We start from the raw sequence: 72089 nt of genomic DNA on the forward strand, positions 1-72089 counted from the left end.
ATAAAACAACAACTAAAGAAATAATTATTTATGCAAATTATATTGCAGAATGAAATAAGAAAGTTCAGAATAGATTACATTCGTTATTTGATGCTTGCCACATTTTTTCCTCTATTGTAGAGGTATTTTTATGTGTATCATACTTGAAAATAGTGATTTAGAAATAGTAAGAACCCATATAGTATGTCTCATAATCAAATATAGAAACACGTTTCGATTCATTGATATACGGATATTTTGATATATTTTTCTTATATTGATAACTAGATTATAGCCGTAGGAACCATAATTACAAAAATAATTAAAATTTATTGTAAACTCATATTTATTAATCAATTATTTTTCAATAAATTATTAATTAAACATGATTTTGTAGGATTTTCAATATATAAATACAATTAATTATCGACAATCAGACAATCATAACTGAAACTAATTGAAGATGAATTTAAATTTCTCTTAAAAATCTGAATCAAATAAATAATTACTTAATTTATTATCAACATCAATATTTTTCAAAAATAAAAAACGATGAGAAAATAGAAATGTCATCTTTATAGATTATTTGAAAAAAAAATATAAATTATAAGAAAATAACAAGTGACATTAATAACTATTTTTTTTATTAGTATATGAAGATAAACGGGTCAATAGATGACTTATATGAATATTACAATTTACTTAAATATATAACTTTCTTGTATTTCTAGAAGTTTGATATTTGTAATTTTTATAAATTTGAAAATATGGTTAAGAAATAAATTATAAGTTTTAAATTAATATTTTTATACTGTATAATTCTTAATATCTTTAAGGAAACAAATTTATGAGGTAAGTACAATTGAGAAAATTAAAAAGGTTGAGAATGGGGGAATCATTCTCAGTCACTCATTTATTTTTACCGCAAAAGCCTCTATCGAACCGGCGGAAATAAGAAATAAATTATATGTGTTTTCCAACAAAACATGTTTCTTTAAACTATGTTAATCATTACCTTAATATATACGAAACATAGGATTTTTCATTTTTTTTTTAATTTTTAAGAAACTATTTTTATTGAGAAATGATTTGTAAATATATCAAAATTCATAATTTTTTATTCTCTATAAATAGACATTCACATTAATATAGTTTTAAGATAAAATATTTTTTTTTATAGTTTCAGCTATCGTTATTTACAAATGAATAAAAATGATCATACTTTTACTACATTACATTCGTTATTCACTTATGAATAAAAAGTATGATTAATTTTTTTCTCACTTTCAGTATATTCATATATGGATATAACATATAATAAAATAGTATATTCATATATGGATATAACATATAATAAAATAGTATATTCACTTGTAAATATTATATAATATATTCACTTGTGAATATTATATAGTATATTCAGTTATGAATATTAAATGGTATATTCACTTATCAATATTATATGGTATTATCATATGTAAATATTTCATAGTATTACATGGTATATCAGATGTGAATATTACAAAATATATTCACTTGTGAATATTAGATGTCATATTCATTTATGAATAATAGTTAGTATATTCATATATGAATATTACACAGTATATTCACATATGAATATTAGAAAGTGTTTTCACAAATATATATATATATATAGTTTTTATATGTTATTTACATATGAATAACATACAGACTTGCATAATTATTTTGTATTTTAATAATCATATACTGATTGAGGTGAGAAAACATATTCATATGTGAATATAACGTGGTTATTTAGTTTATGCATTTCATCAAAAAGTTGGAGTGCATACAAGTTAAATTTTTTAAAAATATTAAAAACATAATACTTTGACTATTTAAATCTTGCAAAATAGTAGATTGATACATAACTATATGAAATTAAAAAAAAAAAAAAAAAAAAAAAAAAAAAAAAACGATCTGATCTTTTCTTAACCTTAATTTCGAAGTTTTATTTGATGATCGATGTTGAATGAATGATATGAAGTGGATTTTTTATGTTGATTATCGATGATATTGATCTAATGACGTTGGGAATATAATTAATCATATATGTTGAAGATATGCTCGTATTCAAGTAGAATTGAATGTTGAATTAAAAGAACCAATTTTTTTTGTTGTCATTGTTGGATGGTGTTGATAAACGTCTTATTGACAAAGATCGATGATTGATTAACACTGGATGACGTTGATGAGGGTTTAATTGAAGAAATCTGAATGATTGTTGAAGGGTGAAGGAGAAATTTTGATTGCTGAACGATGAATTAGGAATGAATTTGAACTGTTATCTAATTCTTTATACTTACATATTTGAGATTGAAGGTTATTATCATATTTATAAGTTTGTCACAATGTCTTTTATGTTAAATTTATAAGATCCAAAATATTATGCATATTTTTCTTAATTAAAGGATATTTTAGGTTTAACGTTGTATCTTATTATCCAAAACAAGATTAACATTTTTATTTTCTTGGATTGCAGTTAGATATTTGTAATTTTGATGAATTTGGAAAAATAACAAGTGAAATTATAAATTATAAATCAATATTTGTATGTTTTACCTCCTTATATTTCATGCATTTACTTTAACCCTTAGTGCTTTTCTTCACTAAATTGTTTAGTATTTTACAAATTTATTTATTCGTGCAAGATTATACAAACAAACGACATTTGACGATCGTCTATGTTAACAAATGATTTTCCCATAAAGCACCAAGATACATTCCACCAGTATGTGATACAAAATATGGAAAGAGCTATAAGGAAATAGATGATTGTGGGCTAACTATACAAGGGCCACTCAGTTAATAAATAACAATGGAGAAATACAATACACAAAGATATATACTACTAACATCCCCCCGCAATCAGAATGGGAGGTCTTGAGCGAACGTTTAGACTGGATTTGAAGTCAAGGAACAATGTGTAAGGTAGCCCGTTTGTGAATATGTCAGCATATTGAGATGAAGACGGGACATAAAGAACTCGAATCTGACCCATAGCAACTTTGTCTCGCATAAAATGAATGTCAATCTCTATGTGTTTTCTGCGTTGATGCTGAACTGGATTGCTGGACAAGTAAACAGCACTGATGTTATCACAATACACAAGTGTAGCAGAAAGCGGTGGATAGAGAAGCTCATGTAGGAGATTGCATAGCCAGGAAGTCTCAACAACTACGTTGGTGACACCATGATATTTAGCCTCATCACTGGACCTAGATATCGTACCCTGTCGTTTTGAGGACCAGGATAAATGATTTAGACCACAAAATACACAGTAACTAGAGGTGGAATGACGGGTTGAGGGGCAACCAGCTCAATCAGCATCAGGGTAGGCAATCAGACACTGAGAGGGGGGATGGAAATAACTGTAAGCCATGATCAAGAGTACCACGAAGATATTTCAAGATTCACTTGAGAGCAGTGAAATGGGGCTCTCGAGGATCATGCGTGTAAAAGAAAACTTGTTGGACAACATATGTGATGTCGGGTCTCTTGAAAGTAAAATACTGAAGGGCCCATGCAAGACTTCTGTAGAGGGTCGGGTCAGAGACAGGAGGACCAATGCAATCAAATTTGGCAGATGTATCAGCAGGAGTGCGAACTGGCTTGTAATTGAGCATTTTAGCCCGGTATAGAATCTCTGTAGCATACTTCTGTTGAGATAAAAACATGCCATGATTATCTCTAGAAACAACAATGCCAAGAAATATTTCAGAGTGCTTAAGTCAGTCATGGCAAACTCTGAACGAAGAGTGGTGATGATCTGCTGAAGAAGACTGGTACAAGAAGCGGTCAGAACAATATCATTCACATAAAGTAGTAAATATGCAATATGAGGACCTTGTCTACAAATGAATAGATACGAATCAGACTTGCTGTTGATTAACCTAAATCTTGTAATAAACTAAGCAAACTGATGAAACCTGGCACTAGGAGCCTGTTTGAGTCCATATAAGGACTTCTAAAGTAAGCAGACATGATATGGAAAGGTTTGATCACGAAATCCAGGTGGCTGTTGCGTGTATCCGGTCTCCTGGAGGTGTCCATGGAGAAAAGCATTCTTTACATCCAACTAGTGAACCGACCGATCATGTGAAATAGCTAAGCTTAAAACAGTTCGAATCGCAGCCGATTTGACAACCGGGTTGAAAGTATCATCACAATCAATGTTGGGTCGTTAACTGCAGCCGTCGGCAACACGATGTGCCTTTTACCGAGCTAATGATCCATCTGCATCATGTTTCTTTTTAAATAACCAAATACAATTAACAACATTAGCTGTCGGGGGCCGAGGCATAAGTATCCAAGTCCGATTAGAAATAAGAGCATTAAATTCTTCAGTCATAGCATTAAACCAATTTGGATCATGAAAGGCTTGAGAGTAGTTTTTGGGAAGAGGTGAAGAGGAGAGACTAGTGTGAAGATTTAATTTATCAATGGGTTTTGAAGATGCTGTGACGAGCACGAGTCTCCATATGATGAGTGCGAGATGAGGTAGAAGGAAGAGGATGAGTATTTGGAGAATGATTAGGGTCTAAAGGGGGTTGATTCGACTGAGAGGTGGATGGGTTGGAGTTGGAAGAGTGAGAGGAAGAAGAGTTGTCGGCAGCAATAGGGGCAATGGGAGGAGTGTCGGAAGTGACAATGGGAGTGACAACGCTGTCGGGGCTGCTATTGTCGATGGGAATGGTGGTGGTATGAGTGTTGGGGTGTGACATCCGCAAAATCACTGCCAGAAAAGACCGGTTTAATTTATGCTTTTAAAATGATTTCAGAGTAATCCTTTGATTAAAACAGTTGCGGAATTTGTTCCCAAAAACAAAACGTGATAAAATAATATTTACCAAAGCATTTCATAAAGAAATGTATTTTCATTATATAATCAAGACTCAGGATGTCAAGTTCCGATACAGACCATAAAGCACAAACGATAACATTACAATTCATTCAACAAATATATACATATAGAAACTTGTAAACAAAACAACTTGATGATTCATCCATCTTATGCCCTTGTGCCACTTCCTGTAATACAAATAAACCGAGTGGGTCAGGCTTGGGAGCCTGGTGAGCATATAGGGTTTTCAACCCACAATAAATGATTAAATTAGCCTCATCACTTGAACCAGAGGTGGAATGACGGGTTGAGGGGCAACCAGCTCAATCAGCATCGGGGTAGGCAATCAGACACTGAGAGGGGGGATGGAAATAACTGTAAGCCATGATCAAGAGTACCACGAAGATATTTCAAGATTCACTCGAGAGCAGTGAAATGGGGCTCTCGAGGATCATGCGTGTAAAGGAAAACTTGTTGGACAGCATATGTGATGTCGGGTCTCTTGAAAGTAAAATACTGAAGGGCCCATGCAAGACTTCTGTAGAGGGTCGGGTCAGAGACAGGAGGACCAATGCAATCAAATTTGGCAGATGTATCAGCAGGAGTGCGAACTGGCTTGTAATTGAGCATTTTAGCCCGATATAGAATCTCTGTAGCATACTTCTGTTGAGATAAAAACATGCCATGATTGTCTCTAGAAACAACAATGCCAAGAAAATATTTCAGAGTGCCTAAGTCAGTCATGGCAAACTCTGAACGAAGAGTGGTGATGATCTGCTAAAGAAGACTGGTACAAGAAGCGGTCAGAACAATATCATTCACATAAAGTAGTAAATATGCAATATGAGGACCTTGTCTACAAATGAATAGAGACGAATCAGACTTGCTGTTGATTAACCTAAATCTTGTAATAAACTAAGCAAACTGATGAAACCTGGCACTAGGAGCCTGTTTGAGTCCATATAAGGACTTCTAAAGTAAGCAGACATGATATGGAAAGGTTTGATCACGAAATCCAGGTGGTTGTTGCGTGTATCCGGTCTCCTGGAGGTGTCCATGGAGAAAAGCATTCTTTACATCCAACTAGTGAACCGACCGGTCATGTGAAATAGCTAAGCTTAAAACAGTTCGAATCGCAGCCGATTTGACAACCGGGTTGAAAGTATCATCACAATCAATGCTGGGTCGTTAACTGCAGCCGTCGGCAACACGATGTGCCTTTTACCGAGCTAATGATCCATCTGCATCATGTTTCTTTTTAAATAACCAAATACAATTAACAACATTAGCTGTCGGGGGCCGAGGCACAAGTATCCAAGTCCGATTAGAAATAAGAGCATTAAATTCTTCAGTCATAGCATTAAACCAATTTGGATCATGAAAGGCTTGAGAGTAGTTTTTGGGAAGATGTGAAGAGGAGAGACTAGTGTGAAGATTTAATTTATCAATGGGTTTGAAGATGATTTGACGAGCACGAGTCTCCATATGATGAGTGCGAGATGAGGTAGAAGGAAGAGGATGAGTATTTGGAGAATGATTAGGGGCTAAAGGGGGTTGATTCGACTGAAAGGTGGATGGGTATTTGGAGAATGATTACGGGCTATAGAAACTTGTAAACAAAACAACTTGATGATTCATCCATCTTATGCCCTTGCGCCACTTCCTGTAATACAAATAAACCGAGTGGGTCAGGCTTAGGAGCCTGGTGAGCATATAGGGTTTTTAACCCACAATAAATGATTAAATTACCCTCATCACTTGAACCAGAGGTGGAATGAAGGGTTGAGGGGCAACCAGCTCAATCAACATCGGGGTAGGCAATCAGACACTGAGAGGGGGGATGGAAATAACTGTAAGCCATGATCCTTATTTGTTTATATGTCGACATATGGTAGTAGTGGGTTGAGGTGGTCTTGTTGTGTGCTGTAGGCCAAGATATTGGGTGTGGGTCGACTGTAAGTTGTAGGCATGCAGGCTCAAGGCGATTCGTAGGGTGAGGCGGTAGGCCAACAGACCCTGGTGCTTACCCAATTGTTGAGGGTCGTTATGCATGTTTGTATGGGGTATTTTGGGGGAAACTCACTAATCCTGGTGCTTACCCAATTGTTTATTGTATGGAGTATTTTGGGAGAAACTCGCTAATCTTGGTGCTTACCCAGTTGTTTATTGTTTCAGGATTCATTTGTCATCACAGAAAGGTGAAGGCACGACTATACACATTCATCAACATCAATGAAGATTATGTGCATTAATGTTACTCTGAAATGTATTTGGAATAAACAGTTTTCTTCTTAATGGATTTACAATTGGGAGTTTTACTCTAATAAAAATGAAATTTTTTTATTATGGAAATGGGACCTTACATAAAACCATACTTATAATTGTTTTGAAGTGAGAGAAACTAAACTCATGGCTCATATATAAATAAATAAATAAATAAGAATATATATATATATATATATATATATCTAGTGAAAGAGAGAGAGAGAGAGAGAGAGAGAGAGTTAATGTTTATAGTTAATCTTATAACTTGTATATTAATATATGTGTAAGCATTATGGACTTGGAAATATCATAAAAACTTTTCATGACATGTACATTTATGACATGCATTTTTCACATAAAATGATAGCTTTTTCACATAAAATCATAGAAATTTTCATGTATGTTTTCAAAAGTGGTTTGTGTAAATGAAATATATGAGCACATGTATTCCCCGAAGATATCTAAAAAATTAAAAATGGGTCGTAAACTCTCACCTTATACATGTGAATTTGGTTTCGATTTGAGAATGTGATTGTGTTCGGGAAGCACCGCGAGATAACACCAACTAGCGATCAACTTTGATGCGGGTTTGGACTTGATTTAAACCCACAAAAAAATGAAACCTGAGACTTGGACTTGGAAAACTTCCCAGAAAAAAGGGCACAAGGTTCATAATTGTGGTGGCCCAGAGGTCGTTTAATGGTAGACCAGGTGGCGAGGGGCTACCTGGAAGCCTCTTTGCTGCTTCCAATTCTTTTTTGCCCAACAACTTCAGAAAAGGGAAGGGCAAGAGGGCAATCGGTGGTGGAGGTGCTTGTGGTGGTGGCTGATCACCGTAACAACAAGAGAAAGAGGGGGTTGTGGTGGTGAATTTCGGTGGTGGATGGTGGTTCTCAGTGGTGGTTCTTAGGCCGAGGGAAAGGGAGAGCAAGGGTGGAAGGGAAGGGATTTGATGGCTGGTGAATTAGTGAAGAAATAAGGATGAAATGGCTTTATTTATAGCCTATACAAGCCTCACAAGTCCTTACAAGCACCATACACTTTAGGTTAGCCAAACACTCATAAGGGCCATGCTTTATACTTTTAAAGAAGTTTATACACAAAGGGGTAATGTGGTTGAAATAAGAGAGGGGGGGGGGGGGGGGGTTAAGGACGTGAGTATCGGTCAAATAGGAAAAAATGGCTAATCATTTCCACTCATGTAAGGTGGCAAGGGCCTCAGTGATGTCACCATTCTAAAAAAGTCCCTATAACGATCATAAGTTTGCGTGCCAAGATCCCGACATCTAATTTTTTTTTAAGTGGCGAATGATAGAGCCGAGTTCAAGGATTCCAAAAAACCCGAACGTATTAATTTTTCAAGTTGTAGAATTCTTAGTAATCACACTCAAATATTCGCATCTAATTGACCGAAAAGTCTAATTTTTTGAGTTTTACAAATATTTTTGCTAAAAATATTTCGAGTATGGAGTTATATAATAGACCATAACCTGAGTCGAAAAATGTTCTCGGAATTTCCATCAGAGGTGTGCAAGTGTCGCAATGGATAAAAACGGTTTATGCGGTTTAAAGAAAATATGTATTATACTCTTTTATTTTCTTATAACGGGCATACCTTTTGCATATGAACTCCGTTTTAGACGTTCTTTATATTTTCGGAAATAGGTGAGCGTATACTACCAGACTATAGTGTTTGCTTTGCTCATAACTTCTTAATACATTATTTCATTTTTTTCAAACGTATTAACTAGGGTTACAGATTGTACTTTATGATTCGTTTGAGATCTTCCACAAATGGAACTAAGATATCATCTCATATCTTATTTTAATTTTAATGACACTATTTATTTTCCAAAATATGCATCAAAGCTCAATAGGTATGGTTTCAAAGAGGTTCATGGTGAATTGACTGTTTACAGTTTTAGACCTAAAAATCTGAGATGTAACATGCTCCTAGGCGAAGAAGGTTCATCGCAAACTTCACATTCCGGTTCTCCGAACATGAAATTTGTAAAAACACCCCTCAACATCGGATATCCATATCATACCAACAATCAAGTCCTTAACCCTGTCGAACTCAGGGAGCTTAGTGTTGTTGAACTCCCAATACTACATAGATCCCCCTAAAGTGTTGTAGTTGTAATGGTTATAGTGGTTGCGGCGGCAACAGCCTCGGTGAAAGCAACATAACGCTCATCAAGGATCTCTATCAAGGTGGTTTGATTAGATCCAAACACTTCCGTGATCACCTCTCTAACTGCCAAAGTCACATAAGTAGTGATCAACTCACGAGTCTCATCATCACCCAAACCTGGCCTCTCCATACCATGAGCACTAGCTCTTGATCCTCTTGTAGTCACCATACTGAAATTAAACCGAAACACGTCAGAAAATCACATTATACCGTAACATATCACTATTTAACCACTCATCCCTCGGAACACGTGACTTCTTTGATATGCGTACGGGTCCTTTTTTTCTAGTAGTATGGGCCCATAATACCTTCAAAACTTACCCATATTTGTCTTGTAGGATCACCATGAATTACTTGGGCCACTAAGCTAAAAGTATCTAAGGTACGAATACTCCCTATACTCACTTAGTTAAGAGTAACTATCAGACCCACATTATTGTTGGCTTTCTAACAATCCAAATTCAATTCATGAAACCTTCACTAACTCTGCAATCTCCTTGTGTATGCTAATCATACAAAACACTAGATTCGATATATGATCGGATTATTGATTCTACCCTAATCCCATAACCAGAAAAGGAACATGAAATAAGGCTAAATCAAGCATTCTCATGCTATAAAATCTTAGTTATTTACAACCATGATACATACACTAATCAACAATAATAATAATGTCAGTTTCATATAGCATAACACGAAATCCCTTATGTTATCAGGAATTACAAATCAGAAAATTTTATCATGTAATTCCTAAAGACCCCTAGCCTACAAACTAGCATGCAATTCTAACATGTAACCAATATACACATAACAATTGTGGGTATCTTGGGGACTAGCTTCTACTTGAGCTCCAATTGATTGTACATATCACATATTCTCCTTTAATCATTTAGACATTATTATTTTTTGAAAAATCCTTTTGCAGATCCATAGTTTGAGTCTGGAATCAAAAAATTGTTCATTCAAATCCCTCAAACCAGGGCTCTGATACCAGATTGTAGCATTCCAAAAACCACGATAAAAAATTTCATTTTTAAAAGACATTTTCATAGAATTTGTAGAAATAGCAAACATTGTTTCCAATTGAAAACCATAAAATCAGAGTATCAATTTCATTTCTCAAAACATAAATCAGCAGGAGGATATGTACGATCATACCTTCACTTTGCCCCGATCATCTGAAGTTCTTGAAAACATTTAAATTCATAATTGTAAGCCAAAGCTTAGTGAGTTCCCCCAAAAATACCCCGCACAACAATGCATGCACACATGAGCCTATAGTCTATCTGGACCGCCTTTCAAGGCCTACAAGATGCCCAGACCGCTCTACCGATCCTACAGTCTAATGGCCCGCCTCGCAAGGCCTATAGTAGCTGGACCGCTCCCTTAGGCCTACAGTTTGATTGGACTGCCTCACAAGGCCTACAATACCCTGGACCGTCCGGGTATCTTGGCCTACAACATAAATCAAGGCCGCCTCAACCCAACCAGAACATGTTGGCATATGTACTTAAACAAACAAGCAGACAATAACCACCAATATAGGTCATTAAAACAGATCTACTAATCAAACAGATCACTACAACATACCAACATCCTACACACAAGAATACATACTACAATACAAAGTATAATGAGAATACTCACCTTACTGTCTAGCAGATAACAGCACAGCTCTTGCCAATCAAATAACTGGTACTACAGGTCACCTATACAACATTAGAGACCAATTCTTAAACTACAACCCAAAACCCTCAAATTGACCCAAAGTCAAAGTTGGTGAAAAAGTCAACGATCAAAGTCAAAGTCAACAAACAAAAGTCTCACAGCCGGTCACCACGTGGTGAACAAGATTTTTCCATGTCGTGTTGTCCTCAAGACAAAATACTCGGGAGGCTGCTTGTTTCCATGTCGTAGAGGCCATCCCACCACGTTTGGCCGCTATTATAGGCCAACTTAATCCATTAAGCCCTAAATCCATTTACCCATTCATCCAAACTTTCCATAATTCATTCATACTTCTAAAACATACTAAAAATCTTTTCTTTATAGACATGCATGTCTTGAGCTCAAGTTAGGACAAAAATGGTGAAAAAGAGGTCAAAACCTCATGCATAAACTCATAATCTTATAACTCTTTAGATCCAGAACTTATAACCAGCAAGGGACCTCAAGGATCCATAAAGTTGCCAAATTTATGGAACCTAACCATTCAAACTCTCAAAAACAAGGAGAAAGGGGACAAGAAGCCTAAATCTAGAAGCATGAAACATAAAGCTTGGAACTTGAGGACTTACAAAAGTCAAGAATATACACAATGATGTGATGAAGAGGTTAGCTTGCTAGATATATGCACCAAAGGCTCCTTCTTCTTCTTCTTCTTCAAAACACCAAAAATGCCACCAAAAGCTCTCAAATGACAAAATAAAGGCTATGGTTTCTTGAGGGTGAAAGGGAGGTGATGGAGGCTGAGGGTGAGCAAACTATAGTCATCACATCCCTTAAATAGGGCCCTAAGCTAAAAAAGTTCAGGTTTAGCAATCTGACCGTCCCCATGTCATGGCCAAGATAATTCCACGTGGTGAGATCTTATATAAATACACGATTCTTCTAGCCATGGCCACATCGTGACACATCCTTTACTACGTCGTGGCCTACACAAAGTCCATATAATTAAAATAAAACCTTAAAAGAATTATACATGAAACTTGGTGTTACAGTTACCAGGTTGTGCTCTTGTGCAAAATCATTGGGAAAGACAGGGTGATGATCGGAACATGAAAGTTGAAACATGGGTAGGGTAAGTCAGTATGTAAACGGTAGTGGTGTATGTGTCTGTGTTTATGTGTTCCATTCTACAATTCCTCAATTTTGACTATGGTAGCTGACATTGTGAACTTTACAAACCAAATCATCTTCAATTGATTATTTTGTAGATAGAACCGGTTATTTCAGGTTAAGGGGACTAAAAAGACATATCACTTTACACTTTATTCTCTCATAAAACATGTAAATACTTAAGGGACTGAATGGGCAAATGTATAAAACATCGTAGGGCTAAGTTGTCATTTTCCCTAATTTTTTATATGGTTAAGAACCAAATTATTAGTGTTATTTTTGTCGATCCAAAAATTAATCAACGTTTTTATTTTATTTTCTTGAAGATTAATATTTTTAATTTTTATATGGTTAAGAACCAAATTAGAAATTTAAAACTAATATGTGTATATTCTATAATCCTTAACATCTTCACGGTAACAAATTTAGAAGCTCCAAAATGTTGGATCACAGGCCCTCAACTCCCTCTCAAACAATGCACAATGTATTGTTTAATAATAAGATGAAGAGAAAGAATAGTTTTAACTCATACGGCTGCATTCTATTCATGAAACAAGATGGCATTTATAGCCTACAAAAAAAAACCTAACGACCCTAAACACAACTAAGCCCATGTTTCCTGTTTTTAAGCCACATCCTAACTATCTAAATGACTCCAAAATACTCGGTCCAATTTTCAACCTACTAACATTTATTTAATTCACTAGATAAACTAAATACTACAACACTACTAAAATAACAACCTATCAAGATTAAAAACCCAACATTCACCCCCTTAATCTTGATGATCTTGATCTTGCTTCTCTTGCTATAACTTCTTGACTGCTACTTGCTACATACTTATGGTTTGCTACTTGCTACAAACCTCTTGCTTTCTATCTTGCTTTTCTTGCTTGCAACCGGTTCTCTCCTGCTTGTTAATCACTTGCTTCTTGCTTCTTCTTTCTTACCTGCTAACAAACAACAAACTTCTGCTGCTGCATCTTTCTTTTGATTAACAAACCGTTGTCTCTGTCGGTCTCAAACTAATCTTTCTCGGTCTAGAGATGCCCCGTTCTTTTGCGGCTCCACGGTCTTCGGTCTAGGTGCCACCCGGTCTTTGAAGCTTCTCTTTCGGTCTTGATCTCACGGTCTTCTCTTGCTAGTCCCTTGCTAGCATCGGTCTTTTCGGTCTTTGTTGGAACTAACTTTCCAGCCATGCACTTCTTTCTTCTTTCTTTCTTTCCTTCTTTCTTTCCAGCAACCTTCTTTCTTCTTTCTTGCTACCTGTGTTTTATCTCTTGACTCCTAACATTCTTCTGCTGTTCTTTCTTGTGATCACCAACACGTGATCAAACCTACTGCTTGGTTCACTTCCTCCTGACCTGATTGCATTGGGCTGCAATGGGCCTTCTCTTTCTTGCTGTCCCATACTTTGGTACTCGGTCTTTAAAGCTTACCGGTTTTCACTTGACTCACCCCCTTCATCTTCTTCTTCTGCTTCTTCTCTCCCTTCACCATTTTAACTTACTGATCTCACAGTCTTCTTCCTTTTCGTTCTTGGCCCTGCGGCCAAGGGCTGCTCCTCCTGTCTCTACACCGACTCTCAAACCTGCAGCTTCAACCCGCTCTGATACCAAATGTTGGATCACAGGCCCTCAACTCCCTCTCAAACAATGCACAATGTATTGTTTAATAATAAGATGAAGAGAAAGAATAGTTTTAACTCATACGGCTGCATTCTATTCATGAAACAAGATGGCATTTATAGCCTACAAAAAAACCTAACGACCCTAAACACAACTAAGCCCATGTTTCCTGTTTTTAAGCCACATCCTAACTATATAAATGACTCCAAAATACTCGGTCCAATGACCCTTTCAACCTACTAACATTTATTTAATTCACTAGATAAACTAAATACTACAACACTACTAAAATAACAACCTATCAAGATTAAAAACCCAACACAAAATACTATATGTATATATTTTTTTATTAAAATGGTATTTAGATTTAACGGTTATTTGTTTATCCAAAACTAAATTAACGTATTTCTTTTCTTTGATTGTAGTTAAATATTTGTAATTTCGATAAATTTGTCAAAATAGCAGCCACACTATTTGTTTGTTTTACCTCCATATATTTCATGCATTTAACTCTTAATTAGTTAATTCTCTTTTTTTTTTTCTTCTCTAAATGGTTAGTATTTTTACAGATTTATTTATTAGTGTAAGATTAAACAAACAAAATACAGTTACAGTCGTCTATGAAGTATGAACACAATAAAGGAACCAGATTCCAAAACGAATTGACGAGAAAGAAAAACACAAAAAGTTGGCATTTGTGGCCATGAACATGAAGTGCTCCAAAAGCCACCAAATAAATGGTACATGTCATAAAAGATAGCTTAAAGCATGACACAAAAGCAAAGAATATGCATCACGAATATTGCAAATCAACACCACTTTTTGTTCTTCCTCTTCAATAACACAACCAAATCCATGACTAACAACCTAAAAAAAATCGAGTATTGATGGAGAGCACAGGATCAAGAGAGTTGATCAAGTCAATCTTGATCATGGTTGGAATCCCTCTTGCTTTTTCTATAATTGCTAGGATTAAAAATCGAAAGATTTCATCCTTTCAAGATAAAATCCAAGAAACCGAATACGATAGGAATCATCTCAAAGACCAGATTCTCAACCTCAAAACTAAAATCGAAGAACTTCAAAAGCTCGAAAAGGAGATAGAAGACCGGTTTTTTGAGGTTATCAACTTGAAAGATCAAGAGTATGCATTAATGGAGATTCAGAACAACTTGGTTATAGAGAAAGAACGAGCTGCGTTCATGGAAAGGGAGGTGTCATCAATGGATGTAGAGACCAAGAAGTTTGATGAGGTGGTGATCGAGTATTTAAACGCATTATATGAACTCCAATCTTCAAGAACAGAAAACAGTATGCTTCGAAAAAGGATCAAGAAACTTTTGAAGAAAACAAGAGAGAGTTCAAAGTTGATGAGAGATCAGAATTCGAAAATCAAAACACGAGAAGTAGAAATGTTACATATTGAAGCGGAATTGAAAAGAAAAGACATTGCGATTGAGGGATTTAAACATGAAGTTGATGAAATGCGGGCGATGATCAGTCAATTACAAGACGAGAAGGATGAGGTTTCGAACAAGCTTGACACTGCGGAAATAGCAATTTCGTCGAAGGTAAAAATATGCTTTTAAGTTTGGGCCAGATATAAAACTATTTACTATTATCAATTTAATTGGTAGTAATTAAACCATTATGTCTTTGACCATTTAAAAACATTTTTCTTTTAAGTTATGCGGTTTTTAAATTATAGAACACAATGCATTATCATCGATCATGAAGTATGATTATTGTAATTATAGTTTAGTTGCTAAGTTTATAAATATTGAATAATAATAGTTTAATAACTAAAAGCATGGATGTTAGACCCAAGGGTGGTGGGAAGGATCTCTTACTTTTTGTTTGTAATCTTAATTTTTCTTTTATTTTTCTTTCCCTCACCATAACTCACCGTATGGGAAGAATCTCACTTTTTGTTTTTTAAGTGTACATTTCAAACAAATATTATACTTATTTTGTAAGAAATTAAAAATTATGAATTTTAATATATTTTTTATAATTTTTTTTAGTAGGTATATAATTTAATAAATATTAAAAAAATTGAAAAAAAATACTGACTAATCACACGAAAAAAAAAATAGAAGATAGACTCCCCTCACTTTTTCCCCTCACCCATAGTATGATGTTCCAAGATGAGGAACTTTTTTCCCTCACCACACCATCAGGCTTTATATTATTTTTTAACCATATCAAACCGCATAACGATGAAAATGATATTTATACATGTAAAAATGTATAATGGTTTAATATTAGAGAAATTATATAGTTAAGTGACAAAAAATGGTGAAAGTATAAATGTTTTTTTTCTTCTATATTTCGCCTTTTCACAACGAAAGTTATGAAATTTCTTGTTTTTTTTGGAGGCTGAAGCAGAACATATATTCTCGGAAAACTACAACCGTGTAGTAAATGAACTAGAACAACTTAAGAAAGACCGGGCAGCTGAAGTGAAAGAATTAATATACCTACGATGGTGTCACGCCTGCCTAAGGCACGAGCTAGCACGGAGGAATCAACTCGAGAATGAAGGAAAAACCGATAATGAAAAGAACAATGAGTTAGGATCAAGGTTTGGAGGAAATATTGTGCCGCTAGAAGAGTACATAGGACATGAGTCGGATAACGAGAGTGTGACACACATCAATGAGCCTTTTTTCGGACACGGACAACATCACCCGAAGAGGCAATGGTTAGTTAGGAAGTTCAAGAAATGGGTTGAGGGAAATGCGAAGAATCATGAGGCTAAGTGCTTCGGAAGCCATTCGGTTGTTGATGAGACTCGTCAACGACATTTGTCAGGAAGGAAGTCATTCTCTAGTGCATAAGGGTATATATGTCATGATCTGCGAATTCAATAATATTTTGAAATATGCTATAGAGACAATAACCTTTAAGACATATCTTAACAAGATTTAGGATGGATCTAAAAGTAAGATTATGTATGACACTTCAAATTTGATGTGTAATGACATGTAGCTATCATAAGTTTTAACATCAAATCATTCAATTCACCATAAGTGTAAATGTTTAACACATAAATTCATGGAATAACATATGGTAAAATGTTTATCGGGAAATATAAATAGGGGTTGTCAGTATTATTATCTTAAATTATAGGGAAAATTTCATATATATCCTTCCAAACTCTAAAAATTACTTCAATATCCTTATAAACTTTGATATTACGTGTATATCCCTTTAAAACTATAAAAATTACATCAATATCCAAAATCAATTTTTAATTAGAATTATATCAATTTTTATTAGTTTTTTTTATCTAATATTCAAAATCATTTATTAGTTTACCAATTTACCCTTTTATCTTTTATGTATTAATCAATTTATCCATTCTTCATTACTACGTGTCATCTTCTCTATCAACACTCAACACCCCCTTTACCGTCTCCATCACATTCTTCTTCCCTATAGACCTCTATCGACCACCACCACCTTCAATCACGTCAACGGAGCCTTGATTAAACCGGAGGATTAAACAAAGTGTTCTATTTTCGGTGCCTAAATGATTGGGTCTAGGTTGTGATGATCAATTTATCATTGATTTTAGCTTCAGCTTCAAAAGCACAGATGAGGGGGTAGGAATGGAATCAGAGTTGTGGTGGTCTGGGTTGTGATGATCGATTTATCATTGAAGTTCGGTCAATCACAGGTTGCTCACTCATTGTTCGACGTATTGGCCAAGAAAAACATCATGTCGTATAGCATATTGGTAGAAGAGAAGCATCTTAACTCATCCATGTCCGATTCAAGGTCTTCTTCTTCTCCAAGTATCTACCTTTTATCTTTTGCAGATGTGAAGCAATCTCTCTAACCTCTCTACTATCACCATTATAATCGAACACCGCCTTACAATTTCTGATGGCTATATGCGATCTAGACTTACTGCCCGAAAACTACTAATTCCGGCATCAGTGAGCGACCAAGTTGCTTGGTGCTGCCGTTCAAGCTCGTGGCTCCGGCTAAAAATCTGGGTGCCTTCTATCAACAGAGTTATAGTACAGAAATTTGTTTGATCTATAGTGATGGCGAATCCACCTAGTAAAACCATGGTGGCCCAGATGAATCCGAGGGTTCCTAGCCCGATGGCTACTTTCTGGGAGATACACGTTGTGGGTTTTTATCCCTGATGAATTTACTCATGGCATGTGAGATCAATAATCAATTCTTGATTTATTTTCCACCCTTTTCAAAAGTTTATGCCTTTCTTATAATTGGAATTCATTAATGGAAGTGTTCTTCGTGGATGTGCTGGCTTAAAAAGCTTAACTTCTTGCCAACAAGTTTATGCCTATGTTGTTAAAACAGGAGTCCAAGTTAATGTGATTGTACAGAGTTAACTTGCTCACATGTACATCAAATCAGGAAGTTTATCAGAAGGAGAAATGCGATAAAATCCATGCCCTTACAACTGGAATTCATCAGAATAGTGAGATGTTTATGTGCATATGGAAACCATCTCATAAGTAGAATGCTATTTTGGAAACACTACTAAAAGTAGAGTGTTATTTTGGATTATTGGTGTTATTGCTAGTCTTTTGTCAAAGATTTACATGTTAGGTTATTTTGGTATTTTTACATGTTAGGTTATTCTGATTTTTATTCTACCATGTTTCTGGTGTTTTTTCTTTTATTTCAAATAATTTTGTACCTTATTATTTTCTATGCATTGTAACTTTCCAGCAGGAGCTGGTTGTTTTATGTAATGCATTTTATCCATTCAAAAAATGAAAAGTTTGGTATTATATTGATTTATTCCATAGTTTATAGCATTTGTGATAAGGGTAATTTCGTCCAAAACATCTATTTAATCTTTAGTGGCTGTTGGACCAAAGGGTAATTTTGTCCAAAACATCAACAATGTTGGTCCTTCAAGGGATCATTTAGATGGTTACTATGTTGGTGTTAATTCACATCAGTTTGTTGGTGTTATTACAGAAACAGTCCTTATGGCAAAAAAATAGTACAAAAATGGTCCTTATGGAAGAAAAATAGCATAAAAATGGTCATATGCAGAAAAATATTACCGAAACGGTCCTTATGACATAACAATATTTCTTAAATGGTCCCAAAACAATGACATAAATAGTCCCCGTGGCAGAAAAATATTACCAAATTGGTCCAAATATAATTGCATAAGTGGTACCTGTTGCAGAAAAAGATTACAGAAATCACCACTGTAGCAGAAAATTATTACAAAAATGGTCCCTATAAACAAAAACAATTACATAAATGGTCCGAAAACAAATACAAATAGCTAATCAAATTTTTAACAATTTAATCCTATGAAAATCCTTCCAAACAACGAAAACAAAGTACTAAAAAAGGGATTCGGCAAGCATTAAAGTACTAAAATCTAATCAAACTCTTAAAAAAGTGGATGCATCATCGGAACCTTGAGGTGCAGGATTTTTGCATGTCCTTTCATGGTGTCCAAACATACCACAACGCGGACATCTATGTCTTTTCTTGGGCTCATCATGTGATACAATTCTGTTCTTTTTGGGTCGTCCTGGAGGCCGTTTTATAATAGGTGGGTATATCTTCTCGATTGTCTCTATATGCCCCCATTGATCTTTTCCCGGCATTGGAGCAACTTCTAAAGCATATGCTTCTTTAAATTTATGAATTGTGTAATATGTATCAACATATATTTCCCAATCAGGCTCCCTTGTGAAAGCAATAAACGCAGCTGCATGCACACACGGAAGTCCTTTAACTTGCCAAACTCGACAACTGCATTTTTTCTCATCTAATATGACCTCCCAACTTTTACCCTTGTAGTTCACTTGTGCTCGATTGTCACTGCTTCGACAAACCTCAAAGTTACCTAAGTTCTACATGAGAAAATAAAACAAGTATAAATAGTAGAAGAAAAAGTTGTTATTTTTTCACAATCCTAAATAAAATATAATTAAATAATACATGAAAAATTCCTTGAACTTGCCTTAGAGATTCTATTGAGATACTTCTTTGCTTTTGGTACTAATGTTCCTTTCCATTTGTTCACAATCTTCCTTTTCTTGTCAAATCGTTGCATAAGCTTTTCTCTAATTGCAACAAGAAGATCGAGCACCGGTTTATAACGTATGTCACCTACCCAAGAGTTAAAAGTTTCTGAAATATTGTTTGTAATATAATCACACTTGACAAGTGTACCAAACTTGCTTCTACTCCATATCTTCTTATGGTTCTCATTCAAATATAAAATTGCATCTTTACGCACACTAGAAATTTCGTTTAACAGTCTATCATGCTTACTAACAGAGTAGGTCTTTGCAGCACCCCATATCCTGGTCATGAAATAGTCACCTCTAAAGTGTTTCTTGAAGTTGCTATATAAATGTCTTATGCACTCACGATGCTCAACATTAGGATAAACCTGTGTAATAGCTACTTCCAATCCTTTTTGCATATCAGAGGAGATAACAAGACTGTTTGGTGTACCGATTGCCTTTTATAGTGACTTAAGAAACCAAGTCCATGATTTTGTATTCTCAGACTCAAGCACACCATATGCTACCGGAAACATGCCATTATTACCATCAATACTTGTGGCAGCGGCTAGCACACCATTAAATTTCCCCTTCAAATGACAAGCATCAATCCCAATGTAAGGACGGCAACCAGCAAGAAACCCCTTAGAGCATGCATTTAGTGATATAAAAAAGCGTAAGAAATGTTTCTTGTCACCTACTGTCTGCAAATCAATCTCCACAACACTTCCAGGGTTTCTTTGTTCAAGTTCCTGTTTGAAATCATATATATGTACGTAAGAGTCATCCTACTTTCCATGCATATCATTATAAGCTTGTTCTCTTCCTCTAAAGACTCTCATATATGGTACGTCAACATTGTAGATTTGCATAAGCCACTTTTTTAGGTTGGCAGGAGATACATCACCATCAGATTTTAGCTTGTCGGTTACAACATCACTTATCCATCCTTGAGTTGCATGTTTGTTACCACACTTGTTGCTTCGAATACAAGAATGAGTTTCTACAAATTTCTTAACCTGCAAAATTGCATATAAACATATAATCATGTTAAGAAAATAATCATGTCAATAAATGTAGTATTTCTTGAAATGTATACTTACTTCAAAAGTAACTTCATCTTGCGTACGAGATGCATGGATTCTCCACTCACACTTTTTATCTTCACAACATGCCGTAAGTCGTGTCAAATCACTTTTTTCAATGACATATTGAAATTCATTTGTTATAGCGTAGTGGTTTAAAGCTCTTCTAAAAGCAATCACATTTGGAAATTTAGAATTCACTTTCATAACTTGACTTTTATTGCTATATGCATCGATTTTGAAATCAGAATTTAGAAGCTCATATTCATTATCGGAACTATAACGACTATGATAGCTTTCTTCACTTGGACAATTTGAGTCTGAATCATTTTCATCATCCGATTCCTCACTAAATTGATCTTCGACACTAGATGGTTTATCCCTTTGTTGTGTAATTTTTCCATTCGTCGCATAAATTATTACTTCTTTCTCCTCCTCATACATGCTAAGCATCACCATGAAGTTTTCATCAGAATCCAGTTTAATAAAACATTGTTCTTTTGCATGCTTATCAATAAAGACTATTGACAAAACAATATCGTCTTTTGATGGATAATGTTTTTTCACTTCTTCAACTAGTTGATTCAAGTTGTATGAGAATATGTCTACATAGAGAGTTTTTCTAAAACCGAAACAATACACTTGCCTACATGAGTTCCTGGCAAATCGAAAAAAGCCTCCATATTTCAGTTTAAGCTTGTATTTCCATGTTACTTGCCTGATAACCACAAAGGAAAATAAGTTAATGAAATAAATAGGAAACATAAAATATCATCCATCTTGTAGGTAAAAATGATTTGATTGTTAGAATTATTGTAGATACTTACTCAATTATTGGCGAGTGATCGCCTATCTCCCATCTCAGTGTGTCAACCTCATCATCCATCAAAATTAATCGAATACAACAATAGCAAGAGATGGAGAAGAAACTCTGTTTTGTGGACCAAAAGTAATCAATGTAGATACATAATTAATTGAATGCAAAGTTAATCTAATGAAAATTACAATTACTTCAAACAAGTTGACAGACCTGTTGTGATTAAGATGCAACGATAACAATAGATTGAAAAGAAACTCTATTTTTTGTCAACCAAAATTAACCCAACGCAGATAATAATCGAATGCAAAGCTAATATAGTGCAAATTAGAATTACTTCAAACAAGATGGCATACCTACTGTGATTAATGCGACCTGTCGAACTGATTAATGCGACCTGACGAACTGATTAGCCTGGAGACGGGATACACTCACAGCGTGGAGACGAGATACGCTCACGAAGGCTGATTCCAATATTAAAGGGGCTTTATCAATTAACAGATAAGAATGTGTAATCTGTTACGTGATTTAGTCTGTCAATTAATTAAGAAGGGGTGATTTAATTTGAGATTTAATTAGGAAAGGGTAAATTGGTAAACTAATAAATGATTTTGAATATTAGATAAAAAAAACTAATAAAAATTGATATAATTCTAATTAAAAATTGATTTTGGATATTGATGTAATTTTTATAGTTTTAAAGGGATATACACGTAATATCAAAGTTTATAAGGATATTGAAGTAATTTTTAGAGTTTGGAAGAATATATATGAAATTTTCCCTAAATTATAAATAAATCAACAGTCAACATATTTTCTATAAACTGGGTAAATAGATCCATTATATACTTAGTGACGTTTTTATTTGTGAAAGGGATATCGTATTAACCATATATAAACGAGGATAGCAATATATTAATGTTTGTAGAAACTATATGCACGGTACATCGACTAAACTTTTAATTAAGTTAACCAAAAGGTTACACACTCGTAGTAAGAGTATGGGGAAGAGGATTGTAATAATCTGGAAATAGAAAAATAACAGCTATAAAATTTTGATGTTTAATCAATTTTCATCACAAAAATAATAAACATTAATATAGCGAAAGCAACTTCCTTTTAACAACAATCCATTCTAGTTTGAAGTCTTTGTTTTTTTTTTAAACGGTAAATATTCTTTTTTGAGTGTTTAATTTAGAAACAATCACCGCTAATTTATGATGTTTGGAATTAACTACTTCCATAAACAAATATATGGTGTTTGAAATTAAGTATTTCGACAAAAAAAAAAGATCGCACAAGAAGTAAAGATGGGAAGAAAAATAAAGAAAACATGAAGATTTAGGTGATTCGCTCAATTTCAACTTTTAACTATGTCTACGAGAGGGACGGTTTTACCTAGGTGATCGGTGTGACACCGGCAACATCTAGTTCCCACATACGTAGTGAAAATTCTTTCGATTTTCGATCTCTTTTACCTATTTTTCCTTCACCGACAACACCTATTTCAACCTCAGCAACACCTAATATGTATTCTTGCATCTGCAGAGAGAGAGAGAGAGAGAGAGAGAGAGAGAGAGAGAGAGAGAGAGAGAGAGAGAGAGAGAGAGAGAGAGAGAGTATGTGTGTGTAACATCCCCAAAAATTACAACAAATTTTAAACTTTTCAAAACTACTAAAAAAAGTGCTTACAAAACCATTGTTTCCAAAACATTATTTAAAATCAGAATCTCCCAAGATCCAATCAGTCGTAAAACCAAGGATGTGTACGGTCATGTCTTTGCCTTACCAAAATCATTTGTAGCACCTGAAATAATAAACTAAACTGTAAGCACAAAGCTTATTGAGTTCCCCAAAGTACCACCACAACAACATAACAAATAACAACATGTACTAGGTCCACATCTAAAAGACTGGATTACCCCTGAGCCCACAGTATGAGTCTAGCTTGCTTATCGGGTCTACGGCTCATATCTGGCTTGCTCCTGAGCCCACATCATAAGTCTGGCTTGCCCTCAAGGCCCACAACTTGTCTCTTTCTTGCTCCCTGGCCCAATCAATCATCAGACTGGAATACCAATATACCGCGAGTCTAATCAATCATCGGACTAGAAGACCATTAAGCCCTTGGTACAAGTCTAACATACTAACCGATCCTCAGCTCGTATCTGGAATGCTCCCGATCCCTCAGTATGAGTTTGACATGCCCTACCTGACACTTAGCTCATATTAGGAATGCTCCAGGTTTTGTTGGCTACAACACAAACAAGTACAACCTCAACCCAACACAATATGTCAACATATACCATATAACAATCATAAGCAACAAACATATAATCATGAAGACAAATATCACAGGTAGTCCTACAGATCTGTCACAACTAGGAAATTTGATGCCTTGTAAACATTGAATAATGATAACATGGTGATTAAAACTTAAAGCATGTATGATGCTTAGTCAATGACAACAAAATTTCATCAAACACTCTATACAAACATTTCAAATAGTCAACAAAGAATTGGATACCCTAGAAATCCCGGTTTAGGTCCATCATGGACTAGGGTTTCCTTATTGGGCCCAATCGGCTAATAAGTTTCCAAAATGACTATTTTGGGCTTAGAACTCTTAAATGGGCCCTAATTGGACCCACATTCATGAAACTTAACATTTTGGACCATAATGGATCTAAAATGGACAAGTTTATCTCTAATGGGCCTTATTGGGCCATAACAAATCTAACTAGCCCAAATGGGCCATGAGACTCATAGTTTAATTTATTTTGGGTCGTGAAACATCTCCAAAGACCTATTGGGCCGAAAAATCATCAAAATAGGCCATAATATGGATTTAATCACAAAAGGCCCAAATTCTTTCTTTCTTCTCCTTCTCTCGGCCCAACTACAAAAAAATGGGGGGAAAAGAGTTGACTTTTATATGCCACCTCTTATTTGTCCATTGGAAATCCATGCACAAGTCCCATACTTCCATGCATGTCAACTCAATTCACACTCTTTTCTCTCCCCTCCTCTTAATTCGGTCGAAACACACATACACCCCATCACCATTTCAAAGTTTCTTCAAAACTCTCTCTAGAACTCCTTCACTTTTCCTCCAAAATTTCGAGATTCACAAGGGGCTACAAGAAGATTTTTTCTTAATATCACTAATCCTTGGTAAGATGTTGTTTGATCCATACTTTAACTTCTTGATTACCTCAAAAATCTCTGTTAACTCATACAAAATTCATGATCTTGCTTCTTAGAACACATCTAAGCCAAAGATCTTCCAAGAAGCTTGCAATGCCGAAAAATCTCACCATTTGCTTTCATTTCTTCTTCAAAACCGAGATCCAAAAGAAAAGGTGAGTTTATACCCCTCTATTTTCGGTTTTTACAAGATTTTTGGGGGAGAATACAAGTAAAATGTGTAGATCTATGTGTTTTTGTATCATATGTATGATTTCTTGAATTTATTTGATAAATAAGTGTGAAAAATCATGATCTAGCCGAGATCCTTAACCATGATTAGGATATATATGTTCTAAGGCATCTTAAAACATGTTGTTATCAAGACCAAAGTATTATACAAGTTTAAAATAAACAAAACAAAACACAAATCCAAATTATGAACCATTTTTTACAAATAAGCAAAAGATGGGAAATAAATGTCATTTATGGTTTTATAAGGGTTAAAAAGGTCAAATCAGTTAAAATATGAGTTATTATAACAATCTTGACTTTTAAAGGACTAAAAGTGTAAATTTTAGCCTAATGGGCTAAACCTTGGGCTTTTCGGCCTTTAGGCCCAAATTTTCAAAAAAGGTGTTTTTCAAGGGGTCGAAATGGTGAAATTCTCAAAACAAGGGGGAAAAGAGTAAACAAAATTAATTCATGGGATTAAAATGATATTTTTCCAAACAAGGATTAAAAAAATGTAAAGTTTTTGGATTTTGGGCCAAAATTGTAAAAGTTGCAAAAAGTTTGGGCTTTAACCGAAAAACACTTTTCTGGAAGGGCTGAAACTACCAAAGAATAAGTTTTGAGCTAAAATATCACTTGAACATGTCTATGGGTCAAAAGTGTCAAGAAAATGGTTTAAGGGCTTAAAATGTCTTTTTTTATATAAAGGACTAAAATTGTCATTTTTACTAAAGAAGGGTTGAAAGGGTTCAAACCAATATTTTTGAGTCAATTATTTTATTTTTTGGATATTGAGTTAAAAACACCAAACTACAACTTACGAAAATAGAAACACGAATATATATGTAATTCTAAATATCGTTGTAAGTAACCAACCGACCTCATGTCGTTACGAATATAAAAATCAATCTTTCCGACAATTATGCAATACCTAAAACAATTAAATATTCAAATCTTTGGGCTTGAAAGTTCCAATCATGCTTGTTGGGCCTTTGTGACCCATTAACATGACTTTGGGCCTAAAGGATATTAATAAATGTTATTGGGCCTTCTATGACCCAATTTCATATTTAAAGGACCCTCAATGGCTTTTAAGTGCTATTGGGTCTTAGTGGCCCATTAGCATTGCTAGTAAGGTCCAAGTAAATCAAATGTGAAATGGGCCAACGTGCCCTTCGTATACCCAATATCCATAAATAATACGTGGGATTAGTAGGACCTTGTAATCCTTTTCTCCTCGTTTATTAGGCCTACCTTCATTTCAGTAAACATATACAGGTCGTTAATCAATGGTAATCAAATTCATGTTAGATTCAGTGAGTAATAGCGGGCGGCACCTATATGGGTCGTCTGTACTCTATAGTTATAATCAAAGTCTCATGGAGGGAGAGCGAGAGTTTGTTTATAGATCTATACGGGGGTGACTCCCCCACACCTCAACTTTTCGCTACAGTTAGACTCGGCCAGTCTAGGGTGACAAATTCTTAAGATCAATTTCGGCATTCATTCGAATGCCAAGACAGGCGAACTAGTCATTATCATGCATGGTTATAACGACTCACATAAACAATTCTAATACTATCCGAGTAATCAGGGAAAAATCATAATCATTCGTTGTGACTGTTTAACAATTTGAAACAATTATATCTTCTGATCGGAAAACATTAGGTTTTTCGAGGAAATCAACACCATTCATTTGTACTTTTCAATAACTATAATGCAAAACTTTTCATTTATACACGCTTTGAAATCATTCATGCATAAACCTATGGATCTTCACACTTTGGTACAAACAATTGTCTTTTTCAGAAAATATCGGATTTTCTGGGTTTTATAAACTACACAAAACATTTTCATAACAACCATGATTATGAACTCACCAACATTCCATATGTTTACGTTTTCAAAATAACTTGTATTCTCAGGTAACATGTAAGCTGAGGAGTAATACCAAGTACGTTAAGGTGTTATGCTTTTGAAAACTATGAAACAATTTATGTTATGGATATGCAATGTTTAAACAATGTACTTGATGTGAACAATGTCAGTTGTAATATATTGATGCATGGTGATGTTTATGTTATTATTCATGTATATTCATGGTGATGATATTCAATTTAAGTCACGCGAGCCCTCGGACGTTTCCGGCGTCTGGTTCGAGGGTGCGACAGGTTGGTATTAGAGCTCTATTTATAGTGAACTGACATATCTAACCACACATTGATATGCAACTATAAACCAAAGAAGGAGGGTGAGACACTACAGTTGCAATCACTGGACACAACAACCGAGATCACAGGGGGGCTGCTCCCCTTGACCCCCAACCCATACAAGGGGAAACTCCACCTTGACCATAACCCTCTCTTTTGGGATCCATGTTTGGTCTCTACAACATAAATAATATGAAATAGAATATCAAGACCCCAGAACTCTAATATTAATGGTGGTAACATAGTTAAAGTAACTACTATTTTGCAATGTAATATAATCTAGCAGGCAAGCCAATAAGTAAAGAAGTAAATTTAACTATTACATTGATTGAATTTAATACAACTATAGAATACACATTAGACAAAACTGGAAAAAATGGTCCCTGTGGTATGTATTTTTTCTGAGGTTTGGTCCAAACCTCAACTTTTTTGTATTGGTGGTCCTTTTGGCCTTGTTTCGATGCGTATTTGGTCCCTCGGTAAACTGAAATGACTATAATTCCCATCATGTATTTATTTTTCATTTTTTAATTTAATATATATTTATCTATTTTAATAATTAATAAATAAAGAGAGGGATCACCCTCTCTCTCTCAACACACACACATATAGATGACTAGATGAAGATTTGGGTATGAACTAAATGATGATTAGGTTCACGTTCAACACATGCGAACACAAGGATTGATAACGAATTATAGAGGCTATTACCCTAGATTTAATTCGATAATAAGAACAAAATGATAAATCGATCCAAACAGTGGGTGCAAATGAAGAACACAATGGAGAATAAAAACCATCGAATCGGCAATTAAGAATAGGTTCATCCAGAAGTTAAAAATGATTGATGATTAATGAGATAATAAGGATCGATTTACACAACATGAACGATTGTATCAGTGACTATATGCAAAACATTCAACTCTACTTCTCTTTCCTTTGTTCTAAAACCTACAACTCAAACCCAACAACCTTTAATTATGACTCAAAATTCACATGTACACATACTGAAAATTAAAAACTGTAAACATATTAGATAAAAGGTTTTGAATATAGGATATATCTTGTTGTATAGATAGATCCTAATTATAAGGGATAATTGTTATCTTGTAATCATAATTGTCTATATATATATATATATATATATATATATATATATATATATATATATATATATATATTCAATCAATCCCACTATGATACGTTACGCCAAACTCTATGTTTTACTTGGTATCGGAGCCAAGATCTCACGCTCCAAACAAAACCTACCTTCCATCTCCGGTTCTTTAGTCTTCCTCGCCAAAGGATATATCTACAATGTCTGCTCCCGTAAAATCTTCCACCATTTCTACTGCTATTTCATGTAAGTTAACTCGCACCGATTTCTTACTATGGAAAGCTCAAGTTGTTCCTATATTATGAGGTGTTCATCTCTTTGGACATCTTGATTGAACCATACCTGCTCCTCCGGTAAAGGTAACTACATGAATTGGTGATACTGCCAAGGAATCGCCAAACCCAGACTATGGTACATGGGCTATTCAAGATCAGGTTGTGGTTGGAGGCCTGCTTTCCTCGATGACAGAAGAGGTTCTCCCTCAACTCATCTGCTGCACTAATACTGCAAAGGAATTGTGGACAACCCTCCACACCATGTTTTCTGCACAACATTGAGGAAACTCTATTCAGATTCGTACTCAACTATCCACAACAAGGAAAGGAGACATGAGTGCAGCCGAGTATTATCAAAAAATGACAGGTTTCACCGACACCATGGTAAACATTGGTCAACCTATGGGTGATGAAGAAGTGATTGGTTAAATACTAGCCGGCTTGGGTCCTAGACACAGTGATCTTTTCACTACTATTATTGTTCTAAGCAATGAGCGGAAGGTAACTCTTCCAGAGTTCTACTCTTATTTAATTTCACATGAAGCACAAGCAGCCTCTATGAACACTACAGTGGAGTATACTTCATCAGCCAACAATGCCACTAGTCATGAACCCAATGCCCCTCGTCGCAACAACAATAATGGGCATAATAACTCCAATCAGCAAAATAACTATCGTGGTGGCAGTGGCCATGGACGTGGTCGCGGACGTGGCAGAAATAATGGTAACCTACATTGTCAGGTATGTAGCATACCAGATCACACTGCATTGAACTGTCGTAACAGGTTCAATCATGCATATCAAGCTGAGGAGTATCGTAGTGGAAATTGTGTGACCACAGGAGGTTACAACCCAGAATCAAGCTGGTACATTGATACGGGAGCAACAAATCACCTTACAAGTGATCTTGATCGTCTGACTATTCAAGAGCGCTACCATGGGAAGGGTCAATTTCAAGTACCAAATGGAGCAAGTTTGTCAATTTCTCATATTGGTCATTCTATAATTCCCGGTTTAGGTCGATCTCTTGCTATCAAAAACATCTTACATGTCCCTAATATCAACAAGCATCTTTTATCTGCTCATAAACTCACTTCTAATAATAATGTTTTCATTGAGCTTTATCCTAATTGTTTTTTTGTTAAGGACATGGTCACGAAGAAAACGATTCTACTCGATAGAAGCAAAGGAGGTCTCTATCCAGTACCAATGAATCGCTCTTTTTCTAGTAATTCTTCAAAGTCTGCGTCAAGTGTTAAAGTCTAACCATCTTAATGGCATCGGCGTCTCGGTCATCCTGCTCCAACAATTGTCAAGTCAATTCTGAAGTCAAATAAATTAGAATGTGTCTATAATAACGAGTCAACTATTTATGATGCTTGTCAGTGTGCTAAGAGTCATAAACTTCCTTATAGTCGTTCTGTTCGTGTAACTACTTCTCCACTTGAATATTATATTAGTTTTTAAATATTATATTAGTTTTTTAGATGATTTTAGTCGTTATAATTGGATCTACCTTATTAAAACTAAGTCTGATGTTGAGCAAATTTTTTACAATTTTCAAAATCATGTTGAGCGATTGTTAAATACTAAAATTCGTGCTATTCAATCTGACTGGGGAGGTGAATACCATAGACTTCATAAATACTTTCAAAACTCAAGAATCACTCACCGAGTGTCGTGACCTCACCGAGTGTCTCAACCAGCTTGGCATACCGCTCTGGAGGCTGAATTTGATGCTCTTCAGAAGAACAACACATGGACTTTGGTTCCCAGCCCTGCTGGTATTAATGTGGTTGGATGCAAGTGGGTCTTTAAACTTAAACAACACCCTGATGGGTCCATTGACAAAAAAAAACCCCCGTTTGGTTGCACGTGGTTTTACACAACAATATGGTGTGGATTATCAAGATACTTTCAGCCCTGTTGTGAAACCGGCAACCGTTAGTTTGGTTCTTTCTATAGCAGTTTCTCGTGGGTGGCACCTTCGTCAGGTTGATGCCGGTAATGATTTTCTTCATGGGTTTCTAAATGAGGAAGTCTATATGTAGCACCCTCCTGTTTTTGAGGATTCCAAGCGACCCCAACATGTGTGCAAACTAAACAAAGCACTTTGTGGTCTTAAACAATCACCAAGAGCCTGGTTCTCTCGGCTTAGTGACAAACTGTTCACTCTTTCTATTTCATCAAGGTGACACTACTATCTATATGCTCGTTTATGTTGATGATATTGTTATTGTTGGTTCCTCTCAACAAGCAGTCGATCACCTACTACGTGCCTTATCTTCCTCATTTCCTCTCAAAGAACTTGGTCAACTTCGCTATTTCTTGGGAATTTAATTCGCTCACAATTCAGGGGGAATTATCTTGATGCAACACAAATATGCATATGATCTTTTAAAACGTGCCAACATGCTGATTTGTAAAAGTGTTTCAACTCCCATGTCAGTGATTGAAAAGCTTTCCCTTAACTATGGAACTCCACTAAGTGATGATGAAATTTTCAAATACAGAAGCATGATAGGAGGTATGTAGTATCTCACCCTAACACGACCAAATATTTCTTTTGTTGTAAATAAGGTGTTCCAATACCTCTCGAAACCTACAAATGTACATTGGGAGGTAGTAAAACGAATATTAAGATATGTTAAAGGCACGACAAATATAGGTCTTCGCATCCAGAAATCCAACTCTACACTTTTGAGTATATTCACAGATGCGGATTTGGCAGGCTGCTTATACTATCGAAGGTCTATTGGAGGTTTTGCAGTATTTTTCGACCCAAATTTCATTTCATGCAGTTTAAGGAAACAGCCCACAGTGTCTCGGTCCAGCACAGAAGCTGAGTACAAGGCTTTAGCTAATGGTATAGCAGAAGCTATATGGATACAATCCTTACTTAAGGAGCTTGGTATTCGTCAAATGTGACCACCTGTGTTATGGTGTGATAACTTGGGGGCTACGTACTTAACGGCTAATCTAGTTTTTCATGCACGAACCAAACACATTGAAGTTGATTTTCACTTTGTTAGAGAAAAGGTGGCAATGGGTGCTCTTGATGTTCATTTCAGATCCTCAAACGATCAAAATGCAAATAGATTTACAAAGCGAGCAACACGCAATATGTTGGATTGTCTCAGGCACAATCTGAACCTAGTCGCACAATCTGAACCTAGTCACAGTTAAGATTGAGGGGGAATGTAAACAAATTAAGTAAAAGGTTTTGAATATATGATATATCCTGTTGTATAGATAGATCCTAATTATAAGGGATTATTGTTATCTTGTAATCATATTCGTGTATATATATATATATATATATATATATATATATATATATATATATATATATATATATGGGAAAATGGAATATACATTACAGCCCCACCTAAACTTAGGTACTAAACCTCTTGAAAATACATTGTTTTACTATATAAAGATTACGGTTAATGGATTCACGATTAATAATTCAAGATGTAAATTCAAGATCGACACAATTGGGTTTAGGGTTTAGGGTTTAGGTTTAGGTTTTAGTAATGTTCACCTGGGTGAAGTAATAAACGATAATGGAGGAAAGAAAACAGAGACGGTTAAACGATAATGAGAGAAAGAAATGTTATGGAGGATGATATATTTACTAAGTGAAACCAAACCGGGTATATTTAGCAAGTTAAAACGACATATTTTAGAGGTTTAGTACCTAAGCTTAGGTGGAGCTGTAATGTATCGAGAGTTGGGGGAGGGAGAGTAAATGTTCTTCTTATGTGTGTATGAGAGAGAGAGAGGGAGAGAGAGAGGATGAGGCCTAATGTTTATTGATAATAAAATATTAAATTAAATTTAAAAAAATGTATCGAGAATTTAGTCTTTTCAATTTTCAAAAGGACCAAAACCACAATCAAAGTAGACCAAGAAAACTATAAAGCCTGAAAAGTCAAAGTTTGGATCAAACCTAAAAAGTTGTTATCTACCAACATTCATGTAATGTATCAAAGATATCACCAAGTCTCTTATACCTAAAACCGACACTTAGGCCTTGTTTTTGCCTTTATCGTTATACCCCCTTTTGTTATCATTTGAAATTTGCATCATAATGACACATACAATATCACTTGTAATATATGCATAATTTAAATAACATAAATATTGAAACCAACAATATAATATATGCATAACAAGATTTAGGTTCACCTAAGTGTAATCATAAAATAACTATATTTCAATACTAAAATAATATTTTTACTTCTATTTATATTGTTATGTCTTTAACTTTTAACATATTATAGTTAATTTATTAGATTTAATACGTTGTTGTATTTAAACCATTATCAATTTAAAGCTACAACTTTTGAAAAAGTTTGGACAAAATACTTAAACTGTTAATTTAAATATAACATTACAGTGTCAACTTAAATATAAATTTCAGTTTCATTGAAAAAACCCAATGAATATTTTGTAAATAGTTAAATGTGATAAATTGCAGTGCTAAATGCAAAAACTAAATTATAATCTCAATTTAAATAAAATATTTCATAAAGATATTTATATAATCGTTAAAAATTTTCAAATAAGTAGCTTAAAATTACTTACAATAACAATAGTTAAAAATAACTCTATATAAATGAATATATTGTTATCTTTAAAATCAAAAAAACAATGTCTCATGTTTTACTTAATTATAATGATAGAAATTAAAACGTTAAGAAAATAAATTTTATAAAATTAATTAACAATAACAAAACTATAAATATCATTAAGGCATATATTATATTTAATTTTATTCATGAGTAACTCGCGAGTAGAAGTCATTCAAAAGGTTGACATTATACAATTATAATAGATGTATATATTATCATATAATTCAAAATAATCAAATATATTATATCAATTTAGTATACGAATTATTATATCAAATTTAAAAACGACGTTATTGTTATAATTAATAAAACATATATTTGTAAAGATTTGAACTATATAGGTGTTTCTGTGCAACGCGCAGACATTCGCCTAGTATACTTATAAATGAAACATTTTTTTTCCTTTCACCACATTTATTTGAAACTCCCATTCATTTTTCCTTTCACCACATTCATTTCAAGCTCCCATGACTTTTCAATTTCTTTTTAATAATCATTATCATTATATACTTATAATGGAAACATTTTTCCTTTCACCACATTAATTTGAAACCCCCATTTATTTTTCCTTTCACCGCATTCATTTGAAACTCCAATGTGTTAATTTAAATATAACATTACACTATCAACTTAAATATAAATTTCAATTCCACTTAACAACCCAATGAATATTTTGTGAATAGTTAAAAGTGATAAATTGTAGTGCTAAATGCAAAAACTACATTATAATCTCAATTTAACTAAAATATTTGTTAAAGATATTTGTATAATCGTTAAAAGTTTTCAAATAAATAGCTTAAAATAACTTAACATAACAATAGTTAAAAATAACTTTATATAAACGATTATATTGTTATCTTTAAAATAAAAAAACAATGTCTGATGTTTTAAATAATTATAATGATAGAAATTAAAACGTTAAGAAAATAAATTTTAAAAAATTAATTAACAATAACAAAAACTATAAATAATATTAAGCCATATATTATATTTAATTTTACTCATGTGTAAATAAGGTTAAATAAATAAAAAACTTAAAGTGTAATCATATATAAACTAAATTTCAATATTAAAAGAATATTTTTTTCTACTTATAAATTTATGTTTTTAACTTTTAATATATTATACTTAATTTATTATGTCTAATATATTGTTGTACATAAACCATTATCATTTTAAAGCTATAACTTTTGAACAATTTGTATAAAATACTTAAATTATTAATTTAAATTTAACCTTATAGGATCAACTTAAAATGTAAATATTAGTACAACTTAAACAACCTAAAGAATATTTGTAAATTATTAAAAGTGATAAATTATAGTGTCTTTCTAATAATGACTTCAAATTGGTTAATAAGGTTAAGTAAGTATCAAACCTAAAGTGTAATCATAAATAAACTAAATTTCAATATTAAAATAATATTTTTATTTCTACTTATAAAGTTATGTTTTTAACTGTTAACATATTATATTTAATTTATTAGATTTAATATGTTGTTGTGTGTAAACCATTATCAGTTTAAAGCTACAACTTTTGAACAATTTCGATAAAATATTTAAATTATTAATATAAATATAATATTATAGGGTCAACTTAAATATAGATTTCAGTTCCACTTAAAAAACCCAAATAATATTTTGTGAATAGTTAAAAAGTGATAATTATAGTGCTAAATATAAAAACTAAATTGTAATATCAATTTAACTAAAATATTTGTTAAAGATATTTTTATAATCGTTAAAAATTTTCAAATAAATAGCTTAAAACAACTTATAATAACAATAGTTAAAAATAGCTCTATATAAATGATTATATTTTTACCTTTAAAGTAAAAAAAATTGTTTGATGTTTTAAATATTTACAATGATAGAATTTAAAACGTTAACCAAATAATTTTTAAAAAATTAATTATCAATAACAACAATCATAAATAACATTAAACCATATATTTTATTTAATTTTATTAATGAGTAATCTACAGATAAAGGTTATTCATAAGATTGAGATTATGCAGTTTTAATAGATATATATTATTATATAATTCAAAATAATTAATATATTATATCACTTAGTATACAAATTATTATATCAAATTTAATAATAATATTATTGTTATACATAAAAAAAAAACATATTTTAGCTATATAGATACTTCTAAGCAATCTAAGAAAATTGGCCTAATAAACTAATAAAAATAAACAATAAACTATTTTTTCCCAAACACCCAACTATTATATAGCACTAAAATTATTATTATTATTATTATTATTATTATTATTATTATTTGTATTTTATTTTTTTTTAGACCACAACAAATGTGGATGATATTCACGATACTATCCTAAATTCCTAATCTCTTCTCATAGTTTCATGCATACAAACGCACAAACACCACTTCAAAAAAATCCCAAAATTTTCCTTCGTTCTTCCCAATTCGTAACACTCACCTCCAATACTCCCATGGAACTCTCTCTTTACCCCTATAAACCATCTCTCCTTACCCCTTCTTTGTCCTCCATTACCACTTCAAGTAAGTATATCCACCTATCCTATTCGCTTTCTTTTATAATTGATTATGTCTATCTGTCTCAGGAGTTTCCCTTTAATTTGCAGAAAAGGGATCGCCCCATAAAATTAGGATTGCATTCTCATGTAATTGCTCATCATCTTCGTCAGAAGCTTCTGTCGCTACAGATGCACCATTTTTTCAAATTGAGGGGAGGAGAGCGTTCATGAATTGTTTTCTTGCCACAGGTTTTGCTTTATTCAGTAAATTACTTCTCTTTTTCCTTCACATTTGTGATACTGATATCATTTCCCTTAAAAAGATGAGCAATTAATTAGGGTTTTAATTTGCATATAGAACCCTAAATCTGGTTTCTCAATTGATTTGGTTATTAGCATCAGAATGTAACCCTATCGATCGATTATTTAAGGAGGGGTAATATAGTAATTTAAGGTTTTTCTTAACTTATTGTTTATGTGCCTAATGCTTGAAAATTAATTTCTACAATGAACAGCTGCTGGTTTTTGTGTCACTGGTGTTGCTGATGCTGTTAGTACAAGTAGAAGAGCTGTGAGATCTTTATTAATTATATATAAATTAATTAATTATATACACAAAATCATTTAATACAATTTATAAAAGTTTTATTATCTTTATTGCAGCTTAAGGGAGCAAAAGTGCCTGAGAGTGAATACACAACCCTTCCCAATGGGCTAAAGTTAGTAACTTATTAACTACAAACAACAATTAATTTCCATTTTTGGTTTAATAACAAGTTTTATAATAATTTATAATTACTAAACTAAATAGCTAAAAAAGAAATGGGTCGAAAGTTGCCGAAAGTGTATTCAAATGCTTAATCGTGTTATTATTTAGATTTTCATTTTGTATTATAGCTTTTGTGAACATATTAAATTCATTAATTATTTATCAAGTAAAAATAAAATAAAGGGTTCATTAGCTTTTGTGAACATATTAAATTCAATTTTGTATTATAGCTTTTGTGAACATACAAAAACTAAAATCGCTAATTTAGAAAAATGTCTGAAATTGTTTAAATGGTTCAATTAAAAAAAAAAGTACTATTGGTCAAAGTCAAACCGCAAGATTACCTAAAATTTAAGTTTCTTTTCCTATGAAATTTGCCCAAATATTAACAAAACTTGTTGGTGGGTCAACCCGACCCATTATAACCAATTACACAACACGCCCATTTTTCCGCTTCCGTTTATTATTGTCAAAATTAATTAAAAACAATTAATATTGTAAGTTAATTTTGTTTAGGTACTATGATTTGAAGGTTGGAAATGGAGTTGAAGCTGTAAAGGGATCTCGGGTTGCAGTACGGTTTGTGTCCCAATTTTATATTTTTATCTCTTATTACAAACTTTATATATATATATATATATATATATATATATATATATATATATATATATATATATATATATATATATATATTCAAATTTTTTCTACGTATATGGTAATTATACATTATTTGTTATCATCTGTAAGGAAATGTATCTATGTTGCTAATATGAGTAATGAATTGTATGTAAGTTGCTATTATATGTAAAGAAAATATAACAGGTTGTTTGATATGCCTCTCACTGGGTCTAACTCGTCAGACTGTTTGATACCACACTTAGCAGCTTCTGACTCAGTCAACAACTATCAAAAAACCTCTAAGTCAGACACTGATGTTGTAGGTACACTATGTTGCTAAATGGAGAAACATCACTTTTATGACAAGTAGACAAGGGATGGGTGTTGGTGGTGGAACGGTAAGGAGAGTTAAAATCTAAATTCTAAAAAACTAAATGCAAGAAATAGCAATGTACTTTCATTTCATTTTTTTTTTTTGAAAAATCTACCTGATTATAGGAAGAAATGAAAGTAGAATGTTGCAATAAAAAAGTCATATAACAAAAAAAAATCATTATATTTAATGCAGTTTTATGGTTTTAAGTTTTAACGACTATTACTTTAATTTTCCAATCAAACCATAAAAGTTATAAATTATTTTCCAAAATAACGATTGTTCTGAATTTATTTTTTATACAAGATCGGAAATATGGCAAAATGATGGTATAAATAAAAACAATCAATTCATTATTCATGTTTCTTGTTACTTCTACTTTTGGATTTACGTTAATAAATATTAGTCAAATGAAAAATGTTGACCGAATTTCATTATATTTTTTCAGCCTTACGGGTTTGATGTTGGTGAATCTGAAAGAGGAAATGTCCTTAAAGGGTTAGATTTAGGTGTCCAAGGCATGCGAGTAGGAGGACAGGTACCCTAAACTTTCAGCAATTGTCAAAACCAGCCCCTGTAGTGTTTATCTAATACCAAATGCCCCCTGGATTTTGAATATTTGAATATTTGATCTATAATTCTTGTAGCGACTACTGATTGTACCCCCAGAACTTGCTTATGGAAGCAAAGGTGTGCAAGAAATTCCTCCAAATGCAACCATTGAGGTATGACTACTAGTGTGAAATGACATAAATGCCCTTATCATGATGTGAAAAGTTAAAGTTGGTGGATATCTTTATCTTGTGGTCACTTATTTCTGTGTGTATCGGATTCACTAGGGACTTTATTCACATCTTGATTGGCGTGGGTCCCTTTTGAATAATAGCAATGTACTTTCATTTATTTCAGTTATTATTATTAGTTTTTTATAGGAAAAATTAAAGAAAATCTTTTTGTTTTTGACAATTTTGTGGTTTAACCACTTATACTGTATTAAATCATAAAAGTTTATGACATTTTTCCGATTTAACGATTTTGACTGTATTAAATCCAAAATGGTTCATTTAGAAATTTACCCATATTAAACTTTTAAGCTTTAATTGAAAAATATTTGTATTAATTGTTAAACTGTGAAACTATAATTTACCCTTTTTTGTACCAACATTCTTTTTACAAATATATTTTTATCAATCCATTATTACACCGATAAAATTTGCTTTGTATTTGGATAAAATTGTTATAATTGGGTAGATTACTAATTGTAATATGTTATAATTAACAAATATTTGAAATTAATTTAACCCCATTTGAACAATCATTCTACATATTCCATATAATATCCTTTCCTCCACTTTTCCCTAAATTAATTTTCAGTTTCTTCAATCTTTTTTTGTAACGAAAGTTTTTTTTTTTTTTTTTTTTTTTTTAAACAATGCAGATAGATATTGAATTATTGTCCATCAAACAAAGTCCATTTGGGTAAGTATAAAGTATTAAATTACTCAAAAAAACGTTATTTCCCTTGCAATAAAAAATCAAAATACTTATAATTAATCTCTATGTGAATTTATCTGATGTAGGACTCCTGTCAAAATAGTTGAAGGGTAACATGAATATTCTATATTGCCTTTTGTTGTACAACGAGAAGATCAGAGGATGACACGTGTCATGATAAAAATTGGAATATTATTTATATCACTTTCTTCGGGACCATGAAGCTGCTTTTTGTAGGTTCTTGGACTACCATTACTTTTCTACTACGTGTCATATTTTTTGTGATTTTAGATCTTGTAAAATGGTGTTTCATGGAAGGTATATAATAATAATATAATAATAAACCGTAATGCAAGAACTTTTGTCAATTACATAGATATTCATATTCTACTTTTATGTCGATTTTTCACAGATTTGTAGCGATATGGATTTATTTTTGGGAAAATGACTTATAAATCCAATAAGTTTTCAAACCATTCAAAAAACCCTAATTATGTTTTGTGTGTCCACGAAAACCAACGAATTTAACATTTTGTCTAATAAGTCAAACTACCTTATACTTTTTGTTCAATTCTTATTAGAGTATTAGAGTCAACCGGTTAATGAAAGTCAATGAGTGACATGGCTTAAAACAAGGGATTAGATATCAGGAAAATGAATTGTATGACCAACGAAGTTTCGAAATTGTTCAAAAATCTCGATCATATTTTGTCTGTTCAAAAAAATCTAATGAACTTAACCTTTTGTCTAAAAAACTCAATGAACTTACTTTTTTATTCAATTCTCATTAGAGACAACCAGATTAATTAGGTATATATTTAGTTGGCAAATGACACGACATTATATTTAATAACATGTGATAAACGGATTAAAATTGCCCTTTATATATCAATTTAGGGCTTGGAGAAAGAAAAACTAATGACTTTTGTGTTCGATCTCTTGTAGTGGTTACTTTTTCTTCTTCCTCTCAATCGTTGATGTTCAACTCAAGATCTACAAATAAGATATTTGATGATGCAAATCCTTGTAGAAATGTAGAATGTGGACACCCTTCTTGATTTTGACATCTAGAACGGAGGATCATCGAGAGAAAAAGTTTAAGGATTGTCTGAACAAATGAATAAATGTAGTTGAAAGCTTTGTTATGTCCATCTTATATGTATTTGTTTGGTTCCTTCGAAAACAAGAACTTATTTGATTTATTATCTTAATAAGTTCTTGTTTTTTGAAGGAACCAAACACATAGATCGAAGACGGACTTGATAAAATGTTCACTCACACTTACTTATCTGTTCGAACATGCCCTGAATTTTTTTCTCTACATGATCCTCCGTTCTAGATGTCCAAATCTGAGAAGGACCTCTATATCCACAAGAATTTACATATCAAATATATTTTTTGTAGATCTTGAGTTGGACATCAACGAGCGGAAGAAAAAGAAGTATCCACTACAAGAGATTGAACACAAATATAATCGATATATATATATATATATATATATATATATATATATATATATATATATATATATATATATATATATATATATATAGGGTAATTCTAATATGTTTATTCCATGTCATTAAATATAATATCATGTTATTTGTCAACTAATTGTATACCTAATGAATTTGATTGTTTCTAATGATAACTGGATAAACACGTATGTTTTTTTTAAAGGTTAATTTTGTTGGGTTTTATGAACATACAATGATTGAGGTTTTTGAACGGTTTTGAAACTTTATTGGTCTTACAAACCATTTTTCTATATTTAATTCCATGTCCTAAGTGATGTTATTAGTTGATTTTCATTAGCCGGTTGACCCTAATGAGAATCGAACAAAAATATAAGTTAGTTGGGTTCTTTTAGATAAAATGTAAGTTTGTTGGATTTTCTTAAGCTGATAAAATATAATTTAGGTTTTTCGAATGAGAAATTAAATTGATTTCTATTTTTTATACCTACAAATGTTCTTACCCAATAAATTATAATAAGTGTCATCATTCAATATTTTTTTAACTAACTCATTAAGGTTATATTATGAATATATTAAATAAAATAAAATTAAATGATGATTTGTCATAATTTTACTGGGTAGAAATAATTATAAACATAAAAAATAAAAAATAATTTAATTTCTCTTTTTAAATGGTTTGTAAACGTTATTCGGCTTATAAATCATTTTCCTTTTATGTTTCACCATTGAAACGCGTTTGGGGAGGGAAAAATAAATGAAGACAAATTTGTCAAAATTAGAACGTTAATGGAAAAGTGATATATTCCTGATTTTTTCTATTAACTCATTGTTTATGTATGTATATAAAAAAAAAAAAAAAAAAGCTAACAGTGATTAGACAGGATGGAACTCAATTAGCTACCTAGGGTTATTTTTTATAATGAAAATAAGTGGGTATTGTTGTCTTTTATACGTACAAACATTCTAGAATGAATCTTTATCGTTCTATTTTTGTGAGTTTCGCCTCATTACATGTAATAAAAAAGGTATCAAATGCAATATGTCATGTCTTGTCATTTGCATTCCTTATTCTAAACATTTCCTCCATAGAAATAATTCATTTGAAGTCCCACACACTTTAGTAGTTTTCAACATAGATTCTTTAAACCACATTTTCATATTTTATTTTATATAAAAAAAAGCCACTTTATTCCAATCTTTTTACCCTTTATTTATCCTTCTATCTTTCACCCCTTTCACACCCATTTCTTTCCAATTTCTCTCTTTCCCTTCAAATCCAAAACCATGACTTTTCTTTTCTTTCTCATTTCCTTCTTCTTCTTCTTCTTCTTCTACTCTTCTTCTTCTCAAAAAATTTGTCCCAATTGTGGCCTCCAAAAAGTCCCATACCCATTAAGCACTAACCCTAATTGTGGCAATCCCGATTACACTCTCAAATGCCATAATCAAAAACTATACTTCAATGCCCTAAATGGAACTTCATATCTTGTCCTCAAAATCAACCCACAAACTCAAAAACTAGTGATCCAAACTCAACCATGGTTACCTAACCAATGTATAACTCAAGATTTCCCGGTTAGCGAAGGACTATGGTTAAACCAATCACTCCCATTCAACATATCATCCCAAAACACCATTTTCATCTTCAATTGTTCCCCTCGTTTACTTGTGTCCCCTCTTAATTGTACTCGGTCAAGTCTTTGTCATGAGTATCTGGAATACTCGGGCAGGGTTGACCCTGCCCGAGTTCTTCAATGTGCAAATACAATCAACCCATGTTGTACTTTCATTGCCGGAGGTCTCCCGTCGGCTTACAAGATCCGGTTGCATTCCTCCGGTTGTCGGGCTTTTAGAAGCATTATAAATTTAGAAAATGAAAAACCCGCAAAAGAATGGGAAGAGGGGGTTGAGATTCAGTGGGCCCCACCGCCGGAACCCGTTTGTAAAACTCAAACCGATTGCTCCGGTGAGTCCAAATGTGAAATTACCGAAAAGGGTATATCCCGATGTATTTGTAACCGACGTTATTGTTGGGATCACGTCCTCGGAGTCTGCTCGAAAAAGGGTATCTCAAAAACCGGGTTTCCGGTCAAGATTTCGATCGGGGTGGTCTTGTTTTTTGTGGCGGCGGTGGTGATGGCCACCGTGACAATCGGAAAATCAAGAAGGATTCGCCGGAAAGCAGAGGTGGCGAAGAAAAGAGAAGAGTTGTTCAAATCGAACTCCGGGATGAAATCCGCAAGAATGTTTACGTTAAAAGAATTAAAGACATCAACAAACGGGTTTTCAAAAGATCGAATTTTAGGAATCGGTGGATTCGGTGAAGTTTATAAAGGCAATCTGCCAGATGGCACGATCATAGCCGTTAAATCTGCAAAAGTAGGAAACATAAAAAGCACACAACAAGTCCTTAATGAAGTCGCGATTCTTTCTCAAGTCAACCACAAGAATCTTGTTCAACTTTTGGGATGTTGTATTGAAGCCGAACAGCCACTAATGATCTATGAGTTCATTTCCAAGGGTACCCTTTATCAACATTTACACAAAGAGTCCTCCAACTTTTTAAATTGGCAATTAAGGGTAAAAATATGTTTACAAACCGCCGAAGCGTTAGCATATCTTCACAATTCGGCTCATACTCCAATTTATCATCGTGATATAAAGTCAACTAATATACTTTTAGATGATGAGTTCAATGCAAAAGTTTCCGATTTTGGCCTTTCGAGACTGGCTCGACCAGGGTTGAGCCATGTATCAACCTGTGCTCAAGGGACATTGGGGTATTTGGACCCAGAGTATTATAGAAACTATCAGTTAACTGATAAGAGTGATGTTTACAGTTTTGGGGTTGTGTTGCTTGAGGTTTTGACTACTAAAAAGGCGATTGATTTTGAGAGAGGGGAAGAGGATGTGAATTTGGCAGTTTATGTGGCTCAACGGGCGGGCACGGTTATGGAGGTGGTGGATCCACGGTTGGTTGGGGAGGAGCCGCCTGGCCCAGTGGTGGTTAGTGTGAAGATGTTTTGTAAGCTTGCTCTTGCTTGTTTGAGAGAGAAGAAAGGGGATAGACCAAATATGAAAGAAGTCTTGCAAGAACTTCAATCTATAGTTGATATTTTAAATCAAGAAGAGGTTTCTAACGAGGAAAGTGCAGTGTCTTTAGGTTGAATTTCGTTTTTGACCTTTAGTTTTTGACTTGTTGAACTTAGTATGGATTTGAGAATCTTTAAGTGAAGTATAATAGAGATGAGAATCCAGAAATGAGTTATCGAGTTTACGCCGTGATATATCTTACTTATTTGGAACGCATGTATTGTTATGTTTGTCTTTGGTTATGTACAAATGATTTCGTGCTTTTGTGTGTATAATGAATATTTATTTGGCTATTGTATTATGAAATTAATTTGTATGATTGTGTAGTATCTACTATTTTGATTATTTTATAGATTGATCTTATTTTACGACTAAAATATTAGTTCTTGATTTGAAGTATGTTGGCGGTCATCAAGGTCAAAATAGTGAAGCAAGACGCTAAATGTAAACCGAACAAAATATGATGATAAATAAATGGAAATTTGTCAAAAGCAGCAATGTTCATTTGTTGATAACTTATATAGACTATATTTTATTTGTTGTTTATGATAACAATGCATATACATGATAACATGACATTGAATTACAGTTTTGGTCCCCATAGTATACAATTTATTGAAGTTCCATCTTCAGTAAATTACACGAATGGTCCCTATGGTTTAGGATAATTTGTGTGTTTGATCCTTAATTTATTTTTTTAATTCGAAAGGTTTATACTATTTGTTTTTATTATACGTTTGGTTGTTATCTTACATAAAAAGACTATCTTGTCATTGATTTTTCCATTTATTTAAATAAACATACCCACAACCCCATCTCCTCACTTTATTTTACTTACCTTATCATTTTCTTCTATTTAAATAATAGTATTTTTAAATAAGACAGAGATCAAATACGTAACAAAAACAAATAGTAGCGACCAAGCATATAAGAAAAACAAAAAGTAGGAACCTTCCAAGTTAAAAAAATAAGTTAGGAACGAAATATAAAAATTATCCTAAGCCGTAGGGATCATTCGTGCAATTTACTCTTCCATCTTAGTTTTATAAAATTGATACAATTGATCTCTATGGTTGGAAATCCATCAAATATAGTCCTTACCTAGTTATCGTCTATGACACCATGTTAAGTTCACGTAAAACGATAACAATCAAGGTTTTAAATGGTGTAAGATTAGATTTGCGGTAACGTCAAACTTTAAGCTATGACAAGCAATGATATTTTTAAAGACATAATAGTTTTATATACATTAAAAAAAGATAAACATAATTATATAATATAAAATATATCAAGTTTCTAAAAAATATAATACTAACACTTAATATGAAAAAGATAAATCACGTATTTACATAATTATATCAAAAATATTAAGTTTTAAAAAATATTATACTCACTGAAAAATACAAAAAAAAAAAAAAAATGATATTTTTATCGTGGTTTTAACTTGTATCATAACATGATCCATAACATGATGTCTGCCTTTTAAAACGATGATAAGAATACACTTTTTTTTTTTTTTTTGTCCTTTTCTGACATCTTTACTGTAATTCAATTTAATGATTAAACATATGGGTCCATCTAACCACCAACGACCATCTTATTTTAATAATACATATTAAGAAGTCATCTCATAAAAATAAATTTGTAGCTATTTTCCATTTCACTTTTCTTCGTTTGCGAACATATAATGAGAGCTGTAAAAGATTAATCGCTCTACATATTTCTCGTGATGAGTTCAACAGAAAGTTTCGTTATATTTGTTTATTTAATAAATGAACAAAGATGAACATCGCTATTGTTTGCTTGTATATGTTAAACATAAATATTGTTATTGTTTGCTTATTTATATTCGTGAATCGTTCGTTTATATTATTTCATTTATATTTGTTTATATCCGTCTATATTCATTTGTTTATGTTCGTTCGTCTATATTTGTTTAGATATATTGATTTTTGTTTTGCAGAAGATATTTAAAAAAACTATATTTTAAGGACTTTTTGATTTTTTTTATCGTAGGATTTATTATAATACAAGTATTTATGTATGGTTCTTTGTTTGCATGTTAATGACCGTTTATCTTTATTTATCTTCGATTAGTTCATTTATGTTTTTTCTTTGTTCGTTCGTTTATGTACATTTATGTTCATTTACATCTATTTGTTTATGTTCGTTTATATTTGCTCATTTATGTTTGTTTAGCTCCTTAATGAACAAACATAAATGAATATGAACAAAGTAATCTCTTAAATAATGAACGAATATAAACAAGGAAATTTTTTTGTTTACGGATTTGTGTTCGTTCATTTGTTCAGTTAAGCTTAAACAAACGAACATGAACAAGTCTTATTCATGTTCATTCGGCTTATTTCCATCCCTAAATATAACTGAAGAAAAGAACTCATCATGTTTCCTAAGTTTTGACTATTTTATTAAAAGAGAATTACATGAGCTTATAACTTCTACAAAAGTTTTAATGCCACTCAGAATAGAATAGATTACCTTTATGGTTCCTATTTACCATTCAAATAAAAGAATTAAAAACCATAATCATAAATATCCCAAATTCTAGGCTTAGATAAGCAACCCTTATGTTCCTGAAAGTCCAAATTATTGTCCGTATTATTTGTATATAAAAATTAAAAATTAAGCCAACTAAAAGTATAATAATGAGGTAATGGTGGTGTGTAACATAACTTTGATTTTGTTCTTGGGAAGTGTGAGGTAGTGTTTTAAAGCTAGTAAAATCAATCATAGATGGTAGCTTTAGGATAACCATATGAGATAAAGGTGGTCTCATGCAACATCCATGTTTGTCACGTATCACAATATTTTCCGATTTAGGCTCTTAAAACGAAAACTTCCCTGTGGGCCACCTATCTTAGAATTACTCTCGTCGAGGCACACTCAACTTTAGAGTTCTTATGGGATATGCTGCCCTCATGAATTTAAAACACAATTTGATAGGGAAGGTCTCCATACCCTTTATAAAAGACTGTTTAGGAATATTTAAATCCTATTTTGTTCTTTATGTGATGTTGGTCTAGAATTCAACTTTGAATTGAAATGGTATTAGCTTCGTCAAAGTGGATACATAATGTATGGTGGTTGACATCGCCCTTGGTTCTGCGGGATGCATTGGGTGGTGCACAGTTACGAGTAAGGGAAAAAGATGGATGACAGTGCTGACTAGGGTTGTTGGAGGCGGCAAGATAAAGGAGAATAAGGGGTGAAGTGTAACATCCGAGTCCCGACTATTTTCTCCATTCTTAGATCAGTAGTTTTATAGTCCAAAAGAAAGTAAAAGGATGGAGTGAAGCAAGAAGTGATTAATCGTATTTGTTGAAAAACTGAAAATATATATATATATATATATATATATATATATATATATATATATATATATATATGTTGGTTTATAGTGAGGGGCAGACCGCCTCTTAAGAAGGCGCCATGGTGCCTCCGATTATGTGTTTGATACATAAAACCAAGAGTTTTTCATAAAAATGGTAATGAAAGCATTAAAAAACTAACTAATTTATTTTAGAACATTTTAAAACAAAACCATCAAGGATCATTTTACATAGGTTAGAATAATATTAAAACAACAATATGATATTTTAGAATAATAACCTTTGGAGCCTTTGAACCCACTTGGAATTACGGTGTTGATGTAAATGGAAAATGACAAGAAGCTTGATATTCTCTACAAGTATGCACCTCCAAGAGTAAGGCAAGCAATGGTAGTTCACCTCTTGTAAGAGCGATTTCTTAAGCCTTTAAGTTCTTAGCTAAAATAAAAAGTAAAGGAGAATCAGTTATGAACACAAACTACTTGCAACTAGCTTTAAAAGGGCAAGATAAGGAGAGTGTAAGGTGCTCTTGGTCATGGTTCTTTCTAAGGGAAGAAGTGAGTCAAATGAAAGCCTAGAACGTCTATTTATACTTACATGCAAGACAAATAGACCATATTTCCATTTAATGCAAAGCCATGGTTGCTTACAAGTAAGGAGTGTGTAAGAGGGAGGTTGGCAAGAACCTCCTATCCTTCTCTATCTACGGCTCCACTAGCAAAAAGAGATGGAAGATAAGTTTTGGTTTTTCTAATTAAATAACTAGAATCATATGTATAAGTCTAAGGGTATCCAATGTGAAAAAATATACATGAGTAATTATATCATACCATATGATATTGATGGGTTTTACAAGTATAAACGCAGATAAATCCTTAACACTTAAGGGTACATGCAACCTAAAGATCTAAGTCATAACAATATTGATGTAACATTCTATTAAACAACAAGAACCCACTAACCCTAGGTAATATCAAAAATTGTATAAGGTAAAACATAGCTTTTGATTGTTGTAGTAAGCAATCAAAATCCTTTCTTCAATAACTTGGAAGCTAGCAATACAAATGTCTTGCCTCTGATGGTTCACACCCAACACTAGCAACAACAAGCTTTTAAGAGAGGAGAAGGGATGTTAAATTTTGGCTATCTCTAGAGTAGAAGGAGTGGCCGAAAATTATATCCTAATGGATCCTTTTACAGTGCAACTTGGAAACCCTAGATAACCCTAAATGAATAAAATAACATTTATTCAAATTGGTAATTATCTAGCTTCCTATTTATTTACAAGGAATATTTTAGATGCCCTGGAATACCCTAATTTCGTGCACCTCTTTCCAAGGAAGGTTCTAGACTCTTTCTTGTTCAACTATTGAACAACTGCGCTTTAACCCTTGTACTTTTAATTAATAAAACTAATCTAATTTATGATTAATTATTAATTAAATATTACTATTTCTAATTAATATATTATTTTCATAACATATTAATAAATTCATTTATTTCTATTTATTAATCATATAATAAATCAATAAACCAGTCTCTCTCTCTCTCTCTCTCTCTCTCTCTCTAAAAGTCATCCTATTCAATTACTAGGTTTAAGGGCATCCCAAAAAGACTTTGCTAATAATTCAAGATTATACTAATTCAATTATTTTCATAACATATTAATAAATTCCTAATTTGTGATGACGACATTAGAATTCAAATTGAACACAACAATTGAGTCTTGGTTGGGTCCCAACACTATAAGTCACCACCGAATCACCGATAGGCCCAAAGATATTGCTTTTTTCCATTAAGGAAAAAGGAACACATAACCTTTGGCTTATATGCTTGCATCATTTACTCACCAAATCATACATGGCACTCCGTTTTATAACATCACGTTACTGATGCGTTTATGCAACACCAATGTACAACCGACTTGTAAATTACAACTAATATATATCCGTTTTAAGAATATAAGATATTATCATCTCAGAATTACTCATGATATAATCCATGAAGTAATTATCTAAGCGTAGGTTTATCCAATACTTAAATCTTGATTTCTAAGTACTCATGAATGTTGTAGCAATACAATTGCTATCTCTAACTTCTTTACACAATCCACAATCCAATTCGTGACAGTCTTAATTCACTACTTACTTTCCAAAGTATGAGCGACTATGGAATTTGAATAATAAAATTATTCGGGAAGTAAAACATGAAAAATGAATCACAATAATAAATAATTGACAAATGCAGTAAACAAACTCATAGATAACCTATATTATTTAATCACCAAAAGTCAATTACATTTATTTTGTTATAAGTTTTAAACTAATCATCTAACTACTAAAACTAATGTCATCTCTTAATCCAATGCTTCTAGCATGTTGTCTATGCTTAATCATACTCAGAACCTGTGTAAGAGGATCTGCATATTTATCTGCTGATGATACTCTTTTCACTATGAGATGACATTCTTCAACTCTATGTCTAATATAATGGTATTTTCTATTGATATCTCTTGATTTTCTTTGATCTCTAGGTTCTTTGGCTAAAGCAACCACTCCTTCATTATCGTAGAAAAGTTCCATTGGTTTCTGAATGGTTGGGGCTACTCCAAGAATTCCAATGAATTTCTTCAACCATGTTGCTTCCTTTGATGCTTCACTTGCAACTATGTACTCTGATTCACAGGTAGAATCAACCACTATGTCGTGCTTGGAAATTTTCCAAGTAACTACTCCTCTATTCAAAGTAAATACCTAACTAGATTGAGAACGAAAGTTGTCCCTATCTGTTTGAAAGTTATAGTCAATATACCCAGTCACTCTCAATGTATCACTGCCACTAAGGACTAGAACCATGTCCTTTGTCCTTCACAAATAATTGAGAATGTTCTTAACTACTGTCCAATGAGGTCTGCCAGAATTTCCCTGATAGCGAATTACCATGCTTAAAGCAAAGGATACATCAAGGTGAGTACATGTCATATCGTACATTATCGATCCTACAAATGAAGAATAAGGGAATTGAGTCATATTAGCTATCTCTTCATCCGTACTTGGGCTTTGAGTCTTACTTAATTTGGCATTACTTTGAATAGGTTTCTCTCATTTCTTGGAATTTTCCATACTAAATTGTTTTAGTACCTTTTCCAAGTATGTACTTTGACTAACTCCAATTAGCATGTTCTTTCTATCTCTTACAATTCTTATCCTGGGAATATAGGCAGCCTCTCCTAGATCCTTCATAGCAAAAAACTTTCCACGCCAATATTTCACTTCTTTCAAGATTTGAATGTCATTTCTCATTAGTAATATGTCATCAACATACTGTTGGGTTTTGAGCATTCTAACACTTCCTAAGTGTACATGCAACCCTAATAACCTTGAATCTATGTTTTCTCTATATACATGCAAATTTCTTTTTCAAGGTTATTTCCTAACTAGCATGGCATGGGGATTACATAAAAACATAAAACTAGTAGAAACACATACCTTGTTGTTGCTTGGATTCCTTCAAGACTTTGTGAGCCTAGCACCCCAAATGTTGTGCCTCAAATGCTTCACACAACACTACAACCTTGTAATAACTAGAGAGAATACTTCTACACTTCAAAATCGGCTATGCCCTCACAAGAATACTCTAATCACGATTTTGCATGCTATAGGGTTTCTTTTATAGTGTGTCATAATTAGGAGTTACAAATGTAAACCCTAATTGTCATGACTCTTCATTTCTCATGACCCATGGGTTTGTAACTCCCATGGACTATCCATGGAGCTCCATATGGTTATAACCAAACCCATAAACCATGGATCATTAATCCACCATAAAAGAATTGATGATTGTCATAATCAACCCTATATATTTAATTAGTCTCACTTTGATCACCAAATTAATTCTAGATTAATACTTGATCAAATACTAATTAAATAATACTATTATTAATATATTAGAACTTATAATATATTAATAATCATAAGTGCCTTATTCTCTCATTTAGTCTATCCAAGTATTGCAATGCCATGCAACCCAAATGGACCATGCCGGGTCGGTTCAAGTTCATACCAAATAAAGTTATGGACTTAGACACTATATCCAACACATACAACACCAGAAAAGTTACTATACTCCCACTAGCTTTGAGATATATGCATGACTCATCCTCACTCCTAGAAAAACCAAATTATTTGACTTTTTCATGGAAGCAAAGATTCCAGCTACGAGATGCTTGTTTCAATTCATAGATAGATTTCCCACGCTTACACACTCTATTGGGAAACTCTGCATCAACAAAACCATCTGGCTAACTCATGTAAACATCTTTAGCCAAGTTTTCATTAATAAAAGCGGTTTTGATATCTATCTGCCAAATTTCATAATTGTGAAAGGCATCGATGGCGGGCATTATCCTAATAGATTTTATCTTAGCCACTGGTGAGAAGGTCTCATCATAGTAAACCCCTTGGATTTGATTAATTCCCTTTGCAACTAGTCATTCCTTGAATGTGTGCACATTTCCATCCATGTCGGTCTTCTTCTTAAAGATCCATTCACAACCAACTGTCTTTCGATCGGGTTGTTGATTAGCCAAATTCTAAACTTGGATGTCATACATGGACTTGATCTCTCTGTCCATGGCCTCTTTCCATTTAGCAACCTTAGGGCCTATCATTGCTTCGTTGTAGTTAGCTGGGTCATCCAAATTTAACAGTGTTTAATCATTGATAAATGTATCACCATCAGAAGTTATATGGGAACCATAAAACTCAGGTGGCGTACTAACTCTACTGGAATGACGAAGATGTAATAAATTGTCAACTAGCTCAACTAGAATTTCTTCCTCCTGTTGAGTGCTAGTGTCTTCTAAGGTTCCTTCGTTGGTTGAATCTTGAATCTCTTCAAGGTCAATTGTGCCCCCACTGTCCTCTTTGTATATGAGCTCTCTCTCGTAAAAGACTCTTGTTCGTGCTACAAAGACCACGTTTTCACTAGGCCTATAGAACAAATATCCAAAAGACTTTTGTGTGTAGCCAATGAAAAATACATCTCTCACTTATGGTTTCTAGCTTGTCATGAGTTGCTCGTCTAATGAAAGCTTTACAACCCCAGACATTGATATGTGATAATGAGGGGACTTTCCATATCCACATTTCGTGAGGTGTTTTGGCAACCTTTTTAATAGGGACAAGATTGAGGACATGGACAGTTGTCTCTAAGGCATATCCCTAGAAGGAAATATGAAGATTGGCTTAACTTATCATGGAACGAACCATATCCAACAAGGTTTGATTGCGTCTCCTAGCCACACCATTAAGTTGTGGTGTCCTAGGAGGGGTTAAATGTGGAACTACTCCACCTTCCTTGAGGGAGTCGAGGAACTCGATACTAAGATACTCTCCTCCTCTATCAAATCGAAGCATCTTTATCTTCCTACCTAATTGACTCTCGACTTCATGGTTAAACTCTTTTAACTTTTCAAAGGTTTTTGGTTCATATTTGATTAAGTATATATAACCATATTTACTATAATCATTTATAAATTTTACATAAAATCGATTGTGTATGAGGTCCAACAAACTCTCTCATCTTTCACAAGATCCAGAGAAAGGTGATTTTGTCATCTTGCGCAAAAGATAAGATTCACATACATCATTTGGCCTTAGGTCAAAAGATTCCAAGAATCCATACTTTTGGAGTTGGGCGATGCATTTCTTGTTAATGTGCCCAAGACGACAATGCCACAAGCATGCCTTGTATATATCATTAGACGAATCAATATGAAATACACTATTGCCTAAGCTATCAACAAAAGTCAAAGTTTCATATACACCATTACAAGGTAAAGCTTCTAATATAAAAACACCATTTTTATAAACTAAAATTGAAGCATTCAAATCATTAAAAGTGTAGCGAAAATGATAGTTTATTTTATTTACTTCTTTTTATAATTTATTGTAGTTGATTTCATCCCTAATTTAGTTAATTTGCATGCATATTTTCCTTTTTGTTATTTTATGACCATTTCGGGTACTTTCTAGTTTCGTGAGATTTATTGCAGATTTCATGGAGATGAGTGGAGCGGGAGTATTCAGGATGTTTGGAAATCGATCGGAATAAGAGGAAGTTGAGTATTATAGGCTTGGTGACAATGGAGTTGATGCATGGAGTGGGCTGGATGATTATTTGAAGGCTTGGAGAAAATGAACTTTAAAATTGCAAGATGCGGGAGAATATTCGAGCGTGTAGAGGTCGTTAATCAGGAGAGTTCACGAGCTTTGGAGGATTCAAAGAAGCCAAATTGGGCTTAAAATGAAGTGAACTTAAAGAAAATTGGCTGGAAGCTGTTTGGACTCGAACTGGGCCAAGTGGGCTAAGCTGTGGAGGCCCAATCTCTCAAGAACTCATGATCTGATACCAACCGTGCAACCCACCCGTGTAGGGCTGCGCGGCTGCACACGACTCAGTAGGGGCAGTTTTGGAATTTCATTTAGAGGGATATATGGGGAAGGTTGGTGTGCATCTTTTTCACACTCTTGCACATCTGAAATTTGAACAACTCTGTAGAGATTTTGGAGCTTTTGGAAAGCCAAGAACCCTCCAGAACTTCATCAATTTTGCTCTTGAATCTTTTAGAATGTTTGGTAAAATCTTTTCTAACTTTGTTTCTTTGAGTTTAGCCATGTTTGGCTAAACAAAATTTGGTTGATTAGGGTTAAATCCCATGGATGATTGGTTGCTTTGAACATTAAATGTTATCTTGTGTTGAAGTTTATGGGAATGTTTTCTAGCTAAAAAGCTTGTTATGTTTGTTTATCTTTGATCATGATTTTAGATGAATAAATATTTTTTTTGTTGACTAATTTCTTGGTTAAGTAATGGACCCTCAAATTAGTAAGCAACAAATGGTTTATATGTTTGTTTTCATTTCATTTAGACCATGGGAATTTTTCCTCCATAATGATAATGTAAGCATTTGGTTATCTTTTGAACTTGGTAACTCTTAGAACCTAAAGCTAATTGATTTTCACAAGATTATATGCTTCATTAATTTTGTGACTTTAATTAAGGGAGAGTGTTAGAGCTCCTCTAACCATTTTAATATCTAAGAAGAGTTGAGATAATTTGTACTTATGAATTGCTATAGCCAAATTAAACAAATTCATAAGTGTTGTTTCTTTTAGCCTAATGATTACTCAACTATGTCATCCATGTGGTGCATCCCAAAATCAACCAATTTCACTTCATTGAATTTAATCAAATCTTTTACTTGTTTACCTATCATATTTACATACTAGCTAGTTTTAATTTTGTTAAACAATCAAAAAGATTTAAACCACCCACTTTACTTTTACTTTTGTTTTACAAGTACGTGAGCAAGTGATTTACATAGAGATTTAAATTGAACCCATCTTCGTGGATACGATCCCTTTACCACTATACACTATTTTAGAGTGTAATATTTAAGGTATTAATTTTGTTGGCCTCGACAACCACCAAATTTTGGTGCCGTTGCTGGTGATTGGTTTTGATTTAATCAGTTTGTTTCTCTAAGCCTAGATTTTATTGTGCAGGTAATCTAATTTAAAACCCCGAAAAAAGTATGGTTCGGAAATGAACACTCCTTGCACTAAAGACCAACTTTCCGAGCTAGCTCAGTTAGTTATGATGATTGAAAGTGACCGAAGTGTGCATCCCATACCTCTTCTTTGCGATTTCTGTGCCCAAAATGGACATCATTCTGACATGTGTCCATTAAGGTGTATTTGAAAACTTTTCAAAAATACAAGATTTAAATTAAAATTTTGAAATTAAAGACTTAATTTAATATAGAATAAACCAATTATGTTTTTGATCTTTATCTGTTTATTAATCAAATAATTAAATACAATTAAAACATAAGGATAATACTCAAATTCTAGATAAGGATATCTGATTAGAAAAGAAAATTATTTAATTTTATACAATTAAAAATATTGTCTAAGGAAGTTATCCTAATCAATTCATGAATTAAGTAAAAAAAAAAACCAATTTTAGTAATCCGATTGTCCACCACGTTGTGGTAAACAATTACCACGTTATGGTCGAACAAAAAAAGAATACGAATTCGCAAATCACCATGTTGTAGAGGATAATACCACGGCGTGGTGTGGAAACAAAATGAAGATTATGTTTATCCTCCACATTTAGGTTCAGGCAATGTACATTAAATCGTTAGACAACAATACGCCCTGATACCACTGATGAGTTTTAGATGTCCAAACGTGGATAAATCATTAACACATAAGGGTACATGCAACCTAAAGATCTAAGTCATAAAACTATTGATGTAACACTATATTGAACAACAAGAACACACTAACCATAGGTAATATCGAAAATTATAGAAGGTAAAACATACGTTTTGATTGTTTTAGTAAACAATCGGGAATCCTTTCTTTAAGAACTTGGAAGCTAGCAACACAAATGTCTTGCTTCTGATGGTTCATACTCAACACTAGAAACAAGAAGCTTTCAAGAGAGGAGATGGGATGTCAATTTTTGGCTATCTCTAGAGTAGGAGTGGCCGAAAATTATATCCCAATGGATCCTTTTATAGTGCAATTTGGAAACCCTAGATAACCCTAAATGAATAAAATAACATTTATTCAAAATTGTTAATTATCTAGCTTCCTATTTATCTGCAAGGAATATTTCAGATGCCCTAGAATACCCTAATTTTGTCGACCTCCTTCAAAGGAAGGTTTTGGACTTTTTCTTGTTCAACTATTGAACAATTTTAACCCTTGCACTTTTAATTAATACAAGTAATCACAAAATTAATCAAATTAATTTCTAATTAATTATTAATTAAATATTACTATTTATAATTAATATATTATTTTCATAACATATTAATAAATATATTTATTTCTATTTATTTATCATATAATAAATCAATAAATTAGTTTCTCTCTCTAAAATCCGTCCTATTCAATTGCTAGCTTGTAGGGTAACCTAAAGGACTTTGTTAATAATTCAAGATGATACTAATTTAGTTATTGACTTAGACACCTAATCAACAGATATAATAACTAATTATGACATTTTGAACTATTATTTTTTGAAATAATAATTTCCCTAATTAAATAAAAGAGTTGATTATATTTATTAATAATCATATTAATAATAAAAATTTAGTATGAATAGTACGTGGTTTTTAATTAAGTGAAGTCAAAAATCTAAAGGATCAACAATACATGTGACAAATCGTCTTGAGTTACATCAGTAAAACCTATTCTACTTGACACCTAAAACTGGATCTTTTTACAAAAAAAAAAAACAATAATTTTGCATGTGAAAAGCCTAGGGAACGTCCCTAGCACAAGGCGGAAGCCCCTGAGTGCTCGACGGCTCCGAGAAGAAGAGCTTTTCCGCATGGGAATGTTGCTCCAAGCAAAGCCTGGTTTTCTATATAACCTGCTGTAAGTGAGCTACGCCTACGCTATTTTTAATATAGTTTTTATTTAATTATATTAACGTTATTAAGAATATATAATAAGAAATTAGGCTATTATTATGGGTTATAGAAGTATTATTTAACGGTTATATAATAGTAATAATAGCTAGACTATTAATTAGTCTCGGTGAATAATAGACTAAACTCTAGTGGTAATAATACTAGGTTTCGTCGAAGAAAATTATTTTTTTCAAGAAGTGAAGCGCTGTCTGAGTTCGGAATCACAACCTTTTCAAGTGAGTGCATAGTTACTTTCATCTTACACATAGATATGAAGTATTTTTTTTATATAAATTACGTGCTATGTGTGCATATTATCTGAATACTTGTTGTCTATGCTGGATGAACGATTTTATACATGTTTTAAATGATTTAAACTGTATATGTATTTTATATCTACGATAATGTTGGGGTAAGAAATGGGTAGATGTAATAGATGGAGTATGAGTTGGATGATGAGTTGAGAGGTGAAATAGACCGTGAGGTGAGGATGAGAGGTGGGCGATGTGAGAAGCCTTTTTCCCAAATGATGGCCCCGTCATTCAGAAGAGTATGGATGACAACCACGGACTATTCTAGACAGTCCAGTGGAACACTAGAAGGCTCGCAACCTGTAGGTGTTGTGAACGATGTGTTCACCCGGTGTACTCTAAACCCTGGTGATCATGCAGACTTGATGCCTAAACCCTGGTGATCATGCAGACTTGATGCCTAAACCTTGGTGATCATGCAGACTTGATGCCTAAACCCTGGCGACTATGTAGACTTAGTGCCCGTTGTGTAAACCGTGGCAATGATGGACTTTGTGCCGATTCCTTAGGATAATCCCTAGGAATGAATGAACGAGAAATAGCTGATTCTTAGGGTAGATCCTTAAGAGTAAAAAAGATAATGGGGATGGGTAATTGGGTTTAATTGCTTGATTGTTTAAACATAATAATTATATTATTGTGGGTTGAAAACCCTATGTACTCACCAGGTTTCCCAACCTGACCCACTCAGTTTATTTATATCACAGGTGTTGATATGAAGTCACATTACAATGAGAGATTAAAGAGATGTAGATCACTAGTGTAAATAAATGTAAGTTCTGTTTATGCTTATGTTCCTGTATTGACGATGACATCCCAAACGTTTTAAAATGAATAAAATATGTTTCTTCGAAAATGTTTTAATAACGTATTTATCGTGTTTTTCTGGGAACGAATTCCGCAACATTTTTATTAAAAGAAGAACTCTGATTTTTATAAAGCATAAACAAAATCGGTCTTTTCTGGCCGTGAAAATGGGGATGTCACAGTTGGTATCAGAGCATTAGTTTAAGCGAACTAGGAATTTGTAGGATTTCTAGACTTATACTTAGAATGCTAAGCGATGATTGTGAGGTGTAAAGCACTAGATTATTTTAGGAACTGTGCCTAAAATGCTTTTTTGTGCTAAATACTTTGTGCCTGACCTGCTATTGTTTGTTCGGATCTGTGGTCTGTTGTTGACCGGATCTGGAAACCTTATGTGTTTAGGATTCTAAACGTACGAATACGATATTAGAATTAGCATATAAAACGTTTCGGAGTGATAAGGATGATTTAAACGTCAATCCTAAATAAAGATCTAGATTCACCTCATTCGGTGTATAGATCAAGATGGCAAGGACCCGTAGCGGAAACGTGAATGCAAATGGGAACCGAAACCAATCCCCAGTGATTGAGAAAATACCGGTTGTGGTGGCCACTGCTAAGCCAATAACGATGGCCGGAGTGCAAGTGATGATCCAGGCAATGTTAGATCGTCAAATGGAGGAAACTAGACGTTTGCTCCAGCAAAATCGAGAGGAAGCGACCATACAAATTAAACAGCCCGAGTTGAACGAAGGGCAGAATGAGGAGGGAAACTACAGTGGGACTGTTGGTCAAGCCAACCCACCAATAGTTAGGCAAAACCACCAGGATGGAGGAAATAATGGACGTGGATGCAAATACAAGGATTTCATGGCGTCCAAACCACCGAGTCTATCTGGAAGCCCGACGCCGGTGGAAGTCATGAACTGGATCTCTGAGATGGAGACGATGTTTGAGAGTTGCGAGTGTAGCAACAGGCAGAAGACCGCTCTCGCGGTTCCTTTGTTGAAATCTGGAGTACTAAGCTGGTGGAAGCTACTAGCCGATTCGATGCCCAAAGGAGAACCGAGCAAGATGTCATGGGAGGATTTTCTGGTGCAGTTAAAAATGCAGTACTGCTCTGAGCAGGATCATCTGGAGATCAACAACGAGTTTCAGAATCTAAAGAAGGGAAAGATGAGTGTCATCGAGTATGCTGCAAGTTTTACGGAGAAAATGAAGCTTGTTCCTTACCTCACCCCAACTAAACTCTCCAAGGTTAACAAATTTGCCCTTAGATTACCACCAGACTTCGGTCCAATGGTCAAGCAAACTACCACTTTGAAAGCCGCCATCTGGGCTTCTAAGAATGTGGAGACCCAGATACGAGATAAGGGTTTGGAGAGAGCTGAAGTTGGCGAGAAAAGGAAGCATGAAGGATCTTCAAAATCCAACAAAGAAAGGAAATTCTCAAAGATTGACGAAGGAGTGGGAGGTGAAGCCAAGTGGTGCGAAAAGTGTAAAAAGAAGCACTACGGGAAGTGTAGCGAGGAGGTGACTTGCTACAAATGTGGAAAGATAGGGCATTACGCCAGCAAGTGTGCGTCCAACAAGAAGGTGTGAAATGGATGTAACAAAGAAGGGCATATTTCTAGGGATTGCCAAAAAAAAAAGAGGCAACAAGGCCAAGCACGCCACCAAGGCCAAGGGCATTCCACATGATCCTCGACGAAGCAGAAAATAATGCGAGGAACCAAGGATGAGGAATTCATACCCGAAGATCAAGCTATGAGGTATTCAAAGAGATAGAACCATATGATGTAGCTTATTAGAGGCATAGTCTAGGATAAACTTGAACACCTATGTAATAGTTTCAAGAAATAATAAAATCTTCGTTTTGTTATCTGGTGTGTTAAACTGTTATGTGATTTTCTTGAATGGTGACTTGGAAAACTGCGAGACAATACTTGGGACGAGTATGAGTAGGTGTGAAAGGTAGTAGATGCATATACTACCGGAAGCACAAGACTCATGCTTGGATCAGGGAAATTCACAAGGTTACCAAGAAGCTAGTAATTGATTTCGTTTTATTCAAGTATGTCGTTACCATTGTTTCGGTAATGACTAAGAAAATTGTTGTTATCCCGACCCTAGTGGTCATATCACATTGAGTCCGACTACGATGAGTAGGTTACGTGGTTCAGAGAACCAAGTTTGATGTAGCGTCCGACTTAAACCAAACGATTGAAATCAAAGCGATCAATAGAAGTATCACGCTCGTTGTTAAAGAAGTTGGTAGCTAGAAATGCTACATGTTAAAATGTGATTATATCACATTAGACCATGAAGGAAGGCATATGTCATTCCGGAATTTGACTCTAAGAGACCTGAGTCTAAGCGTTGTTACGTACGATAATAGGTCATTAGAATATGACACATCGATCAATTGTAGCAATCAAATTAACTTAACCTAAGAAGAAGAAGGTGTCCCTGATAAAGAATGAGCTTGTGACACGAAGGTCATGATTGAAAGTCTAACGAGCAGGTGCAAGACCAAGCACCGCATGCAATCAAGGTGTCCAAGACTTAGATACCCGTTCGAAGCAACATAGAAGTTACAGTTATTACCTAGGATGAAGAGATAATGTATGGAGTCATTATACTGCGCTGTTTCGTTGATGATTCCGGGACGTAATCATCCTAAGGGGGAGATAATTGTAATGCCCGTAGATCCGGGCTAGTCAATTTAGAGATAATAGGGGTCGAAAATGACTTTTCGACAAAATATTATTTAGAATAAATAATTTGAACCAAGTTGTATTATATGTCACAAGGTTTCCGTACATATAAAGAACGCCGAAATCCGAGTTATAACGAAGAAGTTATGACCTGTCGAAGTTTCGCGACGGAACCGGCACGGCACAGGGAAGCGTAAAAAGTGAATTTACAATAGAGAGATATTTAGCCTTAGTAATCTAAACAAAAGTCGTAGAATATGTTAAACTGAGAAAATCCATAAAAAGAACGCCCAAATCTGACTTCGTATGAAGAAGTTATGATTTTTCTAAGATTCGGCTTAGCAGTGTACAACTCGAAAATCGAATTTTAGTTCGAGCGGTTTTTGGCTTATGCGACCTAAATGAGAGTTAAAGATCTCATTAATAGGAACTCAACGGTAAAAAGACAGACAAAAACGGAGTCCGTATGAAGGAGTTACGTATTCTTCGCGGTCATTTAACAGTCTAAACGCCTCGTACTATTAAATTTAAGATCGGTCGGGAATTAGCCGACGAAGTCAAAATGAAAGTTATAGATATTATTTTTACCTACACGTGGATATAAAGAACGTCAAAAACGGAGGTCGTATGTGAAAGTTACGGATTTTAGAAGTCGGAAGTGTGCTGTGCGAAAATGGGTGATGTGGCACAAGCTTGGCCATTGCTTTCTCCCCAAGTCTTGCCACTAGATGGTGACATGTGGCACAAAGTTCATCCATTTTCACCATATAAATAGAACATCTCCCACCCTCATTTTCTTCACACCTTTCTCATTCTTTCTTCTCTTTACTCTCTCTCTAGAACCTCTCTCTAGCCCCGAAATCCCCCGAAAAGCCTAAGGAACCTCCCTAGCACAAGGCGGAAGCCCCTGAGTGCTCGACAGCTCCGAGAAGAAGAGCTTTTCCGCATGGGAATGTTGCTCCAAGCAAAGCCTGGTTTTCTATAAAACCCGCTGTAAGTGAGCTACGCCTACGCTATTTTTAATATAATTTTTATTTAATTATATTAACGTTATTAAGAACATATAATAAGAAATTAGGCTATTATTATGGGTTATATAAGTATTATTTAACGGTTATATAATAGTAATAATATCTAGACTATTAATTAGTCTCGGTGAATAATAGACTAAACTCTAGTGGTAATAATACTAGGTTTCGTCGAAGGAAATTATTTTTTTCAAGAAGTGAAGCGCTGTCTGAGTTCGGAATCACCACCTTTTCAAGTGAGTGCATAGTTACTTTCATCTTACACATAGATATGAAGTATTTTATATAAATTACGTGCTATGTGTGCATATTATCTGAATACTTGTTGTCTATGCTGGATGAACGATTTTATACATGTTTTAAATGATTTAAACTGTATATGTATTTTATATCTACGATAATGTTGGGGTAAGAAATGGGTAGATGTAATAGATGGAGTATGAGTTGGATGATGAGTTGAGAGGTGAAATAGACCGTGAGGTGAGGATGATAGGTGGACGATGTGAGAAGCCTTTTTCCCATATTATGGCCCCGTCATTCAACAGAGTATGGATGACAACCACGGACTATTCTAGACAGTCCAGTGGAACAATAGTAGGCTCGCAACTTGTAGGTGTTGTGAACGACGTGTTCACCCGGTGTACTCTAAACCCTGGTGATCATGTAGACTTCATGCCTAAACCCTGGTGATCATGCAGACTTGATGCCTAAACCTTGGTGATCATGCAGACTTGATGCCTAAACCCTAGCAACTATGTAGACTTAGTGCCCGTTGTGTAAACCGTGGCAATGATGGACTTTGTGCCGATTCCTTAGGATAATCCCTAGGAATGAATGAACGAGAAATAGCTGATTCTTAGGGTAGATCCTTAAGAGTAAAAAAGATAATGGGGATGGGTAATTGGGTTTAATTGCTTGATTGTTTAAACATAATAATTATATTATTGTGGGTTGAAAACCCTATGTACTCACCAGGTTTCCCAACCTGACCCACTCAGTTTATTTATATCACAGGTGTTGATATGAAGTCACATTACACTGAGAGATTAAAGAGATCTAGATCACTAGTGTAAATAAATGGAAGTTCTGTTTATGCTTATGTTCCAGTATTGACGATGACATCCCAAACGTTTTAAAATGAATAAAATACGTTTCTTCGAAAATGTTTTAATAACGTATTTATCGTGTTTTTCTGGGAACGAATTCCGCCACATTTTTATTAAAAGAAGAACTCTGATTTTTATAAAGCATAAACAAAATCGGTCTTTTCTGTCCGTGAAAATGGGGATGTCACAAAACATTATATATATATATATATATATATATATATATATATATATATATATATATATATATATATATATATATATATATATATATATAGGAGTAGGATCAAATGAGAACACCAAAAAGGTTGAGAACGCGAGAACAGATCTAGGCCTTCCGAAATTTAAAATCAAAGGTTAATATTAACAGGACATTTACATAAATTCTGAAAGTCATAGGATTAAAGTGTAACTTCTTAATTAACTAAAAGGGTACTATAGTCATTAGGTTCTATCTTATTTTTATCAGCTCCTAAAACCTCTCTCTCTCTCTCTCTCTCTCTCTCTCTCTCTCTCTCGTTTCCTTTAAACCCTAATTGATGGAAGCCAACACTAAAAAAACATATGCCTCTCCCGCTCATGTCTCCACTGCCGATCTTTTGAGTTTTCTTCAAACAAGCCGCCACACAAGACAAAAAACACCACCACTGCCATCGTGATTGTCGAATCCGCCAGCAACACCACCGTTACCGTCATCATTACACAACAATTATCTCTGTGAATGCTGCTGGAAGCAACCAATAAGGGTTTGAAGGGCCCACTTGCGAGCCAAGGAAGGCAGTCGACGACATCTGTGGTCGGCAGTCGTGATGGCGAGGGGAGCGTCTCCGGTGTCGGCGAGGCTGAAGAGGAGGAAAGGAGACAAAAATTTAATAGTCACTCCATTTCTTACTTTCCGTGTCCATCTATCCCCCGTAACTTGGTCATTGCCATTTACACCTTTTCTTCGAGTGATCACTGCTAGAAATACTCTGCTCCCAGGTTAGTTGCAGAAAGTCATCATTTGCTTACCAACAGGGAATTTGATATGAGTTGATTATATGTAATTACCTTGCTTGTAAAAAATAAGACAAATGTGTGTTATTTTCCAACTTGGTTAGATGACTTTTTGTTGAAATATGTTCATTATTTGGCTCTATGATTCGCTTCACTTCCTGGAAACTGTAAATACATGTACATCATATCATATGGGTATTTCCTAATGTTCAGAGGTGAATCGATTTTGCATCCTCAATTTCTTATATTTTGATTAATTATGTGTTCTTTCCTGGTGAAAGCAATCGATCTATTTGTTAATTTGTGAGAACAATGAACGATCGATGTATTTTGTTGCTTTATGTTCCATTTCTTTTTCTTATGTATGCACCCTGAAGATTGAGGGTATTGAAACTCCGGGTCTTTTAAAATGGGTGTAACTAGTGCTAATGGAAGCTTACCAATACCACTTCTATCAAACTATAGATTGGGGAAAACCCTTGGGATTGGATTTGTTTGAGAAGATGAAAGTTGAAGAATTTGAGCTATTATGTTATGTATTTTTTTTAGATGTAAGTTATATTATATTTTGATGAATTCATTTATGTTAGAATGCATATTTATTTATAAATAGTAGTGTATTCATTTGTGATTAGCAGGGCATCCATGTGTGAACGAATGTATTTATTTTATGATTAGAGGTATTTAATTCTGAATAATAGTGTACTCATTTGTTAATAGCAGTTTCTTCATTTGTGAATAACAGTGTAATCATGTGTTAATTAGTGTATTTATTTATGATTAGATGTATTTTTTTATGAAGAAATGATAGTTTTTACAATATTTTTATTTCCAGTTGATTAAGAAAAAGAATTTAATTATTTGTAAATGAATGTGTATTCATTAGTGATTGGATCAATAACAAGTTTCTTTTTTTTAAAAAAATCAATTATGAATACAAAAGTATTAATCTGGGGTTCGACTTATATTCATTTTTTTTAACACAAAAAACATGAAATAGGAGAAAAAAATGAATTTTTTAAGAAAAAAAAAATATATTTTTTCAATTTTAAAATAAATTTTGGTAAAAATGTTTTTTTTTTTTTTTATATCCCATTAATAAGAAAAATAAAAAATCGAATATTTATTTATTTTTTGGTAACTGGTCATAAATTTAAGGGATTTAGATTGATTTTTATTTTATTTTATTTTAATTAAAATATACAATTACTAATATGCCCTTATATATTGATTGGTCCAGAATTATTCTCGCGTTCTCAACCTTTTAGGTGTTCTCATTTGATCATTCCCATATATATATATATATATATATATATATATATATATATATATATATATATATATATATATATATATATATATATATAAGTTGTGGATCAATCCAAATACATTAAAATAACACATAATTATAAGATTTAGTGTTTTACATCAATACATATATATCAAAAAGAAAATAAAATATAATACCGAAATAAAATATAGTTTTAGAAAAATACAAACACATCAAAAAACTTTATAACATTTACCATATGTTTTTATTTAGAGCAAACCAAATAAATTTGAAAGAAATCATCAAATTTTTTCCATTTAATTTATTCGCTTTAACCGGTTCAACCGGTCTATAATGATCAGTTTAACCGAGTTTTTCTAAAAACCGGTAAGTTCAACCCGGTTCAGAAATCCACATAAAACCGGTGATAGTTAAACCGCTCTCTATCCTGGTTTCCGGTCCAACTATTTCAACTGGCCGGTTCAAACCAGTTTTTAACAATTTTTTTTTTCAATCAAAATAATACCTTTTCATATTTGTTTTTAATGAATCTAATGGTATCACCGTGTGATAATGCCATTCCGACCACATGAATATTATTTGTTTAATAAGAGTACAAGTGATGTGGCTTAACGAATACCCATATGAATGTAAAGTGATTCTTGAATTGCAAAGGGTTGGATGGGGGGTGGGGGAGGAGGGAGGGAGGGATGGAGTTGTGAGTATGGTTTCTTTCCTTTTCTTTATGAAAACAAGATTTTCAAAGATAGAGCTCTAATGGGTAATTATGGTGGAAGAAAGCAAACAAGCTTTATATGGAAATGGGGGAGAAGTATAAGTATTATTTAATTGAATTATTATGGACTTCTTTGAATGGATTCAGCACTTCTTAGTGACAGATCACCTTTTGCCTTTCTCCTTTAAGTAAAATGCTTTTTTTTAATATTTTAATAAAAATGAGTTGATATGTAACCTCACTAGGATGTATCATCCATATAATGCTGCCACTGTGATGTTTTTAGTGGTTAGAATGACATATTTACAATTAGCGTAGTAGTTTTATAAGCATAAACTGAGCTTTTATCCCAGAAATATTGGCGCATATGTCAAAAAGATGCATTACATTTATGAAAAACTTGTGCTTTTTATATATATGATAAAAAATTATACACTACTAGTTGACTATTTTAGTTTCTAAAAGGTACATTATTTGAATATCTTTTCAATTCTAATAGAGTGATAACTTGATAGATGAAATCTTAATTCACTAATATATACCATCAATGCTTTTCTTAAGATATAATTTTATTTTAAGATTATTAATACTATGTATACACTCGACTTGACTTATAAAGCAAACCATGCTCCTTAACACGAATGTCGTTACCTCTTGGTTTCTATTCTTTTTGTTATTTATGTTGTGAACACATTGATGACATCGAATTGTGTATGGTTTTTCTTGTAAAATTGAACTTAGATTCTAATGTCTATTATTTTGGCAAACTAAACTTAGATTCTTTTCAATTTTATGCTTCATGTACTCTTTAAATAAATGATAATTATAAAAATAGCCATATAAAATTTTAAAATTAACAAAAAGTCCTAGATTTGTTTTGTTTACGAACTTAACCATGTAACTAAAATGGAGTCATTTCAGATTGAGAGTGGATACGCATCCATTTATATGGTCCCCATATTTATGAAAATTGTAAAATGTGGTACCTACCACATGGCAATAGGCATTTTGGATTCTCTGGCATTTTGGATTCTCTTAAGAAGTTCTTCAAAAAGGCTATGGATTCACAATCACAAAAGATGATGTTGCACCTTGTTAGTTATAAACTTCTAATGTCCATGTTTTTTAAGTTAGAAATTCAGAAAATCAATTTCAGAATTGTAAACCCCACTCTGATATGCATTGAACTTTTCCGAATTAGGGTAATTTTTGTATTAAAATAGGTCTTATATATGTGTTTTGTAGTAGTTAGGTTATAATAGTCGTACTTACATGATTTTCATAAACACCAATGTCGAAAATGAAAACCATGCTCCAAATACCATGACCTTTCCATAGTTGGTTGATTTTCCATATGTATTTTATAGTAGTTAGGTTATACAAGGTGTAGTACATGTGTAGCTAGGTATTGTTTTGTAGTATTATTTTTCATACTCCTAAAAGTATCGAATCAATCGAAAATCCAAAGAACTATTGTAAGATAGCAAGTTGTATACGTTTTGAATGAAGGCTTTAATGGTGCATATGATGACTTAGAATGGAAGTTGATTATAGAAGTAGGTTACACATATAACGAGATAATAGAAGTTTATAGGAAATTTTAGAGAAAAAATGCATCTGCTAAGTAATATGTTATATGCACATTAAATTTCCTTCAATATCATACTAAGTGTGTATTTGCATGGAGAAGCACAACTATCCTTGATGTGGAAGTTAAATGTGTTTAGGAAACACAACCACCAAAGCTAAATCTAAAATTTAGTAGGCCGGAAGGGTGCTAAAACAAAAATTGAAAACATATATAACTCTTAAACATGAGTTTGGGTTGATCCTTGGAAAAACTGTAAATTTAGATAAGTGTTTTATTAAATGGCTAGAACTCGATCAACAACAGAATATCAGCGTTTGGTATTTATGGTTTAGGATTTAGGGTTAAAGCCAAAAAACACAATCCAAAATGAAATCCCAAATTCGAAATCCCCAAAATGATAGTTTTTGCATTAAACTAGGATTTTCATCATATACTTGTTTATTTATAGTTGTTTTCTGAAGACATGACAATTTGCTCCATCATATGTTGCCACCATTGATAGAATATGAAGTGGCATGCTTGGAAGTCAGACAACATATTATTATTGACAACCATGCATTGGACTTTTGTTTCTTGGTTTAAAAATTTATGAAACCGCTTGCATAACTTAGAGGTCTCATTATAGATAAGTTCCTAAATTTATTGTATTGATTAAAACCTTCCCATTTATTTGCACTATTATTAGATTCCATTTCCTGCATCTTTTATATTAGTGTTTATTAGTATTTTTGTATCATAGTGATCGTGTTTCTCAAAAAGCACAATCGTGTTTTTGGTGAAGATGTCCAAAATAGCAATGTACTTCACTAAACGTGGAAAATGTCGGTTTTTAATGAAGAGCACAACACATCCATGCCATGTTTTTAAAGATTTCTCATTTGAAGCTATTGTCTTTCATATAAACACCCCATATTATTTCCATATTCGAAAGAGACTTTCAGAAACCCGTTCAGACGGTTTTTGTAACACTATTAGATTTATACTAAAGGATTAAGATATAATAAACGTTAAAAATGAATTTTTATATAATATTACTTGGGATAACTAATATTAACCAAAGTTAAAATATATGTGATAGGGATTCCGTACATATAAATATCATTGAAACCCGACTTCTTATGAAGAAGTTATGTTTCATCGAAACTTCACGATTAGACAGTCATGGCTCTACGTATTGTAAGAAATAAATTTTTGATAAATTTTTTTTAGCCAAAGTAATCTAAAAAAAAAGTCGTAGTAGTCGTACAACCGAGAGCATGCTTATAGAGAACGTCCAAATCTGACTTCATATGGGAAGTTATGATTTTTCCAAGTTTTAGCACAACAGTATTCGACATAGAAACCGAAATTTAAATGGGCCGGTCGTTAGGAAAAACAATCTAACTGAAATTTGAAGAACTTGTTGATATGATTCCCTCGACAAAATGAAGATAAAATCACAGTTGAAAACAGATGTCATATGCAAAAGATATGAATTTTAAACGGAGAATAGAAGTCTAAGCCTGTTAAAAATTTAAATTTAAGAATTAATTCAAAATTAATTGATGGAGTCTAAATAAAAGTTTTAGATCTCATCAATAGCTAGATGTGGATATAAAACACATAAAAAATGATGCTCGTATTAAGAAGATATGAATTTTAAATCATTTAAAACAAATCTACACGTAGGGGGGGGGGGGAACCGACAAGATGCACGGTGCGCGCCTCTGACATGGCATGAGATTGCGAAACGTGTCACCATGAGATTGTGAAACATCATCATCTGAAAACTTCCATGGTTCATCCAGACAACGTGCACGATGCACCCCTACTTTTTCGTGTATAAATAGCAGGGAAAGTTAGAACATTTCCATACCTTTCCTCAATCTCTCTCTCTCTCTCTTTCTTTCTTTCTCTCTTTCTTTCTTTCTTTCACTCATTCACTATATATATATATATATATATATATATATATATATATATATATATATATATATATATATTACTTCATTTTGCTTTAGTTTAGTTTTTGGCAAAGCCCTGAGTACCCTAGGAGCCCGACAACTAATAGCTATTAGGCCGGAGTACTGCAAGTGTAATTTTCGGGATTTTATCTAAGAAATCTTTGTAAGTTAAATTATACTCAGATATATTTTAGTATAATTTATATTTATATTCATAGTCGTTTTTATGAATTTATAAATTAAATTTTTTTAGTGATTACAAGTCATTATATTTATTGGTCTACTCATGTGGGTGATGTATAAGCAAGATTTAGTGAGGTGTTTAAACTAGGATATCCAAGTAGTATACTCTATATAGCGAATAGACCCTACGTCTGATATGATCTTATCTGGTTTCTCCTTACTTGATAGATCTTGGAGTAGACATTGAGAGTATTGACGAATCTAAACTATCATTGGTCATAAGAAATTATATCATAGGACTTAGTGATAACTAAATCTAGATCACATCGAAGGAAAAGCTAAGTACTAAACCAAAGCACTGCCCGCATTTTCAACCATCTACTTTATCAAGTGAGTTTATAATTACTTTCATCTTACATATAGATATGAAGTATTTAGATAATGTTATATGTGCTTATGTGCAATAAAATGCTCTTTGTTAGATGAAATATTATAAGATGCTTTTTGTACAATTTAATGTATATGTATTTTCTTACCTGTTGTATATTCAATATCGACGGGTAATGCTGGATGAATAGAATAAAGATGGAGATGGATGATGAGTGATAAAAGTAATAATAAGAGGCCTTAACTTACTTGTATTACTATACTAAGCGATGTAGTCACCTAACAGAGTATAGATGACAACCACCAAACTATTTGATGACAGTCCCATGGAACACAAGCAGTGGTGGACTTAATGCCCATTTGATGTACTCTACTTCCTACTAGCATGTACTGTAGGAAAATTCCTATAACAATACAATCAACAACAATGATTAAAATAATCCTTAGGACAGATCCTTAGCAATAAAAATATAAAGAAACCTACTACCATGTATTGTGGAAATATCCCTATAACAATACTGTCAGCAATGATGACTAAGATGACCTTAGGATAGATCTTTAGGGAAGAATAAAGAAGGAAAAAATGATGGGTAACCGGGTTAAATTTTTGATAATTAATCATATTAAATAATACTACTGTGGGTTGAAAACATTATGTACTCACCGGGTTTCCCAACCTGACCCACTCAACTTCTTTGTATCATAGGTTGTAATACAAAGATACATAAATTATGAGAGATTCAAGGACATGTAGACCATTAATCTAAGATAATATAAGGCTTGATTGTGCTTTTGTTTTGTATTAGTTATGACATTCCAATCTTTTTATAAACCAATGAAAAACATTTATTTGAAAGTAGTTTTACTGGTCCAAATTGTGCATTTATAAATAAACACTTTTTAAATAAGCATCATTAATTTTTTTGTTTTTTTAATAACCATGAAGATGGGAATGTCACAATTTTTTAGGCAATTTCTTTCATTTTCTATCGATTTATAAAGATCTAAAGATAGTGGATCGATCGTTTCAGTTAGTTTACTAAGAATTAACTGTTTAGTCTTCCTTTTTATTGTTCAAGATATGTTTTTAGCAATGTTTGGCTAAAAATCCTAGTTTTTAGTTTTGTGAAGACTTATACTTTTTATGTAATTCACCATTAGATTTAGTTTTTACTTTGTGTTTATCAGCTTGCACCATTGAACACTTTTCTAACCTTGGGTTTTGGGATTGCATTAGTGGTATTGAGATTATTATTTAAGTTGGTGATTTCATTAGAGCTTCGTTGATGTGAAGTCTGATCATGTGAAAAAAATGTAATGTGTTTTTAGTTATTAAATTTTAGCTTTTAGTTTCCTTATGTTTAATTTAATTATTATTCTAAATTCATTTTTAGTTCACCTGTATCTTTCCATTTTGTTTATAATATTTAATCTTTTTCTTACTTAAGGGAATGTAAGGTTTAAGATTGGGGATATTTGTTAGATGTCATTGTATGTAACATCTTGATTTCCAGTTATTTTCCTTTTAGACCATTGGTTGGTATTTGTTTTGAAATGTTTGTGCCTCATTGTAGTTTTGTAAATATTTGGGATGACTTCCGTATGTTGGGCGTATAATTTGTAATAGTACATTGTGTTGGATATAGTGTCTAAGTCCATAACTTTATTTGATATGTACTTGATCCGGCCCGGCATGGTCCATTTGGGTTGCATGTCATTGCAATACTTGGATAGACTAAATGAGATAATATGGCACTTATGATTATTAATATATTATAAGTTCTAATATATTAATAATAGTGTTATTTAATTAGTATTTGATCAAGTATTAATCTAGTATTAATTTGGTGATCAAAGTGAGACTAATTAAATAGATAGGGTTGATTATGATAATCATCAATTCTTTTATGGTGGATTAATGATCCATGGTTTATGGGTTATGGATGTAACCATTTAGCTCCATGGATAGTCCATGGGAGTTACAAACCCATGGGTCATGAGAAATGAAGAGTCGTGACAATTATGGGTCTTCTTAATGAAACCCTAATTGTGACACCACTATAAAAGGAACCTTTGGCTAGTAAAATCGGATGTAGGAGGGTTACTAGAGAGGGCATAACTGATTTTGAGTGCTAGAAGTATTCTCTCAAGTTATTCCAAGTTTTGTGGTGTTGTGTGAAGCAGTTGAGGCACAACATTTGGGGTGCTAGGCTAAAAAAGTCTCGAAGGAATCCAAGCAACAACAAGGTATGTTTTTCTACTAGTTTTTATGTTTCATATATTCCCCATGCCATGCTAGTTAGGAAATAACCTTGATAAAGAAATTTGCATGTATATAGAGAAAACATAGATTCAAGGTTATTAGGGTTGCATGTACACTTAGGAAGTGTTAGAATGCTCAAAACCATCAGTGGTATCAGAGCCAGGTTTTTTTTTTTCTGCATACTTGATGCAAAACTACTTGAAAATCGAAAATTCTG

At 33.2% G+C, this 72089-nt stretch overlaps 3 protein-coding genes and 1 pseudogene across 4 annotated transcripts; 3 read left to right on the forward strand and 1 right to left on the reverse strand.

Annotated features, from left to right (window-relative positions):
* The first annotated feature begins 14512 nt into the window (after positions 1 to 14512).
* Positions 14513 to 16797, forward strand: LOC145030883 (CHUP1-like protein). The gene is made up of 2 exons (XM_078979323.1): positions 14513 to 15342; positions 16150 to 16797. The coding sequence occupies exons 1-2, from the start codon at positions 14659 to 14661 to the stop codon at positions 16609 to 16611; spliced, it is 1146 nt and encodes a 381-aa protein (XP_078835449.1). The 5' UTR covers positions 14513 to 14658; the 3' UTR covers positions 16612 to 16797.
* Positions 16798 to 19161: 2364 nt separating this feature from the next.
* LOC145029660 (uncharacterized) lies at positions 19162 to 20216 on the reverse strand. Its single transcript, XM_078978154.1, has 2 exons — positions 19749 to 20216; positions 19162 to 19638 (listed from the first exon to the last, which is right to left on the reverse strand). Exons 1-2 carry the CDS (start codon positions 20214 to 20216, stop codon positions 19162 to 19164), a joined length of 945 nt encoding a protein of 314 aa, XP_078834280.1.
* A 15489-nt stretch (positions 20217 to 35705) lies between these two features.
* On the forward strand, positions 35706 to 39488 carry LOC145030884 (FKBP-like peptidyl-prolyl cis-trans isomerase family protein). 2 transcript variants are annotated; one of them, XM_078979324.1, is made up of 10 exons: positions 35706 to 35891; positions 35975 to 36130; positions 36382 to 36437; positions 36530 to 36585; positions 37152 to 37209; positions 37577 to 37651; positions 38075 to 38164; positions 38274 to 38351; positions 39065 to 39105; positions 39207 to 39488. In XM_078979324.1, the coding sequence occupies exons 1-10, from the start codon at positions 35732 to 35734 to the stop codon at positions 39232 to 39234; spliced, it is 798 nt and encodes a 265-aa protein (XP_078835450.1). In that variant the 5' UTR covers positions 35706 to 35731; the 3' UTR covers positions 39235 to 39488. The 2 variants fall into 2 exon arrangements, with proteins under 2 accessions (XP_078835450.1, XP_078835451.1); XM_078979325.1 differs by having other exon boundaries at positions 35707 to 35891; positions 35975 to 36115.
* A 2329-nt stretch (positions 39489 to 41817) lies between these two features.
* LOC145030886 (wall-associated receptor kinase-like 20 pseudogene) lies at positions 41818 to 43977 on the forward strand (annotated as a pseudogene).
* Positions 43978 to 72089: the final 28112 nt, after the last annotated feature.

This window comes from Lactuca saligna, chromosome 2 (assembly GCF_052625555.1).
Source record: "Lactuca saligna cultivar CGN05327 chromosome 2, ASM5262555v1, whole genome shotgun sequence".
NCBI classification, from domain to species: Eukaryota; Viridiplantae; Streptophyta; class Magnoliopsida; order Asterales; family Asteraceae; genus Lactuca; species Lactuca saligna.

Bases quoted from the DNA above. Each gene is read 5' to 3' on its own strand.
- LOC145030883 (XM_078979323.1), top strand. From the start codon at position 14,659: ATGGAGAGCACAGGATCAAGAGAGTTGATCAAGTCAATCTTGATCATG. The intron at 15,343-16,149 runs GTAAAAATATGC...TTTTTTTTGGAG, and splicing joins AAATAGCAATTTCGTCGAAG to GCTGAAGCAGAACATATATT.
- LOC145029660 (XM_078978154.1), bottom strand. From the start codon at position 20,216: ATGCAAAAAGGATTGGAAGTAGCTATTACACAGGTTTATCCTAATGTT. The intron at 19,639-19,748 runs GCAAGTTCAAGG...TTTCTCATGTAG, and splicing joins ATCTCAATAGAATCTCTAAG to AACTTAGGTAACTTTGAGGT.
- LOC145030884 (XM_078979324.1), top strand. From the start codon at position 35,732: ATGCATACAAACGCACAAACACCACTTCAAAAAAATCCCAAAATTTTC. The intron at 38,165-38,273 runs GTACCCTAAACT...TAATTCTTGTAG, and splicing joins GCATGCGAGTAGGAGGACAG to CGACTACTGATTGTACCCCC. The intron at 39,106-39,206 runs GTAAGTATAAAG...TATCTGATGTAG, and splicing joins ATCAAACAAAGTCCATTTGG to GACTCCTGTCAAAATAGTTG.